Consider the following 68,648-nt stretch of genomic DNA (forward strand, 5'->3'; position numbering starts at 1 on the left):
TTTGTATTGTGAAGTTAGTGTGTACTCACGTGCCGAGGACTTCTTTAAAATCGAAGATCTTCTTGATGTCGTCGACTTGTTTTTTCCACGTCTCCACTCTGCTGGTGTCTCCGTTCTCCCGAGCCATGGCGCTGCTTTGCCGGTCCAAGTCCGACCCACACTGGGCTGAGGGATGCGAAAGATTAAACAAAATAAAAAAAACAAGAAATAAAGAAAATACTGAAAAGGAAAGCAGAGGACTATTGTCGTCTTTTTTTTATTTTTTTTTTACGACAGGCTGAAGCCGGGCTGAGTGTAACAGGTCTGGGGAGTCCCGATGTTGTGAGCTCCGCTGCTGCAGGACCATGTGAGTTCTCCTGCAGGTTACCGTGTCCCTGTTTCTCTTCCCCCCCCCCACCCTCCCTCTCTCTCTCTCTCTCTCTCTCTCTCTCTCTCTCTCTCTCTCTCTCTCGCTCTCTCCCCCCCCTCTCTGGCCATCTGGACAGCACTTGTCATTGAACCGCGAAGATAACAACACTTCCTGTAAGGGCTTTCACAATAAAGTCTTTCATTTACATAATTGAGCATGAAAACTACCATAAGCACATGTAGCAATACATATGTAAAATCAATATTATCGTCACCACCATCGTCATACACAGAGCCCTAAAAATGTAACGTCCTATATTTTAGCCACACAGTAAAACATTTTACTGAAACAATGCAATTATCCAGAGTTTATATTTTGAAGTAAGCGCGCCAATTTTCCGCTTTACGCTGGTTTCGTGCGTCTAACTTGACAGACTCATGCTGCCACCTGCATTTGTTTAAACAACGTTAATTCCTGCGCTGTTGGCGGGGTTTTCTGGGGGGGGGGGGGTTGGGGGGATCCCCTTTTTTCAGATTTGTATATTTTATAATTTATTGCGTCTGCTATAAAACTGTCTTTCCATAGTGCATTTACTGTATAATTACACTAACACCGAGCTTTATGTGACAGTGTTTGTTTGCATTGCCATAGAGAAAGCTGGTGGGGATGCTGCTCATTAATCTTGTCGGACAGAGAAAGGACGTGTCAGCAGTACATTCGGAATGCACCAACATTCTCTCAGCAACCATAATTCATCCATCACAGGCTGGGGTCCAAAGGCGTCTACGGGGCTCAGGACATGCGCCCGGGGATCAGCAATGACCGTGGCTGCAGTGGCATCATCACCTGGGTTTACCCGTCTCGCATAACACCTGGATTATATTGTTTCAGTTTGTAGAGGAGAACTGATCCCTCGGATTCCGACAGCTGCAGGGTCTGAGGTCAGCCAAGGCTGGTTCCACGACACATACACAGTCACACACCAGTCCTGACATGAAGCTTGGTACCTTATGTGTGTGTTATACTCGAGAGGGGGGGGGGGGGGCAACAATGTGTTGCAGCTTCATCTGCTCATGAGTATTCTGGCTGCAAACTACTGCAGCTCTTCCTCAGCAGCAGCCAAGGAAAACTCCCCTCCCCTCATCCTCATCCTCATGAGTCAGCAAATCTGACCTCCACCTCATGAAAGATGATTACCCAGCTGCAAAGCAAGGAGAACCACAAGAGAGAGGGGTGTAAGAGAGGCCTAACCGAGAGGGAAGGAGGGAGGGAGGATGAAGGTCAAGAAGCTGTATATGAGTAGGCAGATGGATTTTTGCCACACTGTCATGACACATGTAGTGTTAAACATGTGCTATGACAATTTGAAATGTCTGCTCCTGTGGATTGAAATGAGGAATCCACTCTACATATAGTTATTGTTGGTTTGAAAATATCGATTATGGCAGCTTTAAGTGTAAATACACTGAGTTGACAGTGTATTAGATAAACCCAGCTAACATCATTGCCGTCTAAGACAATAATGTTGATGGCGGACTGGGGTCTAGTTTTGAATTTACAGCTATCTGACTGCAGCAAAAGCATAAAACAACAAAACACTCCCGCACTGGGCATACTCTGTGGTTTTGCCTTTAATGCAGGAAGCCCTGTGTAGCGAAGCCCATCCCTCTTTTGTGGGTCAAACCAGGACTCCTCTAGCAGATCTGAATGGTATGTTTACAGCCAGATTTCATTTTTCTAATGATGATTAATCATCCGCTAAAATGTATGCCTTACCGTTTCCCATCCATAGCATTTCACCCAGGGAGCTGTAACTCCCATCACTCCACCTCTTTCCATCTACTTATAATTGCTCAATCAATCCAGTGAAGAAAAAAAAAAAAAAAAACTGAAAATGAACTCCCCTGCACCGTGCATCCAGAGCTCATTTAGCTCCCTGTGTAATGAGAGCGGTTGTGTAAAAGCGCAATCAATTTCTAATGTGCTAGTTTACAGTACCCACCAGACTGACAGCCGAGTCAATACACAGCAAGAAGTTTAATGGTGTTGTTTGGAGCAATAGTCTACAGTGATTCATGATGGAGGGAAGAATTTAAAAATAAAAAAATACATAGCACTGGGAGAAGAGTGCCTGGAGCGGCTTGGAGCAATGACAGTGTCAAAACTGCTCAGAGGAAATTGACAGGAGGGAGATGGAGGAGCAGGGATGGCTGGAACAGCAAATTAAAGGTGACTCAGTGATGAAGGATTGAGTGTTAAATAAAGAAGTCTGTCACAGCGATATGACACACAAACACAGAGGTCTGATGTAATGTGTGTGTGTGTGTGTGTGGACACAGCTTGACACAGTGCAATGAAGACATAAATTAACACACACAGACTTATTTTTAATGTATAAAAGCAGAGGTTCTTTACAGTGTTACTAAATACACAGACCATCCTACGTGAAATAACCAAACGCCTCCCTCTTCGTGTCTCACTGAGCCATTACAACCAGCAGGCCGACGCTCAGCAGCAGCAGCAGCACCAGCGGAGGCAAGGACCAAGTTGAGAGAAAATGAATCCTCAAAAGGGCTGTAAATGCGATCCACTAATTTATCATGCTCTATTAGAATAGACTGGGAGAACTGTTTGGGTAAGTCACGTAGCGTTACCAGGCGAGTGTGACAGAAAACACAAGCTCAGTCACTTCATGCAGAGAACATTTTAAGACTATGGATTTTAGCAGCTATTCTACAGGTTTCTGCAGAAGCATGTCACTGCGGAGTGTTCTCTTCTTCATCAGAATCGTCCTGCTGGCTTTTCTTCTGTGGACGGGAGAAAGGACAGATGAGCAAACTTTTAAATATGCTGTGTGCACTTTTATACTAAAATACTAAATACTTTTTCATTTACATTTTTTTTCTGAACTCATTCTGCGCAGCCTTAGTTTGCATTGTATATATGTTTTTCTATGGCCAGTACCAATATTTGACTTGTTACCCTCAGACGCTGCAAAACTACTGTTTGAAGCGGTTTTAACATAATCAAAAGTATAAGAAATTCTTAATGAAATCCACTGGTTTTAGGAGTAAATGTGTCTTTCATGGTGGACAATGTCCTTCTGCGCCTCCTAAAAACTTCCTTCAGATGACATCACATTCATACTACAAAGGTTGACCTGATCCTATAGGAATCCCTTCACATGTTATCTTGGGAAATGAAAAACTGAACTGAAAGATGTTCAACTAGAAGTAGAGAGACATTTTAAAACAGTCTAAGCCACATAAGGCTTTTAAAAAAAACATATGACATACTATAGTTTAAGTTTTTGTTGAGATGTTCAATTATTAAATAACTGTCTTCTTTGAAGCAGAGTAAGAATGATGTCATGTTGTTTCATGTTAACCCTGGTTAATGATGTCATGTGTTTTAAACATCCGCTGCACTGAAGCCTGAAAGCCATTTTGTGAAGCTATTTGAACGTCCTACCAGTTTGAGGAAGTCCATGAGCTTGTAGGCATCTTCTCCAGTGGAAATGTCCACAAAGTCCCGTGGGATTCTGTAGCTTAGGCAGGGACTGGGCTGCACGGTCACCTCACTGGTGGTGTAGCGGAACGCCGGGCCTTCCTGCACACATACACAGCTTAGATCAGACGTTGTTACGGTCCGAAACCAAAAAAAAAAGATAAAAGTGAAACAAAGAAATAAATGAGGTGGACAGAAACATCTGTGATGTGCTGACCTGCTGTTGGGTGATTTCTCCACCTGACTTGAGCTCTTCCCAGCTGAACAGCAGTGAGTCTGTCACTTCGCCAAATGGGTTCACATCAATCAACCACACTCGTCCCTGATAAACACAAACACACACCTTTGTGAATAAAATTCGGAATGCGGCATCTTTAATTCTTCCAAATGTAAATTCAATAGAGAGTTACCTGGCTGTCTCTGTAGACATCAAACACGACTGAAACAGAAAAACAACAGCATGACATTTATGTTACTGTGGCTGCTAGTTTCACAAAGTAAAAATGTTAAAAAAAAAACATTAACTGAAATTAAAATTTAAAAGCATAATTAGGTGAAAACGAATTTTTACTTATGATTAATCTTTTCCTGCCTCAACAGCCCATTTTCAACTGTAAATATTTCATGCCATTAGAGCTACAGTCGGTTTATGTGTGAGAAGAGTAGATGATGATGCTCACAGTCTTCATCCAGGAAGTTGTACTGGATGTGCTGGTTGAAGAATTCCTGGATGGCCTGGCAGATCTGCTCCTCCTGCTTCAAGATGTGCTGGTAATACTGAGTGTAGTCTCTCTGGGAGATAGCTGTGAGGTCAGACAGATACACTGTCACAGGAGCTCAAATTGGATTTTATAATTGTTTCTAAATTAGCCTGCTCCAGGAACACACTGCTCAAATATCACCATATCACTGTTAAAATGTATTTCAAAGTAATTCGTATTTCACCCATGTTCAGCTATGCTTGCTCGGTAATAGCAATCATTCTTGCTGTTTTGTATCTGACGCTAACCTAAGAGATTCAACAGTTTTATTTGGTTATCAAAACAATGACTAGTATCTCCAAATCTATGATGATGTTAATGAGGACGGATGATCTGACTGTGAGGGAAAAATTCCTACCAATCAGTTTGTTTTCTTTGACAAAGCAGCGAAACTCTCCAACAGGAATCAGCTCACTCCACTTTCTCAGGACCAGCTGTGAACACAAAATGACATATGTTCTAAAATTAAATTTCAGAGCCATAAAGAAAAAGCATCACAACATGCTTAAAAAGCCCCATCTTAAACTCGGGTTGATGGGATTAATAGTACATAGAAACTTTAACCATGGGGGATAAACATACCTCATAGTTTATGACTGGATCTGGGGAGTCCTGGTCACTACACTGAAGAAATCTGTATAACGAAATGCATTCTGATTTGAAATTCAAAACAAAATAAAACATAACAGTAAACATAATAAAATGCATACTCCATAGAATTACAAGGGCACAATCACATAGTTTTCTGCACAAGAAAAAAAAAAACAGCTCTCTGTGCACCGCAGTAACTCACTCGCGCCATAAAATGTTTGTCATGCAAAGAGTGGAGACAAGCAAGACATAAATACACGTCACAGCAATTTCCCCAGCTGCCACTTCTGATTTACTGCAGATTCCAATCAGGCAATGGAAGCCAGACATGTTTTTTCCCCGATCATCTTCTAAATGCAAAATATGTTGTGAGTGTGTCTGTGTGTGTGTTGGTGTCAGAGTTGCTGGATAGTAAGACTTACGGCTGCGTAAGATCGTGGGTGATGAAGTCAGAACTTTTGAAGAGCAAAAATATATCACTGAGACTGTGGCACTGCAAGGAACTGTTCAGAGCAATCCAGTTAGCATCCTGAAAGGTAACAACACACACACACAATCAATTTGTGCTTTAATTACAGTTACAATTACGGTTATTCATTTAGCAGATGCTTTTGTCCAAAGTGGCAGATACTATAGAAAACTGTGGGGTTCAGTGTCTTGCCCAGGGACACTTGAACGTGTAGCCAGAGGGGCTGGGAGGCGAACCACTGACCCTGTGGTTTGTGAACTTCTCTACCAACTGAGCTCCAGCAGCCCCTATTCTTAATGCTGGCACTGGTAGAAAATTCTTATTCCCCAGTGAACTAAAATATGTGCAGTGCTTTTAGTCAATTCATTAGCTTATACTACAAATTATAAAAACAACCATACTGCAGAAACATGTACTACTCTACTAAAATGTAACATTTTGTTATTTCAAAACCGTTTTTCATTTTTTCACAAACATCAGAGTGCAGTAGTTACCCGTGGAGCGCTCCAGTTGAGTTTGGGAAAGACGCGACCACCAAGGGCGTTTATAGCCTCCAACACTTGCGAGGTGAATTCTGGGAACTCAGGAGCCTTGCAGACAAATAGATTATTGCAGTATTACATTATATGGACGCCACCAGTATGGTGGTAATGTGATGCACTTTGATTTCAATTACAGAGAGCTGGAATGCGCCATAAATGTAAAGAAGAAGATAGCTGGGTTAATTTAGATTTACATCCACAAAATTAAAAGGTACTCACAGTGACAGTGGTGGTTGTCTCGTCATCTGACCACTAGAGGGGGATACACAACAAACAACATTATTACAGGATAAAACATAAGTTCTAATATATTTGCAGTACCTAAATTAAGCCTTAGCCTCGGAGTGTGTTGTTGACGTTCTGGGGTAGTACCAGGACCGACTAGACATATAATTAACAAAAAACCAACATGATGCCATTGCTTTACAAAAAACATTACATTATCTAAACATTACACACTATATATATATATATATATATATATATATATATATATATATATATATATATATATATATGCAAGATGTCTTTATTTGTAAGTAATTTCCTTACTAACTTTTAAAAATGTTTTTCTGTATGGTATCAATGAAAAAATTGTGAAAACAATAACTTTTTATTCCAAAGAAACAAGACAACACAATACATATTGATGAGAACTGTTCAGTAGACACGCAACCTAAATTTTTGTTTCCTTACCTGAACGTCTTCCTCAGCGTCTGAGGTGGTGATGTTAGTGTGTGGCTGCTGTGAGTTGTGGTCACTGTAGGAACAAGAAACCAAAGACAAACCCAGTTCCCTTTACAATCAAAGCCAGACAAAAACACCAATTTGCAGATGAAACTATTAAACAGCTTCATATAACTAAATGTATATAACCTGAATAAAGAAAACACTGGTTTGATATCTGAACTTCCACACAAATTAAATTATAAAAGCAGGGGAGAAATTTACGTATAACTACTTTTGTATTTAACACTTGATAATACTTTGACACTTAAAGAAAAAACAACATGTACAGAATGTGTATGTGTACCTGCCAGAGACTACAAGTGTCCCATCGTCCAGTAAATAATCTATTACATTCTGAGGCAGTGGGAGAATTAAACTGGAAAAGAAGAAGGGAAAATCACATTTAAATGCCAGTAAAGGCAGAGATGGCAGATGAAATTAGGTCTGATATAGCTGTTTTAAAGAAGATGTAAACCCATTTAGTAACTTCAAGTGGGACATAATATATAGACAATACATAGGCGAGAGCTGGGAGTTATTGGCTTTTATCTGGAAGCTAATGTTAGCGGTTGGCTAATCAGAGTATATTTGATAGCCTCAACAATTACAGCGTTTTCTGAACTTCCTCTACAATTGGCAGCTGCTTACCTTTTAATCGTATGTTTCTTGAAAATCGGATACCAAACCGAAAACTGACAATTGACAACTTGCTCCTTCTTCATGCTGCAATATCCTGTAAATAAAAAAAAACGTGTCCATCAGTTAATATGGTCCGAACGTTTTATATTTGTTATGAATCTCGAAATAGCATTTGCGTTCAATGCCATGGTATTTTGATGCAGTACGGCTTTGTATTTATACTTCTCTTGATTACTTTTGAAATGTTTACACTCTTTTAGGCAAGAATAAATAAAACCGAATTTATTGTTCAAATGACGGAATAAATTATTGTTTTTACACGGGGAACTTTGTTGAGGTGCACATGTAGGCGTGGTCGACTGAGCCCCGCAGACATAGATCGTTCATTGTAAAGATGGTCGCTCAAAGTTTTAAAAAGTAGGCGTGAAACAATCAAAATTAATAAGACAATTTAACTATCTTTGGATAGGAATACGTTATTCTATTTGCTAATTTGTTGAAATTACTACAAACACTAGCATTAACCCAAAAGGTTCACTCCAAAACAGATTCATTATTGTTTGTAGTCTTTTATCTTACTGGAGGATTAAAGAAGACTCTGGTGGCCCGGAAGCGGTAGCAGAGTGACTTCTCTTTGCGACTTTCTTATCTCTGCTTTTACCTACTGTTGGGATTTCACGTGAGTTGAGTTCAACTAACCTGGATTTCATCATTTTAAATCATTATAGAGAGTTTAAAACACACTAGCTACAATCCTTTGATACAATATATAATGTAAAGCAGCTAAGTGGTGTTAAATTAACAAAGAAACAAAGGAAAAAGGGCTACACGTGGAAGTGTAACAGGGTTTGATAAACTCGGGTGTTTCAGCTATTTGAGCAACACAAGATCAGAAACCGACTTTATATTTTGTTTTAGTCTCAGCTGGAGTCCTAGTGAACTGTTTTGCACGTGGGCCTAAAGCTTTCTGACGTGATTTTCTTCCATTTGTCTGATCCAGATAAACTGAAAATGAGCCACTCTGAGCCCAAAGTGTCCACTGACTCGCATATAGTAAAAGAAGAGGTACGTTTGTTTTCCATATTTCTACAGGGGAGATGCACATGGACGTGTACATGGAAAATACCACGGGTACCGCTGCCTTCCGTATATTAAAATGTATGTCAGTGACGTCATCTGGCTTTTCTAAGTTCCGACGATGTCATCTGGAGAACTTCTAGAGTAACAGGTTAACAAAAATTACAGCTTCTATTCGCAATACAAGTAAAAAGTCCTCCAGATGACGTCACCGGAAGACAATTCTTTTGCTTCTGTTTTTGCTTCTTTATATTACTAAGTAAGTGCTACGATTGTAGCACGTATCAACAGACGAAGGCAACTCAGTTTCTCGGTACACTTTCACCACATTAATATAGTTTTAATTAAACTGGTAGATAATATAAATGCAAGCAGTAGCAGATGTTTTATAGATATAAAACTTTTTACAACCCTTTTTTCAAACAGTATTCACTTGATATAATGTTTCATCCTAACTTGCCGGTGACAAAATGGAATTGTCTTCATTTTTGTAATACAAGGGGAAAAAGTCTAGAGTTGTCGCACTCATTTTCCGAAACATAGTTCCTTTACTGAGCAGCTTAACTGTATTGTGTAATGCATTTTGTACCTGTCGTGTTATCTTCCCTTTGTGTTGCTTACCTCAATACTGCTTTCTGTGTTCCAGCTCATAGCAGCAGGCAAATGGGTGAAGCTGGAGCAAACAACATATGTGGACCCGGCTGGAAACACCAGGTACTGTTGTCTCTGTCACTAACATGGTTAAAAAAAAATAAGCAATTCCCCCTTTTGGTACTGCTTTCAGCATCTGTTTCATTTGACCAGAACATGGGAGACTGTGAAAAGGACAACAAGGCAAACAAACACAGAGGCAGATGGTAAGCATGTATGTTATTTTCTAATTATTGAACATGTTGCTGAGCTGTTTGGGTTGTAACACTCTCTTCCTGCAGGTGTTGGAATCATCGCCCTGCTGAAACGGACGCTTCATAAAGACTGTGTAGTGATGGTGAAGCAGTTTCGTCCTCCCCTGGGAGGCTGCACTCTGGAATTTCCTGCCGGTGAGTTTTCCATGATCGTGTTAACTTGATCGATATGGGCTTTGTCAAGGATTTGATTTCTGATTTCTCAACAACACAGTGCAGATGTTGTCATACAAAAAAACACACATTTTTTAAGTACATAATTGAAAAGTCATTTTGCATATCATTTAGTTTACAAATTTTTTTTTTTATTATTTTTTTATTTTTTCTCTGTGCACAGGTTTGATTGATGAGGGGGAAACTGCGGAGGCTGCTGCACTGAGGGAGCTGAAGGAAGAAACTGGCTACAAAGGGGAAGTAGTAGGAGTCACACCAGGTCATTAATAACTGATATGCTGTACATGTGATTGCTTTAGCTGTATCTTATCTCTGTGTATGCAGCAGAGAGGTTCGAGCACCTAACACTCATGTTTATCTCTGTGAAAGACAATGCAAGTAACAGATGTTATCGCTTTGATTGCAGTGACCTGTCTGGACCCCGGTTTGTCCAACTGCACAACCCAGATTATCCTGGTCAACATCAACGGAGACGAAGAGGAGAATATCAACCCAACACAACAGCTCGGTAAAACTGATTTATTTATAATCACTTATTAATTCTATTAATTTGCTCATTAATTAAGAAAGCAGCCCAGTAGCATTGGGAACAAATGGCTTTTTAGACTTTTATTTCACACAAATTAGTAAATTCACTCTTTGAAGGCTGCTGTGAGTTTATGAAGCCACAAGATGTCACTGCACTTGGTTCATGTGCAGCTCCTGAGCTTTTAAAATAAAAAAAACTAAAAAGAATTTATGTTTTAGACAAGGCACAAGAATGCTGAAGGTGAAAACATTTTAATAAACAAAAATCGAGACAAGGTGAACTAATAATTACTACAACCACCACCAGTGTTTTGTGTCAAAAAGTATGCAGGTGGGTTTTTATCACATTGAAACAAACAAGATATTAAGTAATTGCTAACTCCTCATCTAGGAAAGGGGCAAAGGACAGAATTTGACAATATCCTTGCAATAGATCCAGTGTCTTTCAGGTTGTAAATAACGTTTTGCAAATAACTTTTTTTATCTGTCACAAAAAACAAGTTGGATAATCATCTTTTGTGTTTTTCCACAGCTGATGGAGGTGAGTTATCATCTTTACTTATTCAGAAATACTTTTTCTGTCATAAAACAAATCATCACGCCTGCCTTTATTCTCTCTCCGCAGAATTTGTTGAAGTCATTCTTTTACCTCTTGATGAATTCCAGACAAAAATAGATGGTATAGCCTTGTAGCTTTTCCCTCACTGTCATCTTACTACTGTATGAGATGGATTTTTGCAAATGCACAAACTAACACCTGGCTCGTTTGATACTGCAGATCTCTTGAAGAAAGAAAAAATCATGGTGGACTCCAAAGTGTACATCTTTGCAATGGGGATGGTCCAAGCTTTCTTTAAACCAAGGGAGCTCCCAGTCCTGAAGCAGTGAAGTTCAGATTCTCATCATGGGAGGGGGGAGGAAGAAATGGTCATTTCATTATGCATGACTCCAAAACAGGGTTGGATATTCAGATTTCCAGGGATTCCCAAATTATATCTAGAGATTTTCTGAAAAAGCGCTGTTGCGTTGTGCTCGTAGAAGTCATGAGACCTGACATTTTATTTGTCAAGGCATTAACAGCAATACAGCTCTTAATGCCAGTTAGTAAATGCAAAGCAAACTTGTGTTCAAATCATAGCAAACACAAAATTCTTCGAATCCGAGTTTTGGAAAATCCTCTCACGTAGAATCGGAGCCTTTGAAGGAGCCTTGCTGACACTACAGATCCTGGACCACTTTCAGGTTAAGGAGCTGCTCCCATAAACCTCGGCCTGAGACACCTGCTGGTAGCTAGTTGTTTCAGGTTTTAGTCTCGTAGGCCTTAGTTGACTAACCTTTTATTTCCACCTTTTTATGAGCTTGTAGGATGAGGTGCAGTTTGTATTAATTTTTAGCAATTACTGACATTTATTAACTTTACATTCCTTATGTGACAGTATTTACTGTGAAAGATTAACCGAGTATTAACTGAGAAAGAGTTAACAGTCCAACAAAAAGATCAGTCAACCAACATAAAATCAGAAAACAATGGACAGTTTAGGATTTGTGTTACAAACTGGAGGATTTTTGTCTTTTCTCTTTCTTTTTGTTAATTGTCACAACTTTTCAACCTATATTTAAACCCCAATCTCACCTATTGTGCAATGACTTCCAGGGGAGCTGGAGCATTGGAGAACGTTTAGGACATCTTTTGTGTTAATAATATGAAGGTATTTTTTTCCCCCTTTTACCTCCGCTGTAATTAAGAACAGGTACTGTATTTAAAAGTGACTACTAAGAAATATTCCATGTTGTGCCTCCATCCCCATTAAGGTGGAATCAACTGGGTATTGATGGCAACTAAAATGTACTGACCAATTAATAAATATGATTATACAGTATCTGTTTCCGACCTGAATCTGTTTTTTTTTTTTTTTAAATTAGAAATAAAGTGCAATATGTCCGCAGGGTACTGCGGTACTAATGTGAGTTTTTTTCATATTGTATTGTAATTGTTTTCATAGTGACCATGAACTGTGACGGCACATCTGTCACCAGATTCATGTCACTCTGAGCTGAGGTCGAGTGACTACAGTGTAGACGGACACATTCTGATGTCGGTCCTCTGTCAGTTCAACACCAAGTGGGTGCTAAGATTCCAAGAGTGGGAAGAGGAAAAATTAATCTTTGTGACTTTACTGTGATTGTGTCGTTGCCAGGTTACAATATTTATGAAGCTCATCAATAATATTTCTCTTAAGTGTCCAATTCAGGTTTGTGTTATCAAAAACTACTATTCGTTAATTGTTACTGACAGGCTTAAATTTAAAGTTTTAGTCTCAATGTTAAAGTCCAATCTTGAACAAAAAACACCTTATTAGATCTTAAATATAAATTAGCATCTACTGGCTTTGAATAAATAAATATACATTTGAACTTTATTATAAAATATTTTGGAAATAATATAACTTTTTTTAACCAGACCAGTAGTCATGGTGATGACCAGTGACGTGTTGCTATGAAAGCAGAGCCCCACACTCCTGAGGTCATTCTGCTCCTAACAACTCGACATGCAAACTTTTCCCTTAAACCCAAGACCTGACACAATGTGAATAAAACGACTTTCCAACTGGGACATCTTTCAGAACAACTGGCTCAAAATGAGTCGTTTCAGACGGAAGACAGTTCTACTGACCGTAGACGTCAACCAGGTGTTGGATAACAACTATGGTAAATGACAGTAGATGACATTTAAGGCCAAAAAATGCTATATTGGGCGTAATGCACTCGCCATGGAAACGCCATCAGATCGACGTCTGACGTCATTGTATCAATGCAGTGGTGGACGAGGTACTCACAAATTGCACTCAAGTCATAGTACAAATAAACAAACAAAAATGTACTGTACAAAAAGTATCCGCTGAAATTTCTACTTAAATAAAAGTAAGTAAGTAGATGATTTATATTAAAATTAAAAGTGCTTGACTTTTTTTCTCGGTTCTTTTCTGTGGACTATTGCTGCTGCTTGTTTGAGGCGAAATTAATTAATTAATGCCAATAGAAATAAATGATGGATCGAAGCCGTTTAAATATATGATCTGATGCTTATTTTAAGTTTTATTTCTAACTACTTGTATTGAGTGAGAAGAGGTAGGCACTGCCAAGTTGAAGCTCGGGAAGCCAAAGAGTATAATTACTGTATACCAGCTTACTTTGAGTACTGCTAATTTGTTAAATAAGTATTGTAAATAAGACCATAAAAGGAGAAAATGTAAAAAGTGATTATGACTGATTAGATATGTGATATTATGATATGATTGTCTGAGGGACTATTATTGTAAATATGTATATAGTTTGTACATCACGGTCACTGTTTCAGTGGTTTTAGTGCACATGTGTTTCTCTGTGCTGCCTGTGACTGATATTAGGGAGCCATCAGGAACTCTTCTGTTCAGAGAAGATTAACTTCATTTTTCCACACACACATAAACATTCAACATTATTTAATGGGACTGACTCATCAAAAGCTTCACAAGCTTCATATTCAAGTTAAAGCAAGGAAGGAGAAGACCTTTCTGAGTTTACAACACTGCTGATCACCAATGACATGTATATACTGCAGGTGATACTATTGGAGGACCCAGCTCTCTGTTGGTGGCCTGTTGCCCCTTGTAATCCTTGTTCCACTGCTTGATCTAAAAATATAAGCACACCTTGTATTTTTAGATGCCTCACACCTACAACAAATTTAGAATGTCAATGCGAAACACATGCACATACTGTGTTAGGAAACAGGAAAGCAAACTATACACACAAAAACAGGTCACTGTATAGAACTGCAGGCTAATCTTAGCACTCCAGTGTTTTCTTGTCCTCTCTGGCTAATAAGTACACGAGAGTTTTCTCAATCAAATACTAATCCCAAAGCCCTTTTTCTCATCATATTATGTTTGACAGAGCATTAAACTAACCTTAGCTGACTGGATCAACAACTTAAGATGCGACTCACCCAGAATAAAAACTGTAACTAGTCACAAACAGAAAAACGTGGAGGCATAAGGTGGAAAAATGTAACCATGGTGACGCTGTCGTGAGTACAGCATGATGTCACAGAGTGTATAATTGTCATGGTAACATCTTGGTAATGTAATATACTGTTTATTCCACTCTAAATTCAGTTACGTGTGAAGTGTGTTTTTATGTGGGCCGAGGTTTTCTCCTGGTCAAGGTTTACCAACTGTGGCTCACTTCGTAAGGACGTTGTACATGAACTACAGAAAATACTTTTGATGTGTGGGCACGATACTGAACCCTGAGTTGCCCTGGCGTGTGTTTGCCAATGTATGTTACATTGGAAACAAGTGTTCGCCAAACAGCTAAATGTAAATGTAAACAGTTAACCATATCTTTTGAGATAAAAAGCATTTTAAATCCCCATCAGTGAAACTCTTTCTTTTCTTGTTACTTAAATTAGCTGCAGTTTCTCTACACACTCCAATACAGTAGGTGGTGGTATGTATCAGGTGCACTAATACATGCAAAGAAGAAGAAGGAGAAGAAGAAGAAGGAGAAGAAGAAGAAGAAGAAGAAGAAGAAGAAGAAGAAGTGGTCAATTGTGGCGTATTCATCAACACAAACTTTCTCCGAACCTCTAGCTAGTTACTTGCAATTAAAAAAAAAAAACATGGAACAAGATAGAATTAAATTGCACACGGTCTAGTGTGAGTTACGTGAGGGATGTCTTTTAGTTATTAATGGGAGAGTTGTTTGGAGGTCAGCGAGAATCAATGTTAGCACAAATGTAAATATGCTAACGTTAAATTAGCTACAGTTGTTTACGGACTCATAGAAACGATTCGGTTCTTGGTTTTTGCGCGGATGTGCTGGACATAAAGATGGAGGTGGCTGCAAAAGGTGAGTGCATTAACTGGCAGTAGAGTTGGTCTGAAAAAAAAAACTGTATATATGTGGCATATTCATAGCCATAACTTTACAAATTTGGCAATTGTCCTGTATCTAGACATCGAATAAACTGTAAGATAAGGCAAACTCTGAACCATAAACACATCACATTAAAGCGAAATTTGACATGAGTGAGCGCAATAGAGTAATTTACCTTAATGCTGACGTGATTTAACGCTGTGTGCTTGTTTGCAGGCAGAGCAAAAAGAAGGCACTTGAGTGCAGAGGCCTGTGTGGAACTCGGTAGAAGTACAGAGGGAACTGAGCCTCTCACCCAGCCATGCATTTTTAATCAGGGGTGGGGCAGCTGTGACCCCAACAAGGCACTTTATCCTAGGACAACCACCAAGCGACAGAAGTGTGGTAATCCAGTGTAAACCTTGTGCTATACACTTTTTTTTTGATAAACACTAGTTTACTTAAATTAAGATTGTAGACAAACATTTGTGCATGAACAAATTTTATTTTTCCTGAGAGGTTCACAAAATTAATGCCACATACTGAATCTTTGACTTTCTCATTCCTTACAGTGTTAGGATCCACCTCAGGAAGTTCTTCTGGTCCTTCTGCGAGACGGAAGGACATCAATGACTTGGTGCCAGAGTCAGAGGAGTTTGACGATGCCAGCTTATTAGCTGCTGCCTTGTCAGAGACAGAAGTAAATGAGGAGGTCGATGATGTAGATTACCTGGAGGGAGTTACAGCAGAGATGTTCGGGGAGGATGATGAATTTGAGAAGTTTGACAGTGACAATAACAATGAGGAAGATGAAGTAGAGGCCCTCCCTGATGCTCACTACGGACTCATGGGGAGCAGCAGGGTTTTGCTACAACCACATGGCTGCATGGATGACCTTCCAGAGGAGGTGCTGAGGCAGATACTATGCCTCCTGCCCGCCCAGGACCTCTATCGCACTGTCATTGCCGTCTGCCATCGCTGGAAGAACATTGTGCAGGATGCCAAGGTTAACGATTTGAAATTGAGTTGAGAGTAACACTGTATGCTGTAACAAATGCAGGGCAGCTGTGTACTTGCTGGGTTTTACCAGGTTTTCATATGTTTAAAAGAGCCTGACCTTGTGTTTTACACTTGTGAATTATTGTTAGTCTATCTCTAATGTACAGTAGAGATACAGTATAACAAATTAACTTTAGTTGTTGTGTGTTTCTTTTTTTACAGTTTGTGCCCTATAGGAAACAATACTTCCGCTATGTCATGAGGGAGAAGGATACAATGGTGGCGATCGACTCCATCCTTAAGAAAAGCAACATAACAGATCCCGCGTTTTCACAACACAGCATACGATACCTTGTTGTGTAAGTCTAGAGAATCAGGTCCGGACATTGCCTATAGTTGTTGTTTCACACATGTTGACGTTGTGATAGAGACAGGTTTGCCTTTATTCTCCCTAAACGGCAGGTATTTGTGCACAAGAGTGACACAAAGACAGACAATACAAGACAACATCTAATATAGAGTACATTAAAGAGAGCAGTTACTATCATAACCTCTGTAAATTCACAATAGTGAGAGTGGAAGTTAGTAATTTTAGTCTTAACAACAGCAGTTGATAAACTGGTTTATAGAGGTGAGTTTTGGAACTTTTCACTTATCGACACCAAATTGGCGCATATTAGTGTTAATTTGTGCCCACACTGTCCATAATCTTCTTTAAAAATGTGATCTTTTTCTTATCTTGGTGTCAGTTGGATTAGGTGTGGATCAGAGTTTGACGTAGTGGCCACCGTGAATACGTGTAATAAATATGAAAAAGTAATAGAACCAGTAAAAATCTAGAAAACAATAGGCCCTTCCAAATAAAGATTCCTGCCACAAGCTCCCAGTAAATAACACTAAGCAATAAAGTGTATCAAACGAATAGTGTAACAAAAGAGTGGAGTGGTTAGACACCTGTATCTGCATTTGTATTAGTGGAAACTATTTAGGCAGGATGGCATTGTTCTTTGTGTTAGCAGCTGAGTGGAAACATGTTGAGGTGGGAACTGAACAGACTGTGGATGTTAACAATCCAGCTGAAGCAATGCAGTTAAACCTGTTGTAGAAATGGTTGAACCTGTTGTCCCTTTCGAGTGTCTCAGTCGGTTGTGGACAATGACTAAATTTAGCATATATAATATAATTTGCCAAAAGTAAGACTTTTGAGAAAGCTGGAATATGTTTTTCTGTCCATTGTGATAATAATCCAGTTTGTGTGTGTGTGTGTTTTGGTCAGTTTAATGGCTCAGCATGAGGTCAGAGAGCGGGTGAGGCCGGAGGACGTTTTGGAGTGTATTAAGAAGCACCGGCTCTTTCCTCAGGCTGAGGCCTCCATCAGGTTACGAATTCCTGATATTCAGAAGTGCTTTAACCTTGGCATTGGGGTAAGGCTTACACACACGATTTTACAGAAGTCCTCAGGTCGTCTTTAAATCTTAACTAAAAGTCTGATCTGTCTGATCTCCAGGGACTCAACCCGTATGCAGGCATGGCTCTCATATTGATCCTAAGTGAAAGTGTTGGTGATGTGCAGAACTTGGTGTATCTGCTCAGTCGATGCCTGTCACAAACTGCCATCTCAGAGTACCTGAGCCACATGGCCATGATGTTGCTTAGTTTCAAGAGGAACAACATCCAGATTAGTAACAGGTAAGAGCTGAGAGCAAAAGTCCACACTTAAATTTCACACAATTCATCCCTCTTATATGGCCTGGTCTTTTGTGCTTTCCTCAGGGTGCACTACAACATCTACTATGTCCTTCATCTGTTGGAGAACGGTCCCTTTTTTGTCACTTCTACTGAGCGCGGGTAATGTGCAACATACAGTATATTAATTTCAGTATGTCATTTTCAGTTTCTTTTAGTCGATTGGTTGAAAGATTCATTAGGGTGAAGAAGCTCATGGTCTGTTATTGTATTCAGAGTATCGTTAAAGACACAGACTACAGTTAACTCAATAGAATCAAAACCAATCAACTTTGCTCCACTCTGCCCTTTTTGTGTTGGTCATGAATGAATTTTAATAAATGGGGTTTATTTCTCGGTACAGCAGATGTGTATTTAAACCGTTCAGTTGGTGATGACTAGATTAGTGTGTTTTGTAACTTAAAAAGGGCTGGGTATCCATAAAAAAACCTTTCCCCACTAGTAACAATATTAATACATAGGCTTTGATACTGATTCCTCATCAATATTTTTATACCAGTTTAATAAAACCAATTTTAACAAAAAGGAAACTAAATTTCTCAGCAAATCTTTTACTTTTCATCCCCTTGTTATTTTTAAACACTGTTTTTTTTTTTTCTACGGGGCTTGGACCGGCACTGCACAGCTGGGGAGGGGAATTGGCTGTTAGGGGTTCAGTGTCTTGCCCAGAGACACTTCGACATATAGTCGGGACCAGGGAACGAACCGCTGACCCTGTGATCCGTGGACGACTGCCTTACCAACCGAGCTACATCCACCCCCTGAATTTTCTTTTTTCACTAATTGCCTGACAAATCTGTGCCATTCTACTTATCAGGATTTTTTTATTTCAAGTGTGGATGCTCTTAAATTGATGTCCCAGTTGTTAAACTATCGTGTTTTGAGAAAGGAAGGTTATTTTTGGTGAGATATATTGAATAAAATTAGAGAGAAACCAATGTGTGCACGCAGTGTTTCAAAGACTCAGGTCAGCTGGCTAATGGGCAGAGTTGTCAAGGAAAAAAAAAACTATAGCAGTAATAAGGTACTAAGGTTAGAAAATCGGGAGAAAATATCGCAGTGGGCCAAGATACATAAACAGTGGATTTCAGATGACTGGAACAAAGTCTTGCAGACTGATGATTAAAAGTGTGAGTTGTTTGGATCCAAGCGACTAACATGTGACAGATGGAGAGCTCATGAAAAGTTGATAGGTGCCTGCCTAACACCATCAGTGAAGCATGGAGGTGAAAATGTGATGATCTGGGGATGATTTGGAAAAGGAAGAGTGGGAGATCTACATCATCAGGATGGATACCACTCCATACTGAAGAGACACACCGTTCCCTCAGGAAAACAATTGACAGGGTATTACTTCAATTTGCAGCAGATTCTGCAGCAATGACACCAAGCATTCTTCCTTGTTATGTAAGACTCATCTGGAGAAGAACGTAGCTGCTGAAATAGACTCAATAATGGCTGGGCCAACTCAAACAAAACATCTGGATCTCATCGAGCTGGTGTGTGAGAAACTGGATAGGGTTAGGGAACGCTGCCCAACCCGTAGAGCTGAGCTTAAGGAAGTTCTACAGAAGGCCTGGGAGTTACACACACCTGAATATCTGCAAAAACTGCTCAGTAGATTTCCACAGATTTGTCACAGTTATTGCTCAAAGGAAAGTTTAACATGCACATTTGATTTCACCGTTGTTTTGTGTTCAAACATGCTTAAAATTATTTGAAAAATTGCGTTGTTTTTTTTTTTATCCATTTTTTTTTAACCATTTGATTGAAATTAAAACCAACAAAAGATAAAAGAAATACAGAAGTGTGTAGATGTTTCCAAAAATCTTCTGGGCATTGTATACAACCGTCAGTCATCGGGTAGTTAACTGAGGAGGATTGCATTGACGCATGGGGGCGTTGTGTGTTGAGTAGCTTGTGCTTGTGTGTTTCTGCTAGGCGTCCTCAGCTTCATCTCACAGGTGAACAGCAACAGATCCTCAGCCACAAAATCCACGCAGACCATGTGGTCAAGATCATAGCTTTTGCAGGTAAAATGTGATAGTTATGTGGCAGCCACTGCTGCTCGTGTTACTTTATCTGTCCACAGTCTATGGTAACGATGACAAAATAACTGCGTCATCAATAAATATGTGAAGATTTATATTGTCATGTAGGCCAGCTCGGACTATTATAAGTGGCAAACTCACACCTTTATTAAACACATAACATTTCTATTTAGACATAGGAAACATCCAATTTCAGCCTGCAACTGTATAGTGGCAACCACCACATCCTGCTTATGTTAAAGCAAAGCATAACATTTACATTTCACTAGGAGGCTCCCTTCAACTGTACACAGTTCATCAATACCACTAGACCCTTCTAGACCCTCGTGTGTTAAATTATGTGTTGTTTACTTTGACAGTTTTTTTTATTTGGGCTGGGCTCATTTTACTTCTTTCAGCTCTCTGGGTTTTCTCTAGGTGGTTTGTGGTGTTCAGCAGTTACAAACCGCTAAACCCTTGCATTTTAAAGGCCAGTATAAACCAAGCCGGTGGCCATTGTCTGGCCTTCGGTGAACATCTATAGTTCTAGTTTTTGCGGTGTGTCCCAGTCCAACAATTTGGTCTTAAGTAAGTGAACCCCTGTCTGAAGCTTTACAGTGGACTCAACATGTTGAATTGGCTTGGCTCACATCAGTGAGAGAGACCATTTGTGTTGACTCTTAGCAGCGTTGGGAATAAGTGCACAAAAATGGTATCGAAAACACTAGTGCAATTTCTAACTTCCTTTCAGATGTGGTATCCTTAAATTGAAGTCTTTAAAACCATGTATGGTGACAGAGAGAGGTGTTAAGCTAGCACAGCTTGATTTAGAGTGTGTGTATATGACTCCTATTTTGTCTTTCGCAAGCACCAAGTGTGCAGCGCTACGTGCCAGTTTGCTCTTCGTGGTTTGTTCCAGTCCCACTTAGCATGAGCTGATGCTGAAGTAGGTCTGACATCAGCTTGGTGTGAAAAACCACTGGATTGCTCGCAGACAGAGTGGTTTTAGCTGGTGGTTTCACCTAGGATGCCAAAATCAAGAAGAAATGTTTTGCAATGAATCCTGATCTAGTTTTTTAGAAGACTGTTAGTCCTGCCCAGTGCCCCCCTTACATGCAGACTACACACAGTGTGAGTGTGCTGTCACTTAACTCGTTTTTTCATTATCTAAATATTGCATTTTATTTACTTTTACTGTTACCTCAGAATGACATATGAGTTACTGTCTACATTTCTCGCAGATGGTACACAATTGTAGCAAAGCAGGAAATCACTCAAAGTAAATGGATGTTGAATACTCTTCTCCTAAAAAGCATTTTGAGTGCCACTCTATGATGCTATTATCTGTAAAACCAGCTCCATGGATGGTTTAACATTTCCGCTCAGACAATATTGGGCGTGAAACTGAACAGAAGCATTGTAAGACACTTAGAGTAGTGGGATGAGAAAATGCAATAATGCAACACCACATTAGCCCTGGAGGGTTTCTAACAAGCCCAAACTCTCAGAATGTAAAATCTGATATCAGTATAGATTATTACCAGGATACTGAAAATCCATTCTAGTCACACAGTCATCAAATTAGTAGGTTTGATAAAACAAAGCATAGAATGATGAATTATTCTGCATTGAAATTAAAATATTTTCAGTGCTGTCATGACCCTGTGAATCAATGTGTTTTGATAAAAGTAGCGCCAATAAATCCATAAGTTTGCTTCTGAAATGACTCCAACCTGCTTAAGTGTAGATCTAAAGTGTGCACAAAAAGTTTAACAATTGAGAACAGAGCTGAATCAATATTTTATAATAATAAAGCCTCATAGCAGGACTTGAGATGTCTTCGATTTTAGACGCCTCAAAGACACAAATTAGCAGTAAACTAATACTAATAAAATTATGCAGAGATGTCATCAGGTTATGTTCAGCCACAACATTAACACTGGTGGTCTTGATCATTTAGGGGAGGACAAGGGTCAGCGCGACCCCTGAGCAGTCACACAGCCCCATGTGCAACAAAATGTGATACACTTTAAGCTGAGGTGGTAGAAGTACACACATTCAATACTCAAGAAAAGCACCAGTATATTGGCATAATTCTTTTTTTTTTTTTAAGTAACACTTTAAATATTTTACTCAAGTAAAAATGCTTAAAACTAAAATTAATCCACTAGAAAAACAATTATTTTAAGCAATACTGATTAAGGTAATTATGGCAAAACATGAACAGTAATTAGTGAAAAATAAGGTTGTTATCGGTAAAGGTGAAACTGATTTTAACCACTTTATGTACTGCCAGATGGTTAATCCAAAATAATTCAAAAGCCTCTGTTAATTTATTATATTTAAAAAAAAAAAAAACATTTTATATTTTTTATATTAAAACCCCCAGACTATGTTAATGTTGGGGCTGATGCTTTATATATGGCATTATAAACTATTTGATAAAAAACCCAGACTGATTATTATAAAAGCTTATTTATAATTAATGTCAGTGCATTGAATGGGATCGGGGACAGACTGGCAGATCATTGTGGCATAGCTGAAAGGTCAGTGCTGTGTTTCACAGGTACAGGGAAGACGACCACTTTGGTGAAGTACGCTGATCAGCGGCCACACCTCCGCTTCCTCTATGTGGCCTTCAACAAGTCAGTGGCCAATGAGGCACAGCACCGTTTCCCCAGCAACGTGGACTGCAAGACTGTTCACTCTTTGGCCTTCTGCGATGTTGGAAGGAGGTGAGAACCAAGGTCTTATCACTGATGATGATGATGATGATGATGATGATGACGATAATTATAGTGTTAAGCTTTTGTTTTTCTGTATAGACTCTACACCAAAAAGATGCAGCAGATGCTTGCTGAGATAAAAAAAAAGTGTTTATGTCCATGCACAGACAAGTCAAAAGACGTCAGAGATAAATATTTTTGGCTAATTGTACAAAGAAAACAATTGAAAACCACCAAAGGAAACAGAAACAGTTAGTCAGAGGTGGAGGAAGGAAGCATTTGACATTTGAAGACAAACTTGTTGACCAGATTACTTTTGTAAGTTGTCCCCTTCACTTTTAATATTTTATGCTGGTTCTCTGAACATAGTACTCTCCCAGTCCATGGAAACTAAAAAGTTGTTATTTTCCTATGCGCTGCCTTTTATTTATTAATATGTAGTCAGTGCAGTAACCTTTAAGTAGCTGCAGCAGATCATGCTGGGTGGGCTTGTTTGTGCTGGGTGTTGCTCAGGCTATAGATAAACTGCCCACTTATATGAGTTAAATGGAAAATATGTCTGTAGGTAAACCTGCAGACATTACACAAAGCAGAAAAGGCTTGTTAGGCCTCTCAGCTTAAAAAGATGATTTGATGTGACAAAGATAACATTGCTGTTGCAGATATGAAGATAGTTGAAGATAGTTAATCAAAGGGGTCTTCTTAATAGTGTAACTACAGAAGAACATTTTTTCTTATAATGTAAATCCAAATTACCAATTTTTAAAAATACTTATATTTTAGTGGTTAATGTCATTTTAGTGGCCTTATGAGAAGAGACTGAACCTACAAAGCATGTATATAAAGAATTTTGTTGTTGAAAGTGACGCTGGGGGCCTGGGGGCTGGGGGCTTGTCAGACAAAGCACAAGCAGGTGATCTTAGCATGGATTTGTAAATGTTCTGCCCTTATATAGCACTTTTCTACCTATTGGCACCCACCCATGGGGGAGCTGCTCTGCAGCTGGCCAACACTCACTAAGGAGCAACTAAGTTGGGGGATCAGTGTCTTGCTCAAGGGCACTTGGCGGGGATCGAACCAACAACTGAAGGATCGGTGGACGACCACTCTACCTTCCTGCGACAGTGTGTAGTCCTCTCTGTCATGCTGTAACAAGTTTTTGTAGGTAACTTTAGCTCTGTGTGCCTGAACGTGTCTGTCTGCAGATAAATGTCGTGACAGACAAAAGGCAGAATGTGAGGCTGAGTGAACATACCTCCTCTTATCCGCACAGAAGCACCTCAGGGCTGTTTGCTCTTCCTCTCCTCCACTGTCTTACCAAGGTCATATCTGACCCCACCCTTGACACTGTGTTTAAACTGCTTTCACTTAGGAAGAAGACTGAGACCACTTAAGACCTCCATCCGCAGACATAGAAATAACTTCTCAACAGCAGTTTCTCCCCTAAACAGTTGGGCACAGCAAATCCAAACCACCTCTGCACACTGTTGACTGCATCCACTTCCAGTAATATATTATCAAGGAACACGTTCCTTGTTACATTCCCCTCATTCCTGCACAGCCACTTTTAAATCCAATTACTTGTTTTCACCATTCAAATGTGATATGAATACTTCATTATTCTATACGTGTGCAAACTCGCTGCTAACACTTTTTCTCATCTCCTCTCTTGTGACATGATGGAAACTCCTAAGGCTCATGGGAAATGTGTGGGTTGTTTTTTTTTTTTTTTTTTTTTAAGGCCGCTACCAAACTAAATACTGGATAATAAGTTGTTTTTCAAAGCAGACCATATCTTAAAACGGCTTATCTTAAAACGTCAAGTAAGATAAGCAACATACTAAGCTGAACTAATTGAAAATCTCAGTGGGATGTTAATGTATATATGTTCCAGTGGGTCATCTGCATGTCTTTTAGACCCACCCAAAAGGAATCCTGACCACATCAATCGTGGAAAACCTCTACCAGTCTAACTCCACAGTGAAAAGTATAGTTTCCTTTAGGAAATGCTGATACTGTGTGTCTAGTTTGAATGTTTCCTGTCTAGATAAGGTCTAACTAGATGGACCAGATACTTTCCATGATACAGTATGTTTCACTTCTGAAAGAGTCTAGTGCTCGTGTTATGTCTGGGGTTTCCAGTTTTAAAACCACATCACTTGTTGCATGTCTTTGTGTGGCAGGTATCGTGAGAAGCTGACCTTTAATTTGAAGCCTTTCGCGATCAACTCTGTCCTGCCTGAGGGCCGCGGTGGTTATATCAAGGCCAAAGTGGTATCCACAACTCTCAACACCTTCATGGCCTCCGCAGACCCAACAATCACTACCAGACACGTCCCCAGCACCCACATTAGTAATAGTGGCATAAGACACCACATAGAAGAAGACGAGAAACGGGTATGAACACCTTAATGTACATTATGTGTGAATAAAGAGCCTGAGCACAGCATATTTATATCTAAACTGCTTGGTTCTCACTGTGAAATTGTAGTCATATGTTTACGACGCACAGAAGATCTGGAACAAAATGAAGGATCTTAATGAGACATCAGTAGATGCCTACAACATGACACACGACGGTATGTTAATTGTAAATTAGTGACATGAACATAAGTGGTATGAGAAGGAGTTCTGCAATGACGGGCACTGACCTTCTGATTCCTAGGTTACCTCAAGTTATGGCAGCTCCAAAATCCCAAACCCCGCCTGTCCGATAAGTACGACGTTCTCTTCGTCGACGAGGCTCAGGACTGCACTCCTGGTACTAATACAGTAACTGTGAGGCAGAGCTGTGGTGAAAGCAGAATTGGGATTATTTTCATACACCTACCGATGTTGATGGTGTCTTGTTTTTTTTTTTTCTTTCAATCTCAGCCATTATGGATGTGATGCTGTCTCAGAGCTGTGGGAAAATCCTGGTTGGAGATCCTCATCAACAGATCTATACCTTCAAAGGAGCAGTCAATGCCTTGCACTTTATTGACCACACACACATCTACTACCTGACCCAGGTATAAACAAAAGATTTGGGCTGTAAAAAGAAGTAATGCTCATTGTGCTCTGTCATAATACTTTCAAATGTTTCCCATACATCTCAGTATAAGATACGTATATGGAAGTATGAGTGAACATTACAACAATAGTGTAAGTGTGACTTCTAATTCAAAATATCTTTTGTTTTTGTTTTGCAATAGATGAAGCCATTTTGGATTTAACATAAATTACATGTGATTCCAGGCATCTACCGGGAATTTATTTTTGCACACTCTTTCTACTTTTACTTCTTTACTCTTTCCTTGAGCAAACCATATTTTTATTATCAGCAAATATTACAAACTGCAAAACATTTTATGCTTAATATTTTGTTTATATGCAAAATACACTTGTTTCATAACATTAATAAATGGTAATTCTCCTCCAGTAGGGGCATTTTGTGGGGCATCATGTGTCTCCCAGTCACAAAGTGGTCGAACTAGTACATATTGTACAGATCACACATTCAATCCTGGCACCAAGAGTTGTAGAACATGCATGCTGTCAACTACAAAATGGCCATAATTTGAATGGGCTATCTTACCCCCAACAACAAAAACGATTCTCTTCATCAAATAAATAAACTGCCATCACGCTTGTCTTTGTCCAGAGTTTTAGGTTCGGTGCCGAGATCGCCTATGTAGGTGCCACCATCCTCACAGTGTGCAAGGGAGTCCAGAAGATTCTTGTAGGAGGGAAGCAGAAGGGTAAATACTGCAAATGGTTTGTATTCAGACATGTCATAAAGGACATGTTTAGAATGCTCCGGAGATTTTTAATGTAATCGCCTGTGCTTTGTTGTCCCGTCTTTGTCCATTGTGCAGGCGGTGTGTGTGACGAGACTGCAGACGAGGTAGCCGAGGCTATAAGCACCGGTGTGACTCCTCAACGGGGGACGACTGCCATCTTGTCGAGGTGCAATTTAACTGTGTTCAGTGAAGCCGTCCGGCTGACCGATGCCAATCCAGACTGCCGTCTGCACTTCGTAGGAGTGAGTGTGTATACACAAATATTAAAGTTGTTTAAGTTAGCTATTGTAGTTATAAGTTTAGATATAAGTCTTCTGAAGTATTAAAGAGCTGGTTTTATGGAAAAAACAAAAGCTTTTTTAAGATTGAATGTCCGACCTGTGGATTGTGTGGTGTCGAAACTGCTCCTACTGTGATGTCACAACCAACCATGTAATTGGATATCGGTGCCTTTACATAGATTTAAACGACCTGATTACGATTGACTTTCTGAATGAAACCTTCTGATTACTAGCTATAATCTGTAACATATGCTCCTATCTTATTGGAAAACATGTGATGCCAGCCTCTGGTGACAGACTCCTTAAACAGTGGTAGCGATGCAGAGATATCGACTTCCAAAAGCTTTTTGAGCTACGCTCGCTATGCCATAATCCCGTCTTAAACAGGTCTGACTTTTTTTTTTTCCAGGATGTGAAAAATATTGGCCTTAATAGGATTCTGGACATATGGCAGCTGATGCAGTTTGCTCAACGGGAAGTCAAAGAGAAACTACCACAACCGCCACCAAAATGTAGGACTCATACAAATGCAAAAACATGTATTTATTCTGTTTTTTTTTTTTTTTTTAAAAACAGAGCTTTAACATTTGCTCTGCCTGCAGTGAAGGATCCCCTGATTCGCTCCTTCGCCAAAAAAAAAGGGAATGGCTTCTGGGCCCTGAAGAAGTACGTCACACAGACCGAAGACTTGGAGCTGTGGGCCAAACTCAACATTGTGGAAAAATATGGAAGTCGAGTCCCTGAATTGGTGACACGCCTAGAAAGGAGTGATGAAAAAGACTTTCACAAAGCAGGTATCAACACAAACTGACAATACTGACATCACATTCAGTTCTTTTTTTTTTTTTAATTATTTGTTAAAATTGTAAAAACATGTTTGCATGTGCAAGCAACTATCCCAAATATTTATTGTGGCTTTAACATCCATAGTGTATGAGAATGAACAGAACATAATGCAGCATACATTATGTTTTCCTCTCTCCCCTGATTAATATGGATGAGCTATAATCTGTATTCATGTACAGACAAAGCCGGTGGTTGGCCGCCTATAAAAGTAAAATGTCACTGTTGGGGAATGTAAATCATGCTCGTTAAAGCTTTACAGCTGCTTCGCATCCACTAACATTGAAAAATGTGGATTTTTGTGGGGGACCTTTGTCTCACGTCTTTGATCCCATCTGCATGACCTGTTGTGTAGCTGGGCGGCCTGATTAAACATTGCTCCATTGCTGTTTTCAAATGTTTGCCTTATGTTATAACCACTGACTGTGTGTCTCCAATATGTGTGAGTGAGGGCCAGTGCAAATCATCGTCATTAATCATTTAAATCTTCATAGACCTGAATATTTTTTCTATACATCAGACAGGACATATGCTCAGGGTTAGTCCAGCACCATCAAAGCTCTCTCCACTTTTTAATTTCCTGCAATAGTTAATAAATTACTTTTTTTGGATATTTAAAGAGACATTTCTCTTTTTTTTCAACTGGACTGTGAAAGCAAAATTTGAGTTTTTTAGATGCAGTTGTTTTTGTAGCAGTGACCATACTTCAAACTAATGAATCTAATAACCAAAGTACTTAAAAAAAATGACAAGGGCAGCAACAATGTACAGTTTAGCAGAGGTATTATGAAAAATTACCAATCAATTGATTTCTTTTTGTCTTTTCTCTCCAGCCCCCTATAAAGGCTTGTTTTGTATAATTTTTATTCAAACTTTAAAAAGTAATAATAGATTATGACAAATTTTTTTGACCGTATTAGTTAAATGGATGATGGAGAGCGAAATAGTGAAATGCAACCTCTGGATGTATAAATAGTTTTTTTTTATTTTTTTTTTATAGTAATAGACAGTCAGTGGGTTTCAGAAGAAACTGTTTTGCATTGATGACTGTGAAGACTGACATCAGCTGCCGCACTCAACTCTTGTTCCAGATTTTATAGTTGGAACCGTCCACAAGGCTAAAGGTCTAGAGTTCGACACTGTGATGGTCACCGATGACTTTGCCAAGGTTCCCTCCTCCTGGCACAACCTGGACCACAATTGTAACTTCTCATTCCGTGAGTGTCAGAAACAGTGTCAACATTCATTCATACAAGTTAATAAAATCCTCTCAGTATAGACCCTGACCACAAATGATCAAAAGAGTTGATAGCATGCTGCACCACTGTGTGACATGGTTGTATGTAACAAACATTGCCCCTCATGCTCTGAATTGGCATTTCCTTATCCTTATTTATATCAGTTTTAAATATGTATGTCATCCACACATTTTGTGAGTGTCAGATAGATTTTCTGAAAGTTTGTAGGGACAGACTAAAAATCTAATCCTGACTGCAGGCTGACGAGATGTGAGTAGAGAAGATTCAGTGTGAGTTTTGGCGTCTATATTTCAAATATGGACGATACAATTAATTTAGAAAACTTTCAAACTTGTCCTTTAACCTTATGAACTACAATAAGTTCTCATGAAAGAAAAAATCCAAACTTTAGGAGAAAGTTTTCAATGAAATGATTTAGTCATTTTAACAAAAAGTATCACTAGATGATTTTTAAGTTTTTCTCCTCCTCCCTTTTAAGGTGATATTCCTGATGATGAGTGGAACCTCCTGTATGTGGCAGTGACTCGTGCCAGAACCTCACTGATCATCACCAAAAATATTTGCCATATCATCGCGGCGGCCGGGGTGAGACACGTCAGATAGCACACGGCACATGTGCTAAAAGCTTCAGCCTGTTTGTGGCCATTACAGATTCAGATCGCAGCCATTCTGAAGGTCGTGTATCTCACACGTTTAACACCAGGATGAAAACGTGTGAACTACTTTTTCCAGTTCAGCTTCTTTCATTTAAGTCCCTAAACTTATCTTAACTACATTCTGGCTGCAGGTAATGCAGGGGGCAAAGTTTAAAGGAACTACAGAGTCAATGATTTGTGAATTCCTGGAAATGTCTCAGTATTTCAACAGGACCCCTTTACAGAAATAAAACATAGTTTAGATAATTATTTGCATTGGGTGGGTTATAGTCCAGCTGGATTATAATTAGACTGAAAACAAAAAAAACAAAATAAGGGTCCCAATAAACACGCAATAAACTGTTATGTTTAGTACATTGTACTTGTTTAGAGAAATGCTTGGGAAAGTATCTCAGAAAGACAAGTGCGTCTCACTCAATGTACTGTTTCATATTGCTCAACCACAGGCCTGATTTTGATTGGATACATATCGCATGCATGTGTGTTTTAATGAGCTATTGCAAAAAGGAAGCAGCTGGTGTCCTATAACTCTTTTCTATTAAGGAAATCTAGCAAGCAGTGTTTGGGTAGCTGGGACCAAAGTGAATGTTGTATATACTTCACTGTTCTGTTTCCATTTTTTTAGGACCAAAGTTTAATGGCATTATTGCTGTTATTGTATCTGAACAGTCCACACAAAACGTCTGCATGAGAAACCGCGTTTTACTAAAAGGAATGTGGTTCACCTCGACCCTTTACCTTTCATTAGATGAACTGGCCAAGAAAATTATTAGTTCATGTGAAGAACAACACCCTTCTGGAACCCCAAAGATTTATTTGGATGCATTTTTTTTCCCCCCATGAAATACAGACAGACGAACAAAGACAGGGCCGTTTTGTGCTCCTCCAAATCTGACTCAGTCAAGTATTAAACAGTGATGAGCACAGTTTAGAAAACTACTGATGACACTAAAGGTCTGTTAACCTTTTGGTCAGTTGTTTATCCGCATGTCGTCTTTAAACATGTCGTCTCCAGGAATACTTCTTGAAATCCGAGATGCCGAGCTCTCTGATGAAGGTGGGCGAGCCTCTCCAATGCTCTGTCCCAAACTGTCCCAACTGCATCACGCCCAGCTCAGCGTTCATCATGCGCAAACAACAGAGAAAATGTGTAAGAAAATGTTCATCTCTCACCAACTGATGTATTTCATTTTTTTTTTTGTCATTGAGCTGTTTTGTAAGTTGGTTATTGTGTAGAATTTACTGTTATTGCCATAATTAGCCGTTGATACTCTGAAAATGCCTTTTAAAAAAAACTAAAACCTTCATATATTTTACTTTGTTTTGTTGTTTCTTCCTCCTTCTCCCCTTTGTCTAGGCTGATGGTGTGTTGGAGGGTGGCCCACTCTGTGAGAGGTGTGTGTGGACGCGCATTGGACCTACTGCCTTTCTCATGACAGACGACGTGCTCTCTATGGCTGCAATACCGCAAAGACTTGATGTGCCCCACCCACACGAAATGCTACTGGAACTTTTCTAACACTGCTCAAATTCATAGCGAGAGAGAGGAATAATTGCTGTGGAGGAGGGTGGGGGGGACGGATTTATGAGGAGGAAGTTATTTGCTCCTGGGATCTTGCAACGGACTAAATCTTTTTTTATTTGTTGCAAATTTTATAATTGGGTATTTTAGTATGTTGTATAGTTAAGACACCATGAACAAAAGCATTTATTGACCTATATCTCCCAGTGACTAACTGGACTGTTGTGTGCTGTGTGGTTTTTGTTTGGACACTTATTAAAAAAAAAATAATAAAGACTGCTGGCAGACTTTTTATTTTTTTTTTTACATTTTTTATTGTCTTTGTTCTTTGAAGTTGATGGATATGAAACATTTTGGCAGCCTGTTGTGAAAAGCAGCCTATTGGGGCATGTTAACACATAATTGCAGTAGTTTTTTTTGGGTGTACCTTCAAAAACATTTCACATTGTACATGTAAACTAAACAATCCTCGGTTAACGTTGTGGGGATTTTCTGTAATTGGTTCCAGCTGCTTGCTGCTCAACAGCTGCCAGTGAACAACAGTTCCAGTAAAGACAAAACCTTTCAGTACAATTAATAAATATTATTATATAAATCAACAAAATACTGAGGATACTGTGGGCTAATAGGAAGTATTTGACATATACAATTAAGAGACTCAACTGACTTACTAAAATGTCCATGACCAAAGCCATACGACTCTCAAACTAATAGTCTGGACACGTTTTTCTGTCACGTGGCCTCATTCCAGTGGAGGCCGCCAACATCTGGAAAGAGAAAGAATCTGCCCTTGTTATGTAATGAGTCTATGAAGCTCAGACGGATTAAGTCTGTGTTAACAGTTGCTGTCAGTGATTCCTCCTTTACTCCTTGTAAATAATATTTTCATGGAGTTTGACCTGTTTAAAAACGAGCAGCAACAAGAGAAACAATGTATTTTAAACACAGGATGAATTTATGACCCAGACTGACCCACACAACTGATCTGAATACAAGCTTGTGTCACTCTGACAATAACAAAACTGCAGAAAAACACATGATCTTAATAACTGTAAAAATAGAAGTAGCTATTTATAATATGCATAGAATAGGAACCTAAACTGCACAGTTTCTAATATTTCACAACTTCCGTTTGTCCAGAAATAACTTTGAGATGTGTGTGAAAATAGTACATTCATGCAGTAAAAATACATATGTTTGAAACGCACATTCCAAAGGTTTACAGGTGTTACGTAGAATTTACAAAAAAAGGCGTTGGGGTGAAACATTCATTAAGAAGCACCTTTCGGGATTTCATCTGGGAAGATGCTGGATGCCCGTTATCATTTTTATTTTAGCTTTAAGACTCATCTTAAAGACTCATCTCGGTCAAAAGCAATCAACCCAAATATGGACTTGGTTGATTCCTGTTACAGCCTTAGCAACTGAGGAAACCTAGGTTATTTCCTCGGTAGTTGTTACTCATGCGGGGGTATTTCCTATGATGTATTTGCCTCATTTTTTTTTTATTTTCGATCAATTTTAGATAATTTTTGCACAGGTGTCTTTTGCAGCACGACCACTGTTCCATCCCCCCACCCCCCCAGCACTGAAATGTTTCTTTTCCTTTTCGTTTTGTGATATGGGTGAACTGACTCATGAGTAGACTTAGCTCGTGTTTACATTCATTAACATATTTGATATTTTACAGTTCTGTCAGCAACCAGCACCTACAGGTTTCTCAGAGGTGCAGCTGCTGTCTGGAGGGAGAAGTCACCTCGGTGCCAAAGTCAACAAATCCATCTGGGGTGCGAAAGCTCGCATAACCTTATTGTGATTAAAATGACTATTTTTAGATTATTTTTTCCCTCAACATAACATTTATTACATATTTAGCTAGGAAAAATATTTTTGGTATTTCAAAATAAAGGGATTTTTCACCCAACTGTAATTTAATCGCTAGTTCATTAACATAAGAACATAATGATGCTATTATGAAGAGATGATAAGAAGCATGGCTCTCGTCTGCTAACAGAAGAAATACAGTCACAGTAATAGTCATAAGCATGTAGCCTGATAGCTGTTCAGTTCACCTGCTGACATTCCAAACCATAAATGCCATAAAACCAGCAATGAATAGAAGTAACTAAAATATTTATTTTATAATTACATTGTGACCACAATTTAGTCAAACAATTTTTAAAAGCCATATTTTGAATGCAGAGTAATGTTAGCACCTTGGATTTTATGCTGTAGTGCAAATCACCACTTTTTCCCTTTAACGGCAAAAAAAAAAAAGCATCTTCTGTTCTTTTGTTTCTTATGTAGAGCTCAAATATTTGGGTGCAAATCTCTGGAGATCTGTGCAGAATAAAAAGGCTGAACGTCAAATTGTTGACAATGTGCAAAAATAACATTGCCATGGAAAGTGTTTTATGGTGATCTGCGCTAATTTCCAGGCTTCACACACACACACACACACAATCTGGAGTCCAGTGTGGAGGTAGTAATTCATTCTTCACTGCATGGAGTCAGGTGTTACTGATCTCTGCTTACAGTTAAGCCTCTTTCGCGCATGCACTGGAATCCTGAAATTCTCCTGGCTTTGTCTGGTGAGATGCTTCCAACATGATCCCGACTTTATCCTGCGAGCCCCCTAATACAAAGTCCATATTATTTGCATGAGCCCATGCCGGCGGCACGCTGGTCTGTCCGGAATGGTCGAGAAGTTTAAAAGCAAGTAAATAATTGATATTTTTAGAAGAAAGTTTATAGCACAGCTGCGATGTGCTATAAGCAAAACACTGTTTCCTGCAGCTTTTTCTATCGTGCTGTGGGCATGATCCTGCAATGAAATCAAGCAGATTTGTCCTGAGTTCATGTGTGAAACAGTCTTCAGTCTCTGCTCTGTGTGCCAGCAGAAGGTCGCACGTTTAGGGTGAAACATTGTTCATGGGCAGCTGTTCTTCTGCTGTGGATTCTGGGATGTTGTTTTTTTTCCCTCTATGATATAAAAGAAATAGTGATGATGATTATAACCAGTGAAAATAATCGTTTTAAAACTCAAATCCACTATCCACGTTAACACGTAAGTACCTTTTATAGCAATAGAGGCTGATTCCGATTAAAGACAAGATGATCACCAGTGAGGTGGAGGCTATTCCCATCATGGCTGCTGGGTTCCCAAATGCTATATTTCCGATTGTGAGAAATAGAGAAACACATTTAAATTTCCTCACAGAAGAAAATACAGAAAGAGCTCAAAATGTGAAAAGGATAAAACAAGTGTGTGGAACTGATGCTCCACCATTAAAGGTTATAATGCATTTTGGTGGGTTATGTACTGATGCTGATCAAACATACAGTAGCTAGTGTAATGTACAGCATCTTGGTAGTAGGGCTGTGTATTGGTAACAATCTGGTGATACACTATGTATCACATTACATGGGTTATGATTCAATATATTGGTATTGGTTTTTTAATCTATTTCTAAGGAAAACTGTCATGGTATATAGAAAATATGCACAAAATGTGAATGTGAATTGGAGCTATATGAATAAAGTTGAATTGAATTGAAAAATCTAAGTTCAATTGTCCACGTTCCTTTGCATGCATTCATGCATTCACCATTAACTCCTTAACAACACCCGCTGATAAGGTTTGTTCTAGTAGATTTGGTGCAGTAGCAGTGTTGAAGCTCACTTGAGGAAGAATGATTGAAAGCCTCACTGCTGGACGGGTCAGCGGTGGTTGAGGTTGTGTGGATGGTTTTGGCTGCGGTGTGGAGTGTCGTTACTGTTTCTGAAACTAAAAGAAACCAAGAATAAAACCTCCCTCCAAGTTAAGAGTTCCGCATTGGCAGATGAAGCCATTGTGAGCCGGGCAGGAACCTAATCTACATTGTTCACTATAGTAATTAGTATAGTAGCTGCAGAGAAATACTAGAATTCTGCCCATTTTGAAATCTATTGAGTAATAAAAGACAACTAATACAATTAAACTGTTCCACATGTCCACATTAACCAGCCATTAAAGCCTTTAACTGTCAGTGATGTTGCCTGCTATAATATATAAAATAATATATAATGTTGGATTCAGTGACTGATAGCTGATATTAATCTATTAGTTTTCTTTGGAAAATCAGTCAAGGATGATGTTTTAATGCAGTAAAATACACCAGTATCTGTGACTGCTAGTTATTTACCCTGTGAGACACCAGGTGAGTTTTGATCTGTGCTGCTTGTTTCTGTTGTCTCTGGAGTTGAGACACTTACATCATTGCTCATTTGAACACTGGTTGAAGCTGCTGTTGATAAGAAAAAGAAATTACTTCTTCTAACACTTTGAAGAGCACGACTGCATTTTCACTGCTAATACAGCTCCTCTTACCAACAGTACACTGCTGCCATCATTACTACTAGTTCAAGGGTGGGTTCACATTTGGATCAAAACGAAAAATGTATTCAAATGTGTGAATCTAGAGCTAAAGCGAGGCTTAAACCTTTTCACACCATGTGAATATCTTTCAAAGTTACAGTCTTTTCCGAATAAATTTTCCTCTTTGTGTTTCCCTTTTGAGTTGCAGAGAAAGAGAGTTTATTGTACAGATGGACGACTGTGGATTTTGTCCCCCATCACTTACATAGGAATGGTCACAGTAAGTTCAGTCTAGTTCAGTCTAGTTCAGTTTTTATATTGGTACTTTACTGTTGTTTTAGGACAAAAATCGAAAAATGGGGAACCCATCCTTTGAAGTAGAACAAAACAAAATCAAGCTGTGATTTGGAGTTTCCAAGTCTTTAGACATCTGTGGACAGATCACAAGACAAACAGAATTGCTTCATGTAAGTAGTCATAAGTCATAAGTGACATTATGACACAACAAATCGAATTTAAATCGGAAAAACATGCACAAAGTATTAGTGTTAGCTGATTTTGATTTATTGTTAATTGGTCTGTGTTTTCCATGCAATGAATTGTCAAAATATCCTGTAAGTTCTATCTCCTTAATTCTCTTAATTAAAACAAGCTTTGTATATCTCAAGTTGTTAAAGAACTATTAATTGCTTTTTGCAGCCAACCACAGTACTTATATAATGTGGTGCAAGTGTCAACCACTGTGGCCTGATTAGCTTTCACTCTCTATTTAGGTGTGTTGCACTAGCTCATGAGGAAAATCCTAGTGAAGTACTTCTACTTTTGTCAGTAAAATGTGAATAATCTGTTTAGTACTTTAACTTGAGCAAAATCTTTGAAGTTACTTTAGTGCTGACTTTGTGTAACTTTACCACCTCTGTACACAGTGTATCACATTTTACTGTGTATGGAGCTGTATAGCTGCAGGCTGCTCTGAGTGGTCACGCTGACCCTTGACCTCCATAATCCTTTTAGAACAGGCAGTGTCGATTCTGTGGCTGATCTGTGTATTTGTCCCATTATTACTGTACTTTCATCACTACTAACAAGAATGAAGACAGACAGATGTGATACTAGTTTCATCATAGGTACTTAAAATTATTAGTTATTATTAGTATAAGAATTAAAATTATACTTTTTACTAAAATAATATTATGATCAATATTATTTTAGTATTATTCATTACCAAAATTCATGCAAGTACAGAACTCACTGACAGTGGAGGTAATGCTGGACTCAATGTGACCTGCTGCAAATCAGACCATCATTATAAATGTGAAAAGAAATATTTATCTATCAATATAAATAGTTGGAAGAACCCATAATGAAGCTGCTTAACAAGCATTAATTATAGGCTCTTTAATATCCTGATCAATATAACCTGATACACTTACTTGTTACTGAGATCATTGGGGGTTGTGTTGTTGTTGTTGTTCTCTTTGGGTCAGCTGAAAATAAAAAATGTGAACCGTCTATCATTCATCTGCAGCCTGAAGCAATTTACACCTTCAGGAAAAATTAACACTGAAAAGATAACTGAAAAAGCAGAAGTCGGGGAACCCAGCAAAAATGTTCAAGTCATTGAATTTGCCTTTGAATATTTCAATGGATTGATTAAGAAATAAGGAATATGGCACAAAAGCAGTACAGAGCAGGCTGTCCTCAAACACCAAGCAGGGGACTATTGAGGGAGGCCACTGAGACACTTTTGTCTCCTCTGAAGGACTTACAAGCTTATGCCGCTGACACAGGAGGGACTCTACACAGGCTACATGTTGCCCAGGTTCTTCATCATTTCAAATTTTATGGCACAGTGACAAAGAAACTCAGCTAGAAATTGTGAGTAGTAGCAGAAGTTTCCAAGGTCTGATGAGATCACCAGGCTATGGAAACCTTGTTAAATGAGCCAGGAAACCATCATTGGCTGTACTCTGTCTCCCATCTCCATCCCAAAAGCTGGTACCCCTTCAGACCCTTTGGTGGACTCCCTCACTAGCCTCCTTCTTGTGTAATCATTCGGTTTTTCAGGTTGGCCTGTTCTGGGCAGATTTATGTCTGTGCCAGACTCTCTGCATTTGTTAATATAGGATTTAACTGGACTCCAAGGGACCTGGACCTGGATCACCTGGATCAGGTGATCTCCATCCAAATAAATCTGACTAAAACCAATTTTCTGTAACAGTGATAATTTAGGTGATTTACTTCGAATCAACCAAGTTTGAATTAGAATAGTACAGTAGGTGGAAACTTCCCCCGGACGAATATTTTTTAATTGGCCCTGTAACAATCATCATTTTCATTTTAATATTATACACAGAAAGTATGTACATAAACTCCTATACATAATATAAAACCTATACTATACTTAGCTATACAAGGCTCATGGAGGAGAACAATTTTAAGCCTCTAGAAATGATCAGGTTAACCAACCTCTCCTTAATTCGGTCTTGAAATTGGTTGATAAAAATAAAAGGCTGGATTCAGATTCAGTAACGTGATACCAAAGGCCAAAATGTATTTACTCATCAGAGCACAGCTTATCTTTCCACTGAACATTTGTCTGTAATTACTGCCCTAATGGTCTGTTTCCTATGATCTCGTCCTGTTACCATGCACACAGTTTTTTCTGGAGTCCACTCCAGTTTCAAAACTTTAAGTGGACAAAGCTTAGTAACAGCACTGTCTCTTGCTACCTGAGCCATGGATTAGTGTCCATTTATTTGGTAAGTCTTCACTCCGTGAGCCACATTCTATGCAGAAATAGTTTATTAGAGTTTTAGACTGAGCTTTGTGGATGTAAAGAACAAATAAAACTTACGTATACACTCCAGCTTGGATGGGCTCCAGGATATATTGCCATCTTGATCTTGGCATTTGATGAGACTTGAGGTTCCTGCTCTCCTCACATAACTGTCTACACACTGATAGCGATAACTGCTGTTAACTTGGTAACACTTCTCTTCCGGAGCCTTAGTCAGACTCCTTAGTGGAATTTTTGGGCATGGACAACTCATTTTGTCTAGTAGAGAAAACATCATACAAGAAAATCATTTTACAGATGCAGACTTCCACATATGAAAACATTTTTGTGTCAGTTAGCAAAGGGGAAAAAAAAAACAAGATGGAATTTGCATAATTTCAGCAGAAAAATCTGTACATGATGTAGGATTTCTTAACGCTGCTTTACAGTAAGGCAATAACCAATTTCATAATAAACTACATGCTCAGAGTAATCATTAGCACACTGATACTGCTGAGTAAACCAATTCTCCCAAATTCTGAAAGATGCACTAGCTTCCTATAGTACTACGCAAAGAAAAAAGACATCTTTTGAAGTTTCATAACCTCGATTTCAAAGTTAAAACTCACAGTGCAGAAGTGAATCTGAAAACAAGTAGTACTGATTGACACATTTCCTGTCATGAGATCCACGAAGTTTTGTGTATTCATCACTCATCTCATTACAATGGTATTATCAGAGTTGGCAGTTGAGTTGGAAAAAAAGACTAATAATAATAATAATAATAATACAAAAGGTATTTTACACTGGTTGAAGCTGCTGCTGATAAGAAAAAGAAATTACTTCTTCTAACACTTTGAAGAGCACGACTTCATTTTCACTGCTAATACAGCTCCTCTTACCAACAGTACTCTGTGCTACTACACCGCTGCTCCTCTGCCATCGTTACTACTAGTTCACTGATATTGAACTGGTTTCCTTTGGTTCTAGTTTGAATTGTATATGTAAATGAATGTCATTAAAGTTCTGTTTGACTTCCCTACATTAACATATCTCTCTACTTCTAGCTGAAATGCACCTCCAGATGACATCACTTGGAGGAACCTTTAGTTCAGATTATGTTACCTTGTTGCTCTCACGGTGGAGTTTGAAATCATAGCCAACCTGCGTTTTCAGGGCTCCTCCAGATGACATTATCTGAACTCCTAATGATGAGAAACTTCTCTGGGTGATGTCATCTGGAGGAGTTTTTTCAGCTAAAGCAGAGACATATTTAAGTATAGGGAAGTCAGAGGGAAGTCTAAAAGCATTCGTGTACATTTACACCCTAAACTAAAGCCATAGAGAGCAAATTGAAAACTGGTGAAGTCGCCCTTTATTGTGACTTATTGGAACGATGAAGCCTCTTGTTGCCTTCCTCTGTACCATGTATATATACTGTAAGTTTAATATAACTGTTGCAGTCTGATTTCTTTAAGATGGCTAAGCGAAAGACCACATGTAGAATGGGTTTGATCAGTTCGAGTGATATCATTATTACAGATCATGATCAGCAATATAAAAAAAACCCCAAAACAATAATTAAATGTGTTTTGTTATAACCCCACCATTTTAAACAATTTGTTCTCACAGCAGCATATTGTCAGGCTTATCTGAACTCAACACGAAAATGTCACTTTTGATAAGTAACTATCCTTCTGGTTAAGTTACTGCTATTGGTACTAGTACTACCAGCTCTATTACGGCGGCTTCAGCACAGTACTACAAGCACAATTGCTGCTGTCGCTACTACCACCACCACTACTAACAAGAATGAAGACAGACAGATGTGATACTAGCTTCATCATACGTACCTAAAGTGTTATTTTTAGTGTAAGAATGAAAATAATATTATTTGCTAAAATAATATCATATTTCATCATTATTTTAGTATTATTCATCACAAAAATTCATGCAAGTACAGAACTCACTGACAGTGGAGGTAATGCCGGACTCAATGTGACCTGCTGCAAATCAGACCATCATTATAAATGTGAAAAGAAATATTTATCTATCAATATAAATAGTTGGAAGAACCCATAATGAAGCTGCTTAACAAGCATTAATTATAGGCTCTTTAATATCCTGATCAATATAACCTGATACACTTACTTGTTACTGAGATCATTGGGGGTTGTGTTGTTGTTGTTGTTCTCTTTGGGTCAGCTGAAAATAAAAAATGTGAACCGTCTATCATTCATCTGCAGCCTGAAACAATTTACACCTTCAGGAAAAATTAACACTGAAAAGATAACTGAAAAAGCAGAAGTCGGGGAACCCAGCAAAATGTTCAAGTCATTGAATTTGCCTTCGAATATTTCAATGGATTGATTAAGAAATAAGGAATATGGCACAAAAGCAGTACAGAGCAGGCTGTCCTCAAACACCAAGCAGGGGACTATTGAGGGAGGCCACTGAGACACTTTTGTCTCCTCTGAAGGACTTACAAGCTTATGCCGCTGACACAGGAGGGACTCTACACAGGCTACATGTTGCCCAGGTTCTTCATCATTTCAAATTTTATGGCACAGTGACAAAGAAACTCAGCTAGAAATTGTGAGTAGTAGCAGAAGTTTCCAAGGTCTGATGAGATCACCAGGCTATGGAAACCTTGTTAAATGAGCCAGGAAACCATCATTGGCTGTACTCTGTCTCCCATCTCCATCCCAAAAGCTGGTACCCCTTCAGACCCTTTGGTGGACTCCCTCACTAGCCTCCTTCTTGTGTAATCATTCGGTTTTTCAGGTTGGCCTGTTCTGGGCAGATTTATGTCTGTGCCAGACTCTCTGCATTTGTTAATAATGGATTTAACTGGACTCCAAGGGAGATTCAGGTTTCTTCCTGACTTGTGCTTTTCCATAACTAATCTTTTCAACACATTCACCTGGATCAGTGACTAAAACCAATTGTCTGTAACAATGATGATTTAGGTTATTTACTTCAAATCAACAAAGTTTTAATTAGAATAGAGCAGTAGGTGGAAACTTCCACCGGATTAATACTTTTTAATTGGCCCTGTAACAATTTTCTAGAAGCAATCATCATATTCATTTTAATATTACACACAGCAAGTACACACACAAGCTCTTGCACATAAAATAAAAGCTATGCTGAAACGTTTAAGAGATGCAGACATGAACGAGGGCTGTTCTACAAGGCTCCGCTGACACATTACCACATAACCACAAATGGGAGGCACAGGATGTTGATACAACTAGTTATTTTAGTTTATCAAAGGCTAACTAATACGTGGATGTAAGCCGCAGCACTGTTTCTCAGGCAGCCTGTTTAGAGAATTACAGTAGCTGTCCCCACGCGGGTACTCGGGCTGGTTCTTAACACTGTGGAGGCGTCTGATTTTGGTCCTTTCGGCTTATCCTGTGAGTTCAGTGTCGCCCCAGCCGATCATTTCTCCGCCTGTTGAATTGGGACAGTTTTTAATTCACCGCCCTGACGCAACCCTCCCTAATTTCTACCAGGCTTGGGACCGGCACTGCGTGGCTGGGATGGGCATGGGCTGCTGCGGGGGTTCAGTGTCTTGCCCAAGGGAGGCAGGCTTACTCACTGTATAGTGGTCCAACAATGATGCGATCCAGAGGTCGTTTTGTGACGAAACACTGAACATTTTTTGAATTCCACGCTCCATAACTGAGCTGATAATAAATACCACCGACAGAGCACAGTCTAAAAATGAAGTCCACAGGACACGGTAAAAGCCCGTGTACCTCTTAATTTCTCGTTTTCTTGACAAGCAGTTAGGCAAAATTCCTATATATAAAATACATAGCCAGTTATGTGATGTCACATCGATACACTCATACATACACTTTTTCCTTTAAGACACAGTGAGCATAGAAAAGCAGAACAAACCCAAAGAAAACTCCCGTTGCCTTATACAGAATTTACTCATCAGGGCACAGCTTGGCTTTCCACTGAACTGTGTCCTCTGGGGCCATGTAGTACTGGCAGTACTTGCATTTCTCTGTAATTACTTGCCTAATGCTCTGTTTGCTATGATCTGCCATCCTGTTATCATCCTGTGTTTAATTCCTCTCCGGATGTCAATTTACAAAGCTGGGTAACAGCACTTCACTTTCTTTGTGAAGGGTGTCTTTCCCTACAGGCTATTTGCTCTCCTTTTCTTTTCATTTATTCTTCCTTTTTTGTACTTTAATGTGGCATTTTAGTATAGTAAAGTATCCAGTTTGCCGTGTAAAGCTTACCTTCTCTGATCGGCACCGTGGATCTACGTTTCGTTCAGACTTTAATCATCCCGGACGAAATAAAACAGCGAGAGGCCACAGAGTTGGTAAAAAGCGGAGGGGTGACAAAAACAGGCGAGCGAGGGAGAAAAGATTCATGCCGTATCCCGTTTCTGATTATGGGCAACGTGAGGTCTCTGGAAAACAAGGACACCACCTGATCCAGGTTCTACCTGTGTGCAAAGGCAGCCAGCCCCTTAGGAGGGTTGGTTCTTTTCTGGGGAGAAGTTTGACCCTCTGCATGTTGTGGCTCTCACTCCTGGCTGCACAGAGGAGCACTAACAAAAACTGTACGGCAAGTTTAATCAGCAAGAGGGAGAGCATCACTAATGGCAGAACAGAACTACACTCAAAGTGGGTCAATCAACTGCCAGAGACTGTCCTCTGGGTGTGATCAGTGCTCCTCTGTGCAGCCAGGAGATCCTTTTTCCCAGTGGCCATTAAACTCAACCCGAAGTGTTTTTATTTCATTTAATATTTTTATTTCATTTACATTTACTCCTCTAGCTGGCTGTTTTCTTACTTATTGATCAATAGTTTGTACTTGTTTATTGTCTTGGTTTGATGGATGCTCTTTTCCTTTCTTTCTACTTTCACGTGGAGAGCAGCTGTCACAAGGCAACACAATTTCCCTATGGGATCACTAAAGTTGCTGAATCTCGAATCTTTACTGATCCATGGATTAGTGTCCATTTATTTGGTAAGTCTTCACTCCGTGAGCCACATTCTATGCAGAAATAGTTTATTAGCGTTTTAGAGTGAGCTTTGTGGATGTAAAGAACAAATAAATCTTACGTATACACTCCAGCTTGGATGGGCTCCAGGATATATTGCCATCTTGTTCACGGCATCTGATGAGATTTGAGGTTCCTGCTCTCCTCACATAACTGTCTATACACTGATAGCGATAATTGCTGTTAACTTGGTAACAGTTCTCTTCCGGAGCCTTAGTCAGACTCCTAAGCGGAATTTTTGGGCATGGACAACTCATTTTGTCTAGTAAAGAAAACATCATACAAGAAAATTCTTTTATAGATGCAGACTTCCACATATGAAGACATTTTTGTGTCAGTTAGCAAAGGGGGGAAAAAAATAGTTGAAATTTGCACAATTTCAGCAGAAAAATCTGTACATGATGTAGGATTTCTTAACACTGCTTTACAGTAAGGCAATAACCAATTTCATAATAAACTACATGCTCAGAGTAATCATTAGCACACTGATACTGCTGAGTAAAGCAATTCTCCCAAATTCTGAAAGATGCATCCTATAGTACTACGCAAAGAAAAAAAGACATCTATTTAAGTTTCATAACCTAGATTTCAAAGTAAAAACTCACAGTGCAGAAGTCAATCTGATAACAAAGTAATACTGTCTGAGACATTTCCTGTAATGAGATGCACTAAGTTTTGTGTATTCATCACTCATGTCATTACAATGGTATTATCAGAGTTGGCAGTTGAGACTAACAATAATAGAAAAGCTAAAGTAATTATTAATATTTTGCTTATCAAAGCTGAAGACTGTGATAATGTAATCTTTCTACTTTATATCCAATGAGGAAGTAAATGAATTATTAACTGAAATAAAAACAGGGGGGAAAAAATTAAAACAGGATAAAAATGAAAACTATCAGGCAATTTTGATAATTTCCATCTTTTCTGATTTTTTAATGCCCTAAGTTGGTCCACCTTACCACAGCAAATACTTGCACTAACTATGGTCATGACACTGATCCCCTGAAAAGTGTGTGTTCACTGACGTTCACTCACCGTTGTTGGCGCAGCGTGCAGCTCCGAGCAGACAGACCATCACAACGAAGACGGAGAATGAAAGCGACCTAAAATCCATCTGACAGCCTTGTGGAGAATCACAACATGTTCAAATAAACTCTGACATGTAAAAATCATTCTCACTGCAAGACGTCGCGCTGTTGCGGCTGCTATAAGACCGTCTCCTTTCACTTTCACTGTCACGCCCATTATGGGTCACGTGGTACGCAAGTGTCACCGAGAGATCATATCATAACAATAATAATGATAATAATAATAATAATAATAATAATTATTATTATTATTATTATATTTTAATAAACAGACTCAGAAATGACCAAACATATCCTCCTCTATCAGTCTGCTAATACATACATTGTCTATATGTCATGTAACGTGGCAGCACAAAAATGATTAAACCACGTTTTACTTGTTGCCATGGTAACAGTCGCGCTATTGTTTTTACGAATGCACATTATTTAACAACTGTTTTAGCAACTGCTAAAAGAAAACCATAAGTGCGTTTAACACACAATGAGAATTCACTCCCTTTCAACTTGTTTGGGGAATTAGAATAGTATTCAACTTATGTTTGTCTTTTCCAAATTAAAATGTTTCTTTATTCTGTCGAAAACATTCTCCAAAAAAAAAAAGCGATGGGAGAATTGATGTCATCTTGTGGCTTTGACTATGGAGCTGTTGGCCTTAGTAAACTTCTCCAGAACTGATGACATCATCCGTACTGAAGCAGAAGCGCGTGGGCAGGTCAGTGGCGATAAATTCCTCCTGCCGCTTGGTGACGCAAGAGCGGAGCGTGTTGCCATCTGTCGTCAACTTCCGTCGAGTCCAGCGAGGAGCTTTAGCAAATGGGAAGTTTAACCTTTTTATGTTGCAGGCACTGTTTCTAACAGCGTTGGATTAAAAAAAAAACCAAACAGATAAAGTAAAAATAATGTTTGAATTAATTTTAGGCTTTTAGCTAATCGGCACCATAGATAAGCAGTTACGTTGGCTTTCGCTTATGTTAGCTGATAGTTAGCCAGATTCTCTCCACGCCGCAAACGCTAACAAAAAAACAAACGATTTGGACAGTTTATTTTTGCCCGGTTAATATTTTGGAGGTAACCAGCATTGCACTTAATAAACATTATCTATAAAGTGTTGCATTGCAGAATGAAATGATGCAAGTGAGGTCAGGTTAGAGTGAAAGAAGTAAAGCTACGGTCTTTTGTCGTTCTAGGTAACAGAAGCACAGACAGGCAGAAATGTCGCTGTATGATGATCTCGGTGTGGCTGCAAGTGACACCAAGACCGAAGGTTGGTCCAAGAACTTCAAGCTGCTTCAGTCCCAGCTGAAGGTGAAGAAGGCGGCTCTGACCCAGGCCAAGGTTAGTGTCGAAGGCTGTCCCCTATTCAGGCAGTAGATTCGTCTTAATGTCTCCCCTTGTTGAGATATGGGCCTTACGTTTTGTTATGGTGATATCAGAAAGAACTGAAAGATGACTAGACGTTTGTCAGATTACTTGATTAGATTGTCAGATTATTTGTGTTTGTAAACAATAAAAGTATTCCAAATTGTCCACAATTTCAACAAGAACACACAACCCAAATGTGTATTTTCAATATGTGTACATTCAGTGCTTTTGTTTGGTGTGTACAGACCCAGCGGATGAAGCAGACCACTGTCTTAGCCCCAGTCATTGATCTAAAGAGAGGAGGCTCCAGTGAGGAACGACAGATCACGGACACTCCTCCACATGTTGCTGCTGGACTAAAGGTAAAACAGCAAACATGTCCATGAAGTTTTTAACAAATCCATGTCTTCTGAATTCAGTACATCCTTGGAATGTTAAGAACACCTTGATGTTTTCTCTCCTTAATCAAATCAAATAGCCAGAGAAAATAGTGAATGTTTTTGTAATGTTGGTGGGCAGTGCGTTGGTGGGGTGGTTAGCACCGCCGCCTCACTGCAAGAAAGTCCATGGTTCAAATTCCCTAACCGACTGTGGCCTTTATGTGTGAAGTTTAAATGTTCTCCCTGTGCTTGCGTGGGTTTCCTCTGGGTACTCCGGGTTCCTCCCACAGTCCAAAGACTTGCATATTAGGTTAACTGGTGTGAATGTGAGTGTGAATGGCCATCAGTCTGTGTATGGCTGTCTGCTTTTGGCCCTGAGATTGACAGGAGACCTGTCCAGGGTGGACCCTGCCTCTCGCTCTAACAGCTGGGATAGGCTCCAGCCATCCCACGACCCTGAACAGGATAAGTGGATGTTATGTTAGTCAGTATGTTATTTTATTTGGAGACAGATAAGTATGTGAGATTGTGGTTTTACCTCTCTGCTAAAATACATTTAATATTGAATACAAATATTTTTTTATGATTAAACCATCATACGAGAATACTACATATTACTACATACTATATTTGTACTCCAGGATGCAGTACCAAGTGGCTTTTCGTCTGGCGATGTGCTAATCCCACTAGCAGACGAGTATGACCCAATGTTCCCCAACGACTATGAGAAGGTGGTGAAGCGACACAGAGAAGAACGACAGCGGCAGAGGGAGCAGGAGCGGCAGAAGGAGATTGAGGAGAGAGAAAAGTATTACTATGCTTGTTTAATATGCAAATATGATACAAGGCAAAAGCAACTAAATTATGCAGATTAAATACAAGACACCATCTGTTCTTCCACATCAGTAGTGATGTAAAATTTGTTGGCTTATCTTTAATTCATCTTAATGAATCTAGGGCCATGCAATAGTTATAAGTTAGGAATGAAACACATGACTCCTTTGCTAATTTACACTTGGTGTTTTACAGGAAGAGGAAAGACAGACATGATGGTGGAGCTCCAAGTGGTTTCTCTCGTTTCCCAGCAACAGAAGAAGACTCAGATGAGGACGAGGAGTACGAAAAAGAACGGAGGAAACGAAGTGAGTATTTCCACCCGCTGATCTTAAAGTTGCTTGTATTGTTGCTAGTGGAGTACACGTGGAGAGAATATAATCTGGAATAATTTGACCCTGATTATCAAGTAAAACTGAAATTTAAAAAAATTTATTTAAATCAGACCAATAACAGAACAATGTGTTACTGTCTGCTAGCCTTGTCCACAACATTTAGTCCTTTATGTACGTCTGTTCTGAGCCGAAGTGAAACAAAACCTTTGTTTATATCACAGCGTTTCAACCTAAGCAAAAACTAGATTTAACTTGCTTTTCTCTTTCTGTCTCCCAGGTATGGGTGGGGCAGCCATTGCTCCCCCTTCATCACTTGTGGACAGAGATGGTAAGCGTGATGATCTGCTTAACACTTTATTAATTTGAAATATACATTTTTAACATAAAGTAAAAGCATTGGCATTTTACGAAAAATATTCTGTCTGCCCCCAATTAATTATTTGGAAAAAACAAATCAACAAAATATAAATTATGAAAATGTGCGTTATCTGCCTGTATTTTTAGTAGAACTTTGGTTAAAATTTTCCAGCTGTGTGTGTATTTGTAAGGAAAGCGTGTGTTCAGCAGAGGGCAGCATTGTCCACATTAATAGAATCTTGGTTATCTAACTGTCGTGCTGCAAAATTATAAAATGGCAAAGCAAGTCTTCCTCAGTTAAAACATTAGTTTGTTTTTTTTATATTTTGCTGATAGACGAATAGATCATTGGGTTTAGCTTCTCTGAGCTTCGTTAAACTATGAAACTGAACATACAACACATTAGCAAAGGCTAAGAAGAACCAAAGTGACCTAAAACTGAGACTTTCTTATCTTTTAAGGCTCATCATTTTCCTATGAAGATGAAAGTCGTCCTGCCAGAGGCTCAAAGGCCGCCATCCCTCCACCTATTTATGAGGACTCAGACCGGCCACGTTCACCACCTGGACCAACCAGCTCTTTCCTGGCCAACATGGGGTCTGTGGAATGTACACACACACATACACACACAAGCCCAGAGTGTTTTCTGCGTATTGTTTTGAAAATCCATTTTTTTTTACACATTGCACTTTATTGCAGTGCCTTAGCAGATATCATGGTAAACATGAACTATTTTTAATTCATATGGACATTTAGATAAGCACATCTACACTGAGAAATGCTATGAAGACAGCAAATGATACCTGTACAAAAATGTGATAATTCTGCTTGTGTTCACCCACAGAGGCACAGTGGCCCATAAGATCATGCAGAAGTATGGCTTCAAAGAAGGCCAGGGCCTGGGGAAGCATGAGCAGGGTCTCAGCACAGCGTTGTCTGTGGAGAAGACCAGCAAGAGAGGTGGAAAGATCATTATAGGTGATGCTACAGAAAAACGTAAGGAAAGACTTTTATTTTTATTGTTACTTTTCTCTGCTGCCACATACATACAGTGTCAGAAAAACAAAATGAGTACAAAGGTCCCTAAGAATTATCAGCATTTATGTCTAAATGTACATTTAAATGTGATCACATCTTCATCTTTTCTTCAAATGATTTATGATAATCAGGTTTAACAATTGACAATTGTTTTTTTTTTTGTTTTTTTATTTCAACATTCTCACTAAGAGTTAGAAAACGTTTGTGAACCTCTCGGCTAATGTCATCAACAATGACTACGTGTTTTACACCAAATGTCTCAAGATTACTGTACGTCTGATCCAGGTTCACAACCATTTTCCACCAGCAATATGAATGTCAAGTATGTGTGCTCAGCAAAGCCACAAACATGAGTATTGTTTGCGTGTTATTAGCTTGAGCCCATTGTGAGATAAAGATTAGATGATGTTTTTGTTCCTGTTTTCACCTACTTTTTCACTTTGCCTGGTTGCAGTTTTTACTTGTCAGTTGCATGAACAGCAACTTTTGCTTTTGTTTTCTGCAGCACCAGAAATGTTTCACGGTTTATAATTTCCTGTGTATTTTTGTTCTACACCCGTCAGTAACACATGACACCTGTCACTTCAGTATCGGTTAGATGTTTTATTATTACTTTATATGCATGTTTTTGTACCTTTCACATTTGTGTGTGTGTGTGTGTGTGTGTGTGTGTGTGTGTGTGTGTGTGTGTGACTGAGCAGCAGGGTCGAGCCAGTCAGGTGTTGCTGAGGCTTCAGGCATAGGCACTGCAGGTTGGCCTCCACTTCCATTTTGTCTTTCCTGTACACAGAATGTGCTGTCCTACTTATATTTTTATCCTAGAAGTGTGTGTGTGTGAGCTTACATGTGTTTTAATCATCTAGTGTCATGCACAATTACTGAATTGTATATTAAGGCAGGACATGGCAATGAGCGTATAGTGGTTAGTTGTGCGTGGCTCACTGTGTGTGCATAGTTCTTTGCCAACTCTATAATCTGCACTCATTTTGTAACTTTGGTTTTGATTTCCTTTGAGTGTGGTCTTTGTTGATGATCTAAAGTTTTTCCCCTTGTTGCAGTTTGTTTTTTGTCAGTAAATTCCCTTAAATGATTCCTTTATTTAACAACTTTGTTCTAATTCTGATTTGACCATTTCTGTTTTTTTCTAACTTCTTCTCCTAACTGCTAGAAATTATAAAGCTAAAGCTACAAAATGCAATAGTGCTTGCTTTTAGCCAGTAGATGTCACTGTTGATTGGCAAACTTATCTCTGCTTTATGTTGCGCAGAACTGTTGCAGTGACTGACTTTTCTCTGTACTGTATACTTATCAGTTTAGAGGGGAATATAGTCACCGTTAGACAATCTGTTCTTTGAGTCCAGGAAACTTGAGGACTGTTGGCATATACGCCTGACAATATAAAAGGGACATCTAGCTAAAACTAATGCTGTAAATTCTGTATCTTGAAGGGCTTTTTGTTAGAGATGTGATGATCCATTTGTATGGTCCTCAGTGAGGCAAGGCTAAACAAAAAGTATAACGTAGTACATTTTAACTGCAGCATAATCTACATCTTCCAGTTGATAACCACAATTTAATTAAATATTTAGTCAATGAAATGTCAATAATGGTGGTTTAATGTAAATCACAACCTTAAGTGACATCTTCCAGTGTCTTGTGTGGTCAACCCACACAAATTTTTCAGTTTACAGTCAGCTGCACATCTGATTGTATAAATAATATTTTTTTTTTTATATATATTTTATCATTGTGCTTCTTAGATATAAAGTGTGAACAATGGTATTGCACTTGTGACCCATTTACATAAATTTTTAGCAGCATGTACTTTAAGCTGCTAATTTTGAGTGTTGTAAAGTATGACGGACGTGACAGCTGAACAAGCTGTTATCATTTTGGCTTGACCCACAGAGCAGTATTTTGCAACAGAATTCAGAACAAAACACGCTATACTGTTTGACTTGTCACGAATATTGAAACAAGAGATGCAGTACGATAAAGCCTTTTTGTTACACACCTTGAGTTGCTTCATCAGTTTTACCAGCAGCATGGAAATATTTTTGTGAAGAGAAAAAAATACTGTGACCTTCTGTGTTTGTTACCATCCCACCAGCGGACTCGTCTAAAAAGAGCGAGGCAAACCCACTGACAGAGATCCTCAAAAACCCCACCAAAGTGGTCCTGCTGAGGGTATGTGCTGAAAGTGCATGTTTTACATATTGCAGTGGTGTAACCCCAATTCAAAAAAGGTTGGAATGATGTGTAAAAGGTAAATAAAAGCACAATGCAAAATGCACATTTTTCTCACAGTGGAACATAAACAACATATCAGATGTTGAAACTGAGACATTTTCTATTTCATAAAAATATTAGCTCATTTTGAATTTGATCGCAGCAACGCATCTCAAAACAGATTGGAAAAACTTCTTTTAACAACTGTCTGTAAACATCTGGTAAGTGAGGGGACCAGTTCCTGGAGTTTAGGAGAGGAATGTCGTTACATTCTTGTCTGATGCAGGATTCTAGCCGCTCAACAGTCCTGGGCCTTTTTTGCTGGATATTTGGTTTTATGATGCATGAAATGTTTTCTATTAGTTAAAGGTCTGGACTGCAGTCAGGCCAGTTCAGCACCTGGGCTCTTCCTCTGTGAAGCCATGCTGTTTTGATGGATGCAGTATTTGGTTTAGCATTGTGTTGCTGAAAGACATGTTGCCTGGATGGGAGCATCTGTTACTCTAAACCCTTATGTACTTTTCAGGATCTGACCACAGAACAGTTTTCCATTTTGCATCAGACCATTTTAAATGAGCTTTGCCCCGGAGAACACGGCAGCATTTTTGGATCATGTTCACATATGGCTTCATCTTTGCATGATACAGCTTTAACTTAGTTCGCTATGCAATCCACGAAAGTGCGTTCACAGACGGTGATTTCTGGTAGTGTTCCTGAGCCCATGCAGTGATGTCCAGTAGAGAATCATGTTTGTTTTTAATGCAGTGTTGCCCGAGGGCCAGAAGATCACATGCATCCAGTTTTGACCTTCGGGCTTTGACCTTACTTGCGCTTGATTCTCTGAATCTTTTGATGATATTACATATTATTTATACTTTTTACAATATACTTTTTCAGCCTTTTGCTGCCTCTGTTCCAATTGTTTTGAGATGTGTTGCTGTCATCAATTTGAAAACAAGCTCATATTTTCCATGAAATTGTAAAATAACTCAATTTCACCATGTAATATGTGTTTATGTTCTATTGTGAACAAAATATGGGTCAATGAGATTTCCAAATCATTACAAATCTAGAAGTCATTTAGAAACCCATAAAAGTAGACAATATAAAAATTGTTTTTCAGGCAGCGTATTTGTTCATTTTGCAGAATATGGTGGGCCGAGGAGAGGTGGACGAGGACCTCGAGGGAGAGACAAAAGAAGAGTGCGAGAAATACGGCAAAGTGGTGAAATGTGTCATTTTTGAGGTGAGTGACAAGAATTACAGGGCTTGCCTTTCCCATCCTATCAAAACATATCTTTGCTTGCATTTTAAAGGCAGATGACGTTCCAGAAGACATAATCTGATCATGAACATGTAGTATTCAAATTCATGTAGTATGTTGAAAATGGAAAAAGGCACCAGTTGAGTCAAAGTGATGAAACAGGACAGTCTCTAAAATGCACTTTGTCTTCCAGATCGCAGATGTTCTAGATGATGAAGCTGTCAGGATATTTCTGGAGTTTGAGAGGGTGGAGTCGGCCATCAAAGGTCAGTTTTCTTGTTGTCTTGTTGCAATTTTTTTTTTTTTTTTTTAAACTGATCACTTCAATATCTACAAGGCGGCAGATTTGTCTCTAACTAAAAACTATTAAAACACCTACTTCAGGTCATGTTGTCCAAAAATGGGTTTGTGCTCCTGGAAGCTCACAGTTGACACTTGAAACATTTGTGATGACACATTTCTAGTGTATTTCTTCACTCAGAGTCAGCTTAAAATAAAGATTGTGTCATATTCTGTCTTCAAAGTATTTGCTTCTTTGTCATGTGACTTACATAATGGGGGGAAGAAAGTTATGCAACTGCTCTAATAATGCAGGTTAAAGTGTGTCCTCGTTCTAATTGGGTTGGCCCAGATCAGAAACAAGGTGAGACTTGGTTCCCTGTGGTGTTGCATCATAGGTGTCCCATCAACCCAACCTCCCCCCGTGGCACCAGCAGAACCACTCTTACATCACAGCACTCTGAAAGTGGGACAGACGCTCAAAGAATGATACAGAAGATCACACTTGGTGTTAGGATGTACACTAAAGTGTCACAGTCTCTTTCTGATGATGATAGTGAAACATTTTATTTACATTACATTTTATAAGTCTGTCTTCCATTCATTGCAGTTATTAAGAGGTCAGAGGTCATGGTAGCAGTGGCCATATGAAGTAAGGTTTTAGTCTGGCTGAACCTTCTGTGACTTAAAGAAAGTCTCGTGTTGATTTTGTCTCATGCCATGGAAAAAAAGAAATGGTTCAGCATTGCTGGAATTTTTTTTTGTTGAGCTTAAGAACTGGCTCTACAAGACAGCGTTTTTCACCTCTGCACATGTAAAAAGGCTACAGTCCTGGGAAACTCCACTGATGTCATGTTCTTCTTTTTTCCAAAATAGTCCAGGAGCCAAAGCAGGGTCGTTTTTCTTCCCGGGCTTTTTATCACTTGTGTGTGAAATAGACGGAGACAAAACAGTACATCAATAAGAGAAACGGGGGATTCTCTGAGGTTTAAGGAACAAATCTCCCTTAAAACAGTTATGAGATGTTAAAACAGTCTTGCACTTTTAGAGCCACATATTTTGTGCAACTTGAGCAATGCTGATAGTAGTGGATAAACGGAGAATGGAGATAAAAGGCCTACGACTACGCATCTTGAATGACTGGAGCTCCTTTTTTGAGTTGCCTTATTCATAGTCACAGAGGTAATCATGACATGTAGTTACTGACTAAATGGATTCTGAAAATGTTTTGTTGTGGTGGTAGATCCATTCTCTCATGTCCACGTCCCAGATCTCTCAGTGAAGTCATTTTGTGAATGTGGTTTACAGACAATAGTCTGGTCTTGAACATTTGTGCTTTTAGATCGACCTAAGTCAACTGTTTAAGTCAACTGACATGCAGCAGATCGGTCATTTTCTATACCTCATTGTGTTTTGGGGTATAAAACAAGTTGCTTTCTGGCTTTTGTTTTGTCTTGTCTGTGTCTAAATAGGCAGGCACATTACCAATTAGAAACCTGGTTGCATGTATAAATGGCATAGAAATTGAATTATCCAACTGACTAACTAAACCAACGGGGAAAATCAAGATTCTCGAACTCTCTATAGGTTACGTTAACCAGGTTTGCTGTTACATGAATAAACCGCCTCATGCAGAAAGTGACTTGTAACCAGGGTTTTTTTAAGAGCATGTAGGTGCACTCACTGTGGACCACAGGATCACACGCACCAGCAAATGGAGAAGAGGAGGAGAGTGTAAACAAAATCAAGTTGCTTTCAGTCTACATAACAAAAGAACTGTTGTAGCACCTCAAAATCTTCCTCCTGGTGTAGAAAACACAAAAGGCCAAGCATCCCCCACCAGCTGCACCATGGCAAGAACTCACACTTTTACAGTTTTTTTCACACTGCTTCTCCTCTAATTGATGCCTCAAAAACATTAGTTTGACAGTAACAAGTTTCTTATCTTGCGTTACAGGGAAATACATGTCAGAGCCCCTTAGCTGGAGGTCAGAAAACCTTCTGGGACACTGAATGGGGTCTCTGTTGTTTCTGTAACTTGGCAGAACTAAACTTTTGCAGAAAGGTTTTTCACTGTATATGACTATAGCTTGATCCTAAGTGTTTCTCTCTCCTGCAGCTGTGGTGGATCTGAATGGCCGCTATTTCGGTGGGAGAGTGGTCAAGGCCTGCTTCTACAATCTAGACAAGTTTCGAATTTTGGACCTCGGCGAGCAGGTCTGAGTTCTCCTGGGGAAATTGATTAACACCAACAGACACTATGAACACATGTCATTTCTCCAATTGTACATAAACCTTTTTATATTTCCTAAAGAGCAGTGATGTGTCTGAATTTAGTGTTGACAAATCAATCCACAAATTTTTTGTTTTCCTGTGAAGTACCTTTATGTCAAAATAAAGGTCTCAAACCATGTCAAGTTCACTGTTGTTGTTAGTTTTTTTTAACCTTTTATCATTAAGATGAGTTCATTCTCTGATATTCATTATCTAGAAACAAGCCTATTGGGTTTTTAAGCTTGTCTAGTGTAAACAAATAAAACTTGAACCCTCTGCACATCGTGTGGCGGATCACCTCCGAATATCCAAGAAGCCTAGTTTCTCTCTGAATTTCGTCTGACATAATGAACAGTGGAACATGCAATAACATGTCCCCAGGGCCCAATAGTCTTAACTTAGCCTTGCTGGATTATGGGAGGGGGAATGGAGGACTGAATGCAGCCTCAGCCTCAGCCTCATTCAGAACTTATGTAAGTGCGCCAAGAGGACCCTGGAGGTTCTGATGAAAAATGTCAGAAGGGATCCCACTGGAGCAAGTTTAATTCAGATCGTAGAAAGTGGCTGGATAGAGAAACGGATACAAGGAGAAAGACACATTTCAAAGAAAATTTAAAAAATACTGCAGGGCCAAAAGGTCAGAAGAATAAGTTAATATGCAAAAGGTAAAGGACTATAATGTGTTCAATCAGCCTTTGAAAGTCTAAAATATCTCTAAGTATGGATGTGTTTCACTTATCTGGTAAAAGTTTATAACATTCCTAATGAAGTAGTTGTTTAGCATGAGTCTGAAGTACAAATATGTAGAAAAGATCATGCTGCGCTTTAGGGTAACAGCAGGTTTGTTTTGGCTACAGTTGAGTCTGTAGTAGTGCTGCTCTGTGTGTGTGTGGGTAGAGAAACACAGCATATCCTGTGCGTGCAGAGCAAAGAGATGTGATTGTGTGTGACTTGACACAAGGTCAAACGGTCACAATGCACATGGCTTAAGTGCTTTTACTACAGGTTGACCTGGATATGTTGTCCAGTTTCTTCTGAGGACAACAAGCTAAGCACATTTGAAGCCGAGGCAATGCAGCTAAGAAATAAATTATTAGATTATGTGATTTAAATCAACTAGTACTAGTACATATATCTATGGTGCAGTGTGACCCGATTGCAGTCTTTCAAAGAGAATAACTTATTGATCCATATGCATCCGTGACCCATATGCGTCAAAACATTTATAGATTCACATTTTTCCAACTCTAACTTAAAACAATTTGTGTTTGTCAATTAATACATCGAAACAAATGTGTTCATTGTGCTGTCCATGCTGGATATCAAGAGATGGAGGACAAACCTGTCTTACTATGGGAGGTGTGTTGTACCAGAAGGAGATCGCTGCGTATATAAAAAATATCTACATTGCTGCACAAAACTCCCCATCACAAATGTCCTACTATGTTTATTATCATATGACATCTTTAGATTGTTAATATTTATGCATTGATGTGTCAGCTGTAGCTGATGTTGTAGCGGTTTTCTCTACTAATGGGATCATAGTCAAGCGGTTCCCGATTCCAATCTGAGGGATACTGAGATGATAATAAGAAGGGAAATACTAGAACTGAAGCTGCTTTAATTATGAACTAACTGAAAGAAAATTCAGGTAATGACACAATTTTAAAAGTAATTATAGATGTCAAATAAATAGAGTAAAGAGTAAAATGTGCAGTAGTAGTTTCATAGCATACAAGCAAAATACTCACATTCAGTACAGACTTTTAGTATATTGCTTGAGTAAATCCCTCTCTACCAACTAACTTAAAGGGCGATTTCATGTATTTTTAGTCCTGCTTCCTTTGCTTTTTTTCTGAGAATACATGCAGATAGATGGTTTTAACTTCCTTCTGTTTTCTTGGTAATTAAGTATCTCTCTGCTTCTAGTTTAAAAACGAAAGCCACTGTGGTATGAACAACCAGAGGACATCATAGCAACAATATTTAAATACATGGGTAAGAAGAGGGAAATTTAATATAATTTCTATACATGGACTCCGAAAACTGGGAGCATTGTAAGCAAAGCAGTTAGAAATAGGTGAAGTTGCCCTTCACTGACATTAAAATTGAAATTTCTTTTGGGTCTAGTTTGACTAAATGTATGTCATTACTGTTCCCTCTTACTTGTCTGTATAAAAATATCTGTCATGTGGACTTTATCAGCTAGAAGCAGATAAATATTTTAATACAGGGAAGTCAGAGGTAAGTTTAAAAGCATGAATGTACCTTTGCACACTAAACTAAAGCCATAGAAAAACGATTTAAAGTTGCACTTTAATGATACATAGTGTGACTCTTCCATCACAGTTCTTAGATACTTCCTGTTCTGATGAAGAAACTTTTTCAGTGCTGGCACAACAGCAGCATCCGGAAATTTGATGATCCATGTAAAAAAGGTTTATTTAAACACGGTAAATAAACGAGTCGACAAGTTCACCAAAGGATTCTCAAACACACAGCACAGTGTTTCACTGTGTGCTACACCGGAATTGACTCAAGTGTTCAGGGAAGATGTGCTTTAAATAGATGAGGGTCTATTACAACACAGAAGAAGATTATATATTGACTGTATTGCTCAGTAAGGCTATTAAGTATTAAATCATGAACACATTTGTGTCCAGTAGGACAACAGTTAAAGTAAATGTCATTACACACCAGAAGCTTAATCAAGTGTTTTCCTTATAAACATAATTTTAATTACCTTATGCTCAGACAGCTGAAGCGTCATTTGGATTAACATCTATTTTTAGGGAAAGTTGTTCCACCACAGTTTGTCCCCCTGAGACAAAAAACTATTTAAATGAAGCTGTTGGTACAATCTGGGTAAAAAAATGAAATAAAGTTATTATAAAATCTGTATCCGTGCTCTTTTAAACTTTATCTTTAATACTTTATCCAGTACTTGTTAGGGAAAGTTTAAAAAGTCTTTCACAATCAGGGAAAAACTGACATAAAACCACGTATCACAGCCAGATTTTCTCCAGCTAAATACACACACACAGCAGCCTGAGGTCCTCAGGTGGAAAGTTCCTAACTTGATTCTATCCACTCGTGTTTAAAAAGAAAACTGCAGTTATATTTAAAGGTTTTAGGAGGTTATTCAGTACATATATGTGATGCCCTTTGTTTAGGTGCTTAACTGGAAGGTGTGTGTCACTTAGATTAACTTCATTAAGCAAACAGAAGACCAGTATGAGTGACATGAAGAATTGTGTTTTTAAAGAAAGGTTGAAGAGAGTTCAGGGTTTTTTTCAAAATGCATGTCCCCACTGAGGTAAAAGAGGAATTTTAGTATATTGTAAGAAATATTCTCGACAGCCAAACTATCAGCATTTGGTGAGTCAGGAAGGTGATTAAGTCACTTTTAGTTTGAGGAGTAAATCTTTTTAGGCTGTGTAGATCTTATCAGGATGGCTGCTTCCCAGAACAAGTATTTTAAAACAAACACATTAAAAAGAATGGGGTCATAATAAATTAATGAATAAGCATCAAGATTCATGTGAAGTAACAAGCAATTTATTTGATTTGTTTTATTCCTCAAGGGTTTACTAACTGTCAGAAAGCTTTTAAACTTTGATGTTTTATATTCTGTTTTAAATGTGTGTGTGTGTGTACATGTGTGCATCTTCTCATGCAGTGTGCTGTTCTAAGGTTCAGGCTCAGATTGCAAACCAGCAGAAATAGAGCTCACTCTATTTCTATTAGAACCTGTGTGCACAAATACACTGCAAATCAAAAACAACTGAAACAGATTTAAAGATATGATTACATAGAGAAATAAATTCTATAAATTAACCAGCCACAGGGTGTCATTAGGATCCACGCCCTTTAAAATGCTGAATAGCCTGTATTGTTCTGCAGGTCATAAAAGACATACAGGTTCCTCAGCTGTCAGATACTAAGCTGTATTTTGTAGACAATAAAATTCTTAGCTTTTTAAAAGTATTTATTATGTCAAATGAGTTCGCTTTTTATGCAAAAAAATATGGCTTATACATGATTGGTGTGAGCTTGGTAAATGTTTTTTGCCACCTCACCATGTGTATAATTATACCCATTATGACTCAATGGGGCAGCCCGGCAGCCTGTAAGGAAGCAGACAGAGGTGATGTGAGGATCCTCACGTCTCCAGGTCTGCTCTCAGACGGAACGAATGACAGGAGCTATGTTTAGAGGGGAAGAATGTGTTAAAACATGTTTAAGGTTGAATTAAAGCTCGCTGCAATGCAGCGGATATCAGGAAATATCTGTAATGTTTTAAACATTGTGCATGTTTTTTTTATCAGACAAATAGCTTTGACGGTTTAAAAGTCTCGATTGCAATACACAAACTACTCTTTGTTGATTTTTTTTTTTTAAAAATGGATCAATATTACTAAAAAGCGCTGATTCTATTAATAGAACAAAGGCCATTAAAATGTATTGATCTCCAGCGGGGGATGTGCGTGCATGTAGAGCAGAACCAGAAACAGGCTAAATAGATAGTAAACAGACAAAAGATAAAAATTTAAAAATTTAAAGAGATAGAGATAGAGCTAGGCTAACAACAAAAAGCTTAAGAAAATGATGTAAAATGAAAAGGATCATCATAAGTTGTGTCCCACAGTGAGGCGCTGCGTCCGCCTTTGTGTGTGTGTGTGTGTGTGTGTGTGTGTCTGTGTACATGTGTGCTTTACTGTAATTGTGCGCGTGTGTCGTCATCTCTTCACGTGGTTTCCCGGCCGGGCGGGGTTAAATAGCGGATGTATGCTGGTAGACCGGTAGATAAGCTCAGGTTCAACGTGCTGTGTGGACGTAGTGAGCAGTTCGCTTCATTACAGATAAACGGAAAGGACTCCTGTTCCAAAAAAATTACCGGCCACTCGTTTCCTTTTTTTTTTTTTAGCCAGAGGTTTGTGTACCGTGTCCTCTTAAGCCCCTAAGGAATGCCCAGAGAGTTGACCCAGAACAGGATCCAAAAGATCTGGATTCCCACCAAAGATGATAAGCCGGCACCTCGGAGAGGTATCTAAAAAATATATACCATTTTTGTGTTTATGGGCTATTAACCATCTATGTATTTGTGTTTCTATAGTAGCCTTATTTTAGTATTTCTACCTGTTAGCCTAGTTTGTCTGTGGTAGTCTGGTTCTACGTAGATTTAAAAAGGTTTCTATCATCAACCAGCGGCTCTTATTAGCTGTTATGGCTGACGAGTATCCTGTTTTCACGTCAACAGCTTCTAAAATTAAGGCGCTGTGTAGTTTTACCGTCTATCTCTCCTACACCGGCATTTCACCGTGCTGCTCTCCATCAGCACGCACCGCACGTCACGCTTTTGCCCCATTTGGTGCGTGACGAGGCGACCGTCACCATGGTTACAGAATAGCTGCGCTGCTACCTGCTTGCGCTGCCGTTTTTCTCATTGGTCTGCGGCAGCACGTGTGCATGGCGCGAGACGGCTGCAGCTCTACAGACCACCGCGGCTTCATTATTGGGTTTTAAATAAAGTAAACAAATGCAGTTTGCACACAGTGAGTGTCAGCGGGTCGCTTTCTCTTTTGCTTTGGTTTTTGCGTGATCTTTTGAGGAAATGACGCCCTTCCAGCTTCTGACACGTTGCCTCTGTTTTCTCTTAACAATTTTTAGTTGAGTAGGTTCCCCCACAATTCAGCAGAGGAACGTTTTAATGTGCTTGTTTATGTGGTTTCATACTTTTTTTTGGGGGGGGGGGGGGGGGGGCGCTACAGAGCAATTAAATCTAAAATGTGTCTTTTCATGACTGAAGCATCTGACCTCTTTGCCCTCTGCTGTTCATTGATTATTGATGGCATATTGTGGTTTGCGGACCAGGGATGTGGGAGGTGCACCGTTCCTGCTGAAGGACTTTGTTTCTCCCCTCGTTGTGTGTGTGTGTGTGTGTGACTCAGACTTCAGACTAAAATGAGACTTTTAGAAGCGGTACAGAAGTGGGGTGCAATAGATGAGTTGTGGATGGAGACATAGAGATTGAGGATTGACGAACCAGATGCCAGGTCACCGACTTTAGAAGCCCAAAACAAACAACAGATTAGCAGGGCTGTGAGGAAGTGCAAATTACAGCTCTGTAGGAATCTGCTGCCAGCAACTGCAGTGATGGAGAGCAAACAGGAGCCTGTGCATTGTGGAATTTTACATGAAAGGGGAAAATCCGATGCAAAGTCCATAATTGCTCAGTTACTGTTTATTTTAATACTCCTACAGTCAAACATCTATTGTTTCTGTGACCTTTTGAACATATCATTCATGCAGGACCAATGCCCTGCGTGCCCCAGTCACTGCAGCAGCAGTATGCAGCCACGTGTTGCATGTCATAGAAAAACTCCTTTGGGCATCAAGGGTGGCATGACGGTATATCTGGTCGTGTAAGCTAGTTTCTATTGCACAGAAGTGTGTCAGATGTGCAGTGAGGTGTAAGTCAAGGGTGGATCTGCCAGCTCACAGGGACATGTTCAATGGGGGTGTGTCAGTATGGAGGGAAAATGGAGATTATAGGTCAGTGGGGATAATAAATCCATTCAGACAGGTTGCATGTTTAGGTTACCTGTTATCTGCACCAACTCCCTGGCTGCTGTCATCTCTTGTCAAGCATAAGCCGTTAGTTCATGATGTCCACCCTGTCCTTGTTTTTGTCTTCTCCATCAAGTTATGAATTGTATACATAACTCTAGCAAGATTGTTGTTGACTGTTGTTTGTAGTTTTGTAATAATCGCATCCCTCTGTGCAGTGGTTGGCGCTCCCCACTTTGCTAATCCCCCCACTGTCATTGTGATGGTCGGCCTGCCAGCTCGCGGCAAGACGTACATGTCCAAGAAACTCACCCGCTACCTCAACTGGATCGGCATGCCCACCAAAGGTATACAAGCAGGTTTTTGTATTTTTTGTATTTTTTTTTTTTATTTTTTTTGGCAGCTTCTCATTTACAGCCTGTCCCTTTATTTTACCCTGAAAGCATTTTTTCATGTTTCTGTCTGTGTGTGTGTGTTGTAGTGTTCAATGTGGGAGAGTATCGTAGGGAGGCAGTGAAGAACTACAGCTCCTATGACTTCTTCAAGCCTGATAATGAGTGTGCCGTGAAAATCAGGCAGTAAGTCTCAGGTCCATACACATTTAATTTAGCAGTATCTTTGTAACAGTAACAGAGAAATCAACATTTCCACCACCTCTTCTTCTTCAGGCAATGTGCCTTAGCAGCCTTGAGAGATGTCAAGTCCTATTTGAAGGATGAGGGAGGACAAGTAGCGGTGAGTTTTCAGTCATTTAATTATGACAAATAGGACTGAAATGCATCTTTTACTCTGAAAGCACCTTATGACTTTTGTGTTTCTAACAGGTTTTTGATGCCACAAACACAACAAGAGAGAGGCGGGAGATGATCCTCAAGTTTGGTAAAGAGAATGGATTTAAGGTGAGTGTTGCTATGGAGATTCAGTGAGTCAAATTTTAATGTCGCCGTCAGTTTTTAACATTTTATTTATTTTGTGTTTTCCCTGAGCAGATCTTCTTCATCGAGTCTGTGTGTGATGATCCCAGCGTCATTGCAACAAACATCATGGTGAGTTACTAACATGTTTCAAAGCAACTTTAAATGTTTCTAACTCTCTGGCATCAGGTGTGTTACTTGTTGTCTGTCTTTATCTCTGCGCAGGAAGTGAAGGTTTCTTGTCCAGACTACCGGGATTGCAACAAGACAGATGCCATGCTGGATTTCCAGAGGAGAATTGAATGCTACAAAACCAGCTACCAACCTCTGGACCCTGATCAGCATGACAGGTAAATAAATCATAAGCACTGATTTTTATTTTTATTTTTATTTTTTTGGGAATACATGTGTCCGCACAACATATTTAAATCAAGGTAACTTATTTGCACTCTCCCTTCAGGGACCTGTCCTTCATCAAAGTGATTGATGTGGGTCGCCGGTTTCTTGTCAACCGCATCCAGGATCACATCCAGAGTAAAATCGTCTACTACTTGATGAACATCCATGTCCAGCCTCGAACTATCTACCTGTGTCGCCACGGAGAGAGCACGGACAACATGGAGGGGCGGCTGGGTGGAGACTCTGGCCTTTCAGTGCGGGGCAAACAGGTGTGAGCAGCTACATACAGGACTGTAGACTAGATAACTATTAGTACACTTCAGGTGCTTAACACGATACCTGTTACTGCTGTAGTTTTCAGTTGCCCTGGGACAGTTTGTGGAGGAGCAGCAGCTGAAGGACCTCAAGGTTTGGACCAGTCAGCTGTGTCGCAGCATCCAGACTGCTGAGCACCTGGGGGTACCGTATGAACAGTGGAAGGCCCTAAATGAGATAGATGCAGTGAGTGTCCCCTCAACATGCGCTTTTAGCTCACACAACGCACTTAGACTTCTCGTTACCCAACTGAAATGTTTGCGTTCTTTGTAGGGAGTGTGTGAGGAGATGACGTACGATGAAGTGAAGGAGAAGTTTCCAGAGGAGTTTGCTTTGAGAGATGAAGATAAATACTACTATCGCTATCCTGCTGGAGAGGTACATGCACAGCTTACACCCATCATGGTCCACAATTTAGTCACAACCACATCACCCTACTTCAGAGCTACATTAACTAATACTAATGCCTTATGGATTGCAGTCCTACCAGGACCTGGTGCAGCGGGTAGAGCCGGTCATCATGGAGCTGGAGAGGCAGGAGAATGTTCTAGTTATCTGCCACCAAGCTGTCATGCGCTGCCTTCTGGCCTATTTTTTGGATAAGAGTGCGGGTGAGTACCACAGTTCAGAAGTCCACCAGTTTAGTGTCAAATTCTAAATGATCTTTGACACTCCAGTCTACCTCTGTATTCACATCTGTCTCTCCTCATGCTGTCCAGATGAGATGCCCTACCTGAAGTGTCCCCTGCACACGGTGTTGAAGCTCACCCCAGTCGCCTATGGGTGCAAAGTGGAGTCCATCTCTCTGAATGTGGATGCGGTGAACACTCACAGAGACAGACCAGAGGTAATGTTGATAAAGCGATTGTTGGGATCCACTTTCTGTCTTTGCAGAGCATAAGTCAACGTTCCGTCCTGTGTATGTGTTGTGGGTGTTCATTTCAACAGGAAGTGGTACAGAGGACTGATAACTCTGACCATCATGGTCACGTGCTTAGTGTTCTCTTCTTTAACACGAAATATGAAGTTGCTCTTTAATGATTTGGGAGCACATCTGACTTGTGTTGTATGTCTCTGTTACCCCTGTAGGAGGTAAAGAGGGGTCCTGGCACCTTGATCAGAAGGAACAGTGTTACTCCTCTGACCAGCCCGGAGTCAAACATCAAGAAACCTCGCTACGATGACCTGGATGAGGCCCCAATCCATGAGCTCCCCTCCTCTGTTGCCTCAATGGCCGTCTGCAGCCCCTCGCACCTTCCTCTCTCCCTGGCTGGACAGGTGAGACAATTTTGGTTTTCTTAAGGCCAGGACAAACTTATTTAGACTTAAACTTGTGGGAAGCTGATGTTTTATGGTAATACAGTCACAAAGTATGCAAAAAAAAACAACTCTTATCACAATGGAAAACCTCACTGGAAAAGCAGACTGAAACATTTCCTCCATCTGTTTCCCCTCTGGTTGCCTCCGCATGCTCGTTCACTCACTTGTTTCCTCTCTTCTTTCCCACTACTGCCTCCTCCTCCTCTGCACTTTGCAGCACTGGCTGGGCAAAGTTTGCCTGTAAGTATTGGCTGTTTCACTCTGCCTCTCTTATGCCTCCACTCTCTCTCTCTTCCTGTGTCTCTGTTTACATTGTGCTGTTGACATTTCTTCTTCCCTTATTTTCAAAATGCTACTAAGCAAAAGGGTTTAATATTCACACAACCATCCGTTTGTAAATGTAAGTGTCAGAAGTAATTTTTTTTTTGACATTTTGTCAACTTAGTGTGTTCTTATGAACAGTGCAACAGAAGACTAGTCTTGACTCATGGAAAATGACACTGCATTAAAGAATAACAGCACTGATTCCTTATAATAATGGGAAGGAAAGCTTTTACAAATCATTAGTTCATTGGATGATGAAGCAATTCCCTGTTTACATTGTTAGAATTCCTGTGCAGTGTTGTCGCTATGATCTGACTGTTGCCATAATCCACTGGTCCATACAGACTGTCCTGTGCTGGTTATTGGCTTTGGCTTCTGTTTAGTCTTTCTTGTGTTGCTTAAAGATGAACCATGCTCCGCTAATATGAAAGTGGTTTCTTTCTTAGTCTTTCAAAAGTAAACACACTGTGGATGTTTTGCAATTGCTTCATCATTCTGGCCCCAACCACAACTTAAGATAAATATATCCCAATCAGACTAAACTAAGCTGCTGTTGCACTCTGTAGTCTCCACTTTAAAAAACGTAATAGCTGGGTTATTTTGCAAAAACACAACTGATCACATGTTTTACTGTAAATTAATCTAAAAAGATTAGTTAGAATTAGCCTCCATTTAAAATAAAGTTTTTTTTTTTAGACTGTTTCAGAGCTTTATTAAAGCAGCTGTTTCCGTAACACCAAAATGACCACCAACATTTGAATTGGGTTAAATTTAATAAAGGCCCTTTCGAAAAACTACATCAAGAATATAAATTGTTTCTATTTAATTTTGCACTTTTTGCCAAAACATAAGTAGACTCTGATCAAAGAGAGCTTGGGTATTTACTCTAATGAACATCCACCTTAAATAAGCTTCAGTTACTGCATGGGAGGAAATGGCCTGTCCACACTAGTTTTGTGGAATTACTGCGGATAACATTCCCAGGTGTGTTAGGTGATTATGAAGATGACAAGATCCTGAGGATTAACAGGGTGCAGGCACACACAGCTACCGCACCCATGAACCCAGTCCTAGATTTCAAGGCTTCTAAAAATATCAGAAAGTCAGGACTTAAGAAAACACAGGTGATGCAACTTGCTGTTTAGGGACTGTGCTTCATGAGAAAGTATCATTTATCCTGCGCACATTTATACAAGATTTGTCTTTTTATTGTTTGGTTTTTTTTGCCAGACATGCGGTAGCCAGATGTAATGTGCTTCATAGGTACCTATCATCTCAGCATGGAAAGCATCCTAATGTTTGATGCTTTTTTGTTTTTGCAGAACCTGAGGAAGTCATCTGGCTGCCATGATGTACCGCAGCCCTGCCAGTAAAATTGGATCAATGTGTCTCAAGGTTCAACAGGATCAGAGACATAGACGAACTGAAAGCAAAGAAGGCAAAAAGCAACATTTCTAAGTGTGTCATTGATCAAGGATCAACCCCGTGTGGGACAGTTTGTTGTCCAATCACACATTTATGCTCAGAGGCTCTCAAATTCTCAGTTTGTTGTCATTGTCAGACTATTGTGGGGTTTTAGTTATTTGTTGTTGTTGTTGTTTTTTTTTTTTTCTGGCACTGCAGAATTGTCTGAGAGTTTTCTGAGCAACCCAGTGTAGGCTATACTTTATTTGGACCAAAAGAGAACTGTGACTCATTGCTGTTACATCTCTGCTCTGACGTTTTTCTGGGAAACAGGTTTCTGGTCTGTTATGTAGAGGAACCAAAGACTCCCAGATCAATTTTTATTCTCATACTTTTTGCAACCCCATGCTTATAGTTGTATTGTTAATGAACAGAACAATATAGTATTTTGTATACACACATATTTAAAATGTGTTAAAAGTTCTCATGTACATGGCAGATTTGGGCTCTTTATATGCTAACATGCCACAAAATAAGCAGTGTATTTTGCACAGTGGGGCTCCATTTTCTTTTTTTTTGTTTTTAACGTTTGTTTCACGTGTCATGTATTTTTCTCTGTTATGGAGCTGATTTGCCGTAGAGTGCCTGTAGTGGTTGTTTGGCAAGCCTGACGCCGCTTCTTATGCCATTTCTCTGGACACGATCGCTCGAGAAGAGGCACCACCTAATAACTTCACATATCAATATTTTACTTTACCTAGTTAAATATTTATTTTTCATCGTGTTTAGTCTCAATGCTGCAGCACATTTAACGGAAGTTCTCTCTCCCAAAAAGGAAACTATTTGTGTTCCTTTCGCGGCCATTGTCTGCTACACAGGAATCGAAGTACCTATATTTTTGTTATAACGAGTGCTGTTAATAATATCTTTGTAAATGTTAGTGTACATACAGTGTGTAACTGGAGACATATGGAAGATGCGTGTTTTTGTTGTGTTGTGCACGTGTAATGGTTTTTGTACTAATGAGTGGCATTGGAAAGCAGAATGTTTTGAGAAGGATGCTGCTGCTTACCTCTTTTTCAGTCAAACTTTTAACATGTTTGCTTGAGATACTTGAATTTTCTTTTTTTTCTTTTTTTTTGTACAAACTTTAATATCCTTATTTATTTTTATGTAGTTTATGAATGACTGCTTGGAATACGTTTCAATCTGAGAAATGAGAGGATTGTATGTTGTACAGTTTTATTTTAAATTTTTATGGCATCTGTTGGACCATTAAATTCACTCTTAGGAAATACAAAGTGTTTGTTTGTATCTTTTCACTGGCCCAAATGCATAAACATTCTGCCTACCTGTTTGCAGATGATTTCCATAAATGGAAACGGAGCACACAGCGGGCTCTGGCACTCCCTCCGGCCTTCACTATCTTGCCTAGTTACAAAACCTCGAGTTGAACGTGTGAGTCGCAGGCTGCTTATCTGTCTAATTACGACTGGCTGTATTCATGATGTTGGCATGAAATTGCATCACTGTTGATAATAAAACTAACCACTGGAAATGTGCTTTGAAATATTGACTCGTGATTGCTCGTGAGTCAATATTTTATGGTTTCAAAATATGAAATATTCATGTACAATGTACTCGTGTCATTGTGAAACAATACAAAGGTACAGAACAAACTGCAAACAATAATTTTTTTTCCCCTAAAATAAACGATTGAACACACAATGCTAATTACAGGAAACACTGGTTGAAAATCACCATAAATCCTATAATTTATGGTCCTATCTATCAAATCTGTCAATGATCTTGTTTTATTTAAAGCAGTTAAAGTCAAAAAACAAGGTCAGATTTGTATTTCTTTTCTTTTTTTTTAAATTACTTTTGTCAGTTTCTACTTTTCACAAGTACAATAAACTAGTGGGTTTATTCTTTTTTTCCATTGTCTATGTAGGACAGGGTTTGGCAGTTGGCTTTAATGGGATGTTTCTGGCTTGTAAAATCTGAAGTGTGATTTTATTTATTTTTTTCTTAGCCTTGCTATTCTTAAGACTTTTCCTCTGTTGCCACCATGTTGTTGACTTTTGTGGTTTTGAGTAGTGTGATTAAAATTTGGTCCAGCTTTGCAGAGTGGTTAAGGATAAGGGCTCTGCACTTATAGAGCGCTTTTCTAACTACTGGTAGAACTCAAGGCGCTTTACACTGCTTCTCATTCACCCATTCACACTCACAATCACACACCGGTGGGGGCTGGCCAACACTCACCGGGAGCAATTAAGCTGGGCTTCAGTGTCTTGCTTGACGTGTGACCAGAGGAGCCGGGGATTGAACCAAAAACCGCGAGATTGATGGACAACCGCTCTACCTTCCTGCGCCACAGTCGCCCCGTTTATTTATTATTCATCATTAAGGACACATGAGGCGGATCAAATATTTTAGTAATTCGAACTGAATAAATCACAGTATGGCCAAACCCATTCACTTTGATCCACCTGTGGGTAGGTGTGTTACTGTGTGTAGTCTAAACAAAGGCATGAAGTTAGCCACAAACAAATATGTTTATCCTCCATACTATGTAAAATGTAAGCATTACATTTCAATTTTAAGCATTCTGCATTAAAAAAAAATACTTTTTTTAAGTTAGTGCAGCATCTTGTTTTTAAGATCTTTCCACTTTTTAAGGTATGTGTTCTTTATGTTCCACTGTGAATAGCATGAGAGTCTCATGTCGATAAAGCTTCTTAAATCTTAAAAAGTTTAGAGCTTTACAGTTT

The 68,648-nt window shown here is 39.2% G+C and overlaps 7 protein-coding genes across 26 annotated transcripts in view; 4 read left to right on the plus strand and 3 right to left on the minus strand.

Annotated features, from left to right (window-relative positions):
* Window positions 1-374, minus strand: part of camk1da (calcium/calmodulin-dependent protein kinase 1Da) — a 48,872-nt gene extending 48,498 nt beyond the window's left edge. The window contains exon 1 of the mRNA XM_067490122.1: window positions 30-374. Coding sequence (XP_067346223.1) covers window positions 30-127 — 98 coding nt within the window. The 5' untranslated portion in view covers window positions 128-374. The remainder of the gene's footprint in view (window positions 1-29) is intronic.
* Window positions 375-2,715: 2,341 nt separating this feature from the next.
* On the minus strand, window positions 2,716-7,739 carry cdc123 (cell division cycle 123 homolog (S. cerevisiae)). 2 transcript variants are annotated; one of them, XM_067490991.1, is made up of 13 exons: window positions 7,597-7,739; window positions 7,253-7,324; window positions 6,916-6,979; window positions 6,439-6,471; window positions 6,172-6,267; window positions 5,631-5,737; window positions 5,200-5,251; window positions 4,976-5,051; window positions 4,537-4,659; window positions 4,267-4,295; window positions 4,074-4,178; window positions 3,821-3,958; window positions 2,716-3,156 (listed from the first exon to the last, which is right to left on the minus strand). In XM_067490991.1, exons 1-13 carry the CDS (start codon window positions 7,668-7,670, stop codon window positions 3,106-3,108), a joined length of 1,020 nt encoding a protein of 339 aa, XP_067347092.1. In that variant the 5' UTR covers window positions 7,671-7,739; the 3' UTR covers window positions 2,716-3,105. The 2 variants fall into 2 exon arrangements, with proteins under 2 accessions (XP_067347092.1, XP_067347093.1); XM_067490992.1 differs by lacking the exon at window positions 7,253-7,324 and having other exon boundaries at window positions 7,597-7,685.
* A 384-nt stretch (window positions 7,740-8,123) lies between these two features.
* nudt5 (nudix (nucleoside diphosphate linked moiety X)-type motif 5) lies at window positions 8,124-12,151 on the plus strand. Of its 2 annotated transcripts, none has more exons than XM_067490955.1 (9): window positions 8,124-8,266; window positions 8,588-8,718; window positions 9,311-9,378; window positions 9,469-9,521; window positions 9,597-9,704; window positions 9,907-10,002; window positions 10,150-10,251; window positions 10,804-10,950; window positions 11,050-12,151. In XM_067490955.1, the coding sequence occupies exons 2-9, from the start codon at window positions 8,599-8,601 to the stop codon at window positions 11,157-11,159; spliced, it is 804 nt and encodes a 267-aa protein (XP_067347056.1). In that variant the 5' UTR covers window positions 8,124-8,266; window positions 8,588-8,598; the 3' UTR covers window positions 11,160-12,151. The 2 variants fall into 2 exon arrangements, with proteins under 2 accessions (XP_067347056.1, XP_067347057.1); XM_067490956.1 differs by having other exon boundaries at window positions 8,131-8,266; window positions 8,588-8,652.
* Window positions 12,152-14,813: 2,662 nt separating this feature from the next.
* Window positions 14,814-31,290, plus strand: fbxo18 (F-box DNA helicase 1). Of its 3 annotated transcripts, none has more exons than XM_067489443.1 (21): window positions 14,815-15,164; window positions 15,408-15,575; window positions 15,743-16,176; window positions 16,392-16,528; window positions 17,446-17,593; window positions 17,677-17,858; window positions 17,943-18,017; window positions 19,857-19,948; window positions 22,512-22,680; window positions 24,855-25,068; window positions 25,163-25,250; window positions 25,337-25,432; window positions 25,546-25,682; window positions 26,315-26,411; window positions 26,529-26,695; window positions 27,144-27,246; window positions 27,337-27,528; window positions 28,669-28,794; window positions 29,315-29,421; window positions 30,508-30,642; window positions 30,850-31,290. In XM_067489443.1, the coding sequence occupies exons 1-21, from the start codon at window positions 15,146-15,148 to the stop codon at window positions 31,009-31,011; spliced, it is 3,048 nt and encodes a 1,015-aa protein (XP_067345544.1). In that variant the 5' UTR covers window positions 14,815-15,145; the 3' UTR covers window positions 31,012-31,290. The 3 variants fall into 3 exon arrangements, with proteins under 3 accessions (XP_067345546.1, XP_067345544.1, XP_067345545.1); XM_067489444.1 differs by having other exon boundaries at window positions 15,408-15,572; XM_067489445.1 differs by lacking the exons at window positions 29,315-29,421; window positions 30,508-30,642; window positions 30,850-31,290 and having other exon boundaries at window positions 14,814-15,164; window positions 28,578-28,717.
* Window positions 31,291-33,130: 1,840 nt separating this feature from the next.
* il15ra (interleukin 15 receptor subunit alpha) lies at window positions 33,131-44,434 on the minus strand. Of its 13 annotated transcripts, none has more exons than XM_067489457.1 (11): window positions 44,224-44,432; window positions 43,247-43,447; window positions 40,302-40,355; window positions 40,121-40,156; window positions 38,229-38,429; window positions 36,805-36,858; window positions 36,624-36,656; window positions 35,199-35,297; window positions 34,697-34,801; window positions 34,090-34,183; window positions 33,131-33,996 (listed from the first exon to the last, which is right to left on the minus strand). In XM_067489457.1, the coding sequence occupies exons 1-11, from the start codon at window positions 44,300-44,302 to the stop codon at window positions 33,927-33,929; spliced, it is 1,026 nt and encodes a 341-aa protein (XP_067345558.1). In that variant the 5' UTR covers window positions 44,303-44,432; the 3' UTR covers window positions 33,131-33,926. The 13 variants fall into 13 exon arrangements, with proteins under 13 accessions (XP_067345558.1, XP_067345554.1, XP_067345553.1 ...); XM_067489453.1 differs by having other exon boundaries at window positions 36,597-36,656; XM_067489452.1 differs by having other exon boundaries at window positions 35,199-35,300; window positions 36,597-36,656.
* A 597-nt stretch (window positions 44,435-45,031) lies between these two features.
* Window positions 45,032-54,776, plus strand: rbm17 (RNA binding motif protein 17). 3 transcript variants are annotated; one of them, XM_067489447.1, is made up of 13 exons: window positions 45,032-45,344; window positions 45,471-45,611; window positions 45,884-46,000; window positions 46,660-46,826; window positions 47,048-47,160; window positions 47,465-47,515; window positions 48,006-48,141; window positions 48,389-48,540; window positions 49,284-49,334; window positions 50,693-50,769; window positions 51,959-52,057; window positions 52,269-52,341; window positions 54,474-54,776. In XM_067489447.1, the coding sequence occupies exons 2-13, from the start codon at window positions 45,489-45,491 to the stop codon at window positions 54,575-54,577; spliced, it is 1,263 nt and encodes a 420-aa protein (XP_067345548.1). In that variant the 5' UTR covers window positions 45,032-45,344; window positions 45,471-45,488; the 3' UTR covers window positions 54,578-54,776. The 3 variants fall into 3 exon arrangements, with proteins under 3 accessions (XP_067345548.1, XP_067345549.1, XP_067345547.1); XM_067489446.1 differs by having other exon boundaries at window positions 45,033-45,344; window positions 45,464-45,611; XM_067489448.1 differs by lacking the exon at window positions 49,284-49,334 and having other exon boundaries at window positions 45,464-45,611.
* Window positions 54,777-59,419: 4,643 nt separating this feature from the next.
* pfkfb3 (6-phosphofructo-2-kinase/fructose-2,6-biphosphatase 3) lies at window positions 59,420-67,169 on the plus strand. Of its 2 annotated transcripts, XM_067490790.1 has the most exons (15): window positions 59,420-59,674; window positions 61,417-61,545; window positions 61,680-61,776; window positions 61,867-61,933; window positions 62,023-62,097; window positions 62,188-62,244; window positions 62,338-62,462; window positions 62,573-62,780; window positions 62,866-63,012; window positions 63,100-63,204; window positions 63,308-63,437; window positions 63,546-63,673; window positions 63,916-64,104; window positions 64,364-64,386; window positions 65,793-67,169. In XM_067490790.1, the coding sequence occupies exons 1-15, from the start codon at window positions 59,596-59,598 to the stop codon at window positions 65,797-65,799; spliced, it is 1,566 nt and encodes a 521-aa protein (XP_067346891.1). In that variant the 5' UTR covers window positions 59,420-59,595; the 3' UTR covers window positions 65,800-67,169. The 2 variants fall into 2 exon arrangements, with proteins under 2 accessions (XP_067346891.1, XP_067346890.1); XM_067490789.1 differs by lacking the exon at window positions 64,364-64,386 and having other exon boundaries at window positions 59,421-59,674.
* Window positions 67,170-68,648: the final 1,479 nt, after the last annotated feature.

This window comes from Channa argus, chromosome 21, assembly GCF_033026475.1.
Source record: "Channa argus isolate prfri chromosome 21, Channa argus male v1.0, whole genome shotgun sequence".
Taxonomy (NCBI): domain Eukaryota; kingdom Metazoa; phylum Chordata; class Actinopteri; order Anabantiformes; family Channidae; genus Channa; species Channa argus.

Excerpts from the sequence above, each read along its gene's own strand:
- nudt5 (XM_067490955.1), top strand. The coding sequence starts at position 8,599 with ATGAGCCACTCTGAGCCCAAAGTGTCCACTGACTCGCATATAGTAAAA. Across the intron at positions 10,003-10,149 it reads AGTAGTAGGAGTCACACCAG|TGACCTGTCTGGACCCCGGT; the intron begins GTCATTAATAAC and ends CTTTGATTGCAG. Across the intron at positions 10,951-11,049 it reads ATTCCAGACAAAAATAGATG|ATCTCTTGAAGAAAGAAAAA; the intron begins GTATAGCCTTGT and ends TTGATACTGCAG.
- il15ra (XM_067489449.1), bottom strand. The coding sequence starts at position 44,302 with ATGGATTTTAGGTCGCTTTCATTCTCCGTCTTCGTTGTGATGGTCTGT. Across the intron at positions 38,430-40,120 it reads CGGCATTACCTCCACTGTCA|ACAAAATGAGTTGTCCATGC; the intron begins GTGAGTTCTGTA and ends TTTCTCTACTAG. Across the intron at positions 33,997-34,089 it reads AGCCTCTATTGCTATAAAAG|AGGGAAAAAAAACAACATCC; the intron begins GTACTTACGTGT and ends TTTATATCATAG.
- rbm17 (XM_067489447.1), top strand. The coding sequence starts at position 45,489 with ATGTCGCTGTATGATGATCTCGGTGTGGCTGCAAGTGACACCAAGACC. Across the intron at positions 46,001-46,659 it reads ATGTTGCTGCTGGACTAAAG|GATGCAGTACCAAGTGGCTT; the intron begins GTAAAACAGCAA and ends TTTGTACTCCAG. Across the intron at positions 49,335-50,692 it reads TTCAGGCATAGGCACTGCAG|CGGACTCGTCTAAAAAGAGC; the intron begins GTTGGCCTCCAC and ends CCATCCCACCAG.
- pfkfb3 (XM_067490789.1), top strand. The coding sequence starts at position 59,596 with ATGCCCAGAGAGTTGACCCAGAACAGGATCCAAAAGATCTGGATTCCC. Across the intron at positions 62,463-62,572 it reads GACCCTGATCAGCATGACAG|GGACCTGTCCTTCATCAAAG; the intron begins GTAAATAAATCA and ends CTCTCCCTTCAG. Across the intron at positions 63,013-63,099 it reads CCCTAAATGAGATAGATGCA|GGAGTGTGTGAGGAGATGAC; the intron begins GTGAGTGTCCCC and ends CGTTCTTTGTAG.
- fbxo18 (XM_067489443.1), top strand. Across the intron at positions 16,177-16,391 it reads ACATTGTGCAGGATGCCAAG|TTTGTGCCCTATAGGAAACA; the intron begins GTTAACGATTTG and ends CTTTTTTTACAG. Across the intron at positions 28,795-29,314 it reads CAATTGTAACTTCTCATTCC|GTGATATTCCTGATGATGAG; the intron begins GTGAGTGTCAGA and ends CTCCCTTTTAAG.
- cdc123 (XM_067490991.1), bottom strand. The coding sequence starts at position 7,670 with ATGAAGAAGGAGCAAGTTGTCAATTGTCAGTTTTCGGTTTGGTATCCG. Across the intron at positions 6,980-7,252 it reads ACACTTGTAGTCTCTGGCAG|TGACCACAACTCACAGCAGC; the intron begins GTACACATACAC and ends TTGTTCCTACAG. Across the intron at positions 5,738-6,171 it reads TCAACTGGAGCGCTCCACGG|GATGCTAACTGGATTGCTCT; the intron begins GTAACTACTGCA and ends GTTACCTTTCAG.